The sequence below is a fragment of the Saccostrea cucullata genome, unplaced genomic scaffold (assembly GCF_032062105.1).
Source record: "Saccostrea cucullata isolate Sc308-1 unplaced genomic scaffold, CSIRO_AGI_Scuc_v1 ctg385, whole genome shotgun sequence".
Classification (NCBI taxonomy): domain Eukaryota; kingdom Metazoa; phylum Mollusca; class Bivalvia; order Ostreida; family Ostreidae; genus Saccostrea; species Saccostrea cuccullata.
In genome coordinates, this window is record NW_026922796.1 from 1 (window position 1) to 72089 (window position 72089).

The 72089-nt window shown below is 34.2% G+C and overlaps 3 protein-coding genes across 3 annotated transcripts in view; all 3 read right to left on the minus strand.

Annotated features, from left to right (window-relative positions):
* Positions 1-1180: 1180 nt before the first annotated feature.
* On the minus strand, positions 1181-29505 carry LOC134262487 (uncharacterized; the record flags this gene model as incomplete). Its single annotated transcript, XM_062744884.1, has 7 exons — positions 29472-29505; positions 26496-26549; positions 24528-24601; positions 17390-17441; positions 3562-4992; positions 2346-2377; positions 1181-1685 (listed from the first exon to the last, which is right to left on the minus strand). Coding segments are annotated over exons 2-7 (2107 nt in total), but the record flags the coding sequence as incomplete, so codon positions are not given.
* A 9790-nt stretch (positions 29506-39295) lies between these two features.
* Positions 39296-50969, minus strand: LOC134262490 (uncharacterized). The gene is made up of 6 exons (XM_062744887.1): positions 50889-50969; positions 48304-49525; positions 47153-47839; positions 46552-47057; positions 45212-45429; positions 39296-39945 (listed from the first exon to the last, which is right to left on the minus strand). The coding sequence occupies exons 1-6, from the start codon at positions 50916-50918 to the stop codon at positions 39822-39824; spliced, it is 2787 nt and encodes a 928-aa protein (XP_062600871.1). The 5' UTR covers positions 50919-50969; the 3' UTR covers positions 39296-39821.
* Positions 50970-70550: 19581 nt separating this feature from the next.
* LOC134262489 (uncharacterized) overlaps positions 70551-72089 on the minus strand; it is a 118230-nt gene continuing 116691 nt past the window's right edge. The window contains exons 15-16 of the mRNA XM_062744886.1: positions 70755-70794; positions 70551-70618 (exon numbers count right to left, since the gene is read on the minus strand). Of these exons, the coding sequence (XP_062600870.1) occupies positions 70581-70618; positions 70755-70794 (78 nt within the window). The 3' untranslated portion in view covers positions 70551-70580. The remainder of the gene's footprint in view (positions 70619-70754; positions 70795-72089) is intronic.

The window sequence follows — 72089 nt, forward strand, 5'->3', positions numbered from 1 at the left end:
GACATTCTTGAGTATTTGCCAAAATCGTAGTAGCAGCGTTGTGAATCGTAGTAGCAGCGTATAGTAAAATGTAAACACAGTGTAAACACCCCCCGTATTTAGGGGCTATATGTAATGAATTGACCCGGCTATCCCCCACAGACCCCCTAATCTGCACTCTCTTGACCCACCTATCCCCCAGACCCCCAATCTGCACTCCGTTGACCCGGCTATCCTCCAGACCCCCAATCTGCACTCGCTTGACCCGGCTATCCCCCCAACCCCAAAAGTGCACTCAGTTGACCCGGCCAACCAGGCGCCTTATACTACTGACCACTTTTAAAAAAAACTTACGCGTTGGACATAATTTTTGAACAGCTAGTAGTAGGGCCCTCATATTCCAAAGATGTATCCCATGCGACAAGGCATTCCTTTGGGTACCAACAATATTGACCTTTTGACCTTTTAATTGGAGTTTGACCTTCTTCTGAACACCTTTATCCTTGGCCATAACTTTTTTTACAGTAGGTGCTACGGCTTAATTTCATATATGCGTATTTCCTATCACAAGGTTTTTTCCTTGGTACCTTGTATTTGACCCTTTGACCTAGACTTTTAAGTTAGATTTACATTTAACAAACTTAATTTTTGGCCACAATTTTTGGTGTGGTTAGTGCGCTGGCTTTCATATTTCACAGGTATATCGATTAAGTCTTTTGTTTGGGTACATTTTTTGTTATCACTTGACCTTGCAAATTGATTTGGATACGAGAAACTGCAACATTCGTCAAAAGCTGCCATATGTCTCTCAAAAACACATCTTGTTTTATAATGATAAGTTGAATGTAAACTAATTATCATTCTCGTCATCTTTATTCGCGATTTTTCAGTTTGAAATCAATTCGCGACGATTAATTTAAGTGATTGAGGAAACATTCTCTACAAATGCTACGAAAGATAAATGGTTTAGGGCGATTAATTCGCGAATTAAAGTAGGTGGCAAAGTTCGCAGATATTTTCTGCACGTGAATAACAGTTGGTTTACAGTATTTGCTCTGTATATACTATACAAATTTTTTCAGTGGGTCTGATTACTATGTTTAAAACTTATGACGAATGGGGTTGTTCTCTCATGATTCCTCATGACCTTGAAAATACAATTTCATACCCATTCAACTTAAACTTTATAATTATTAATTACCCGAACTAATGGCTGGAATAGCTATTGAGGTCATTTTCAATCTTTCTGCTTCTCTGAATGTAACTTCAACAGCTTCTTGCAAGTCATCAAAACAGTATTTCTTTCCATCATTGTTATAGTCATGCCATCTAGGACCTACAGTATGAATTACACACTTGTAGTGGAGTTTGCCAGCAGATGTCACACAACACTTCCCAATGGGTATTGGACCATGCTGTCTGATATACTCCACACTCTCTCTATCGAATTCATATCCTGCTGCCTCTGCTATTGCAAGTGCTACTCCACCTCCATGCATAAGCTTATCATTCGCACCATTGACAATACAATCAACTCTGAGTTTAGTAATACTGCCCTGATATATTTTAACGATAAATTCATCCGTTACTTTCACTTCAAATGTTTCACTAGAAACTGTAGAAAGGGACATACTAGTATCTGATTCAGTCTCATTACTTTCAAAGCGCTTATTTCTTTGTTCACTTTGTTTTGGCATCTTCTCTGGCTGTAAAGAAAAAAAAATTAGGAATAGTAGATAAGACTGCCATATACATTTGCAATAAAGAGAAATGTAGTTACCTTATCTTGCAAGGGTAATTGAATTTGGAATTTTTTTTTATCATTAATTAATTATGTTTTCGACAATCTCTAGGCCTTATATAATCATATACTTTGAAGTAAATTCACGGATTCTGCACTGTGCTATATTGATGACGTCACATTACATCACATCAAGGACCGGTCCTAAAATTCATATCACGTATTGGATTGGCGTGCAAAAATCCATATGAAACCGGTACTAATATTTATACAAGTTTAAAAGTTAATCAACTTGACTTCATTTAAATATACCTGTAAATTATTCTTCGATAACAGTTGTGGTCTTAATCCCCCCCCCCCCCTCTAAAATTGACTCTAATCAATTTTAAAGAAAAAGGTCATAAACGGGCACGAAATATTTTTCAATGACTTTATTTAAACTCGCATATTAAGTATTTTAAATATATGATAAATAGTATACTAAATACTAAAATCCATATCAGTCTTCGGGCTGATATGAGGCCATTTAGGCTGATACGACATATGATATTGATTTAGTATGTCATAATCTCTATTTATTAAAAGGAAAAAATAGAAGGAACACTTTTTTTATAAAGCAACTCACCAACGCTTTTACGCTGTCAAGCTTGGACACGTCTAAAAATGAAACCAAAAATTAATAAAAATGTTTTGCGACTTATCTTTTACTTTAAAAATGTCTCCTACAGCATGTACAACGGTTATTGTACTTAAAAAAGCAAGATAAGACTGACTTGTTTGTAAAAGATTCATTATACATGTACATGTAGATGCTTATGTCACGTCGAATACGTTTGATTTCCATTATAGGCATATTAATTTTGGTCTAGCATGATGTTGCAGATAATAACGAGCACAGCGAGCGTCGCTGTGACGCTTTAAGCCCTGAAGACAACTGGACGAAGAGAAAAATCGGACTATTGCACATTCAATCGATATTTTCGGCAGTATCTTTGAACCCACAATGCATCAAATTACGTTCTCGCAAGTTTTAAAGTAATAATGTTGCTTTGAATTTTTGCAGAAGAATAGTCAATAAATGTTTCCAGGTTCCTCATTAATAGCCATCGGTTTGGTAATACAACATACATGTATATACGTCAAAATTTTTAAGAATTTTAAACTAACCGTTCTTCATTACTTTCAATCTTGTTCAGGCTTCTTTTTGGTAATGCAACTAACATATGCTGTTATGTGACGTCAAAGTCACCAAATGTCACGTGCGGTTTGACGAACCCAAATTAAAACAAGTGTCTGCGATCGCTTTAACGGTATATTAAATTAGGGGTTTGTGCTCCATTTATTAGGTTATTACGGTAGTTCTTCACTTCTTTAATTAAAATGAAAAAATATATTTAATATTTAAGATTGGATTAAGATTGGCATTTTTTGCAATATGATGGCGGTGCGACCGTTAGTGCGAGCGCAGGTACTTATGCAGTTTTAATTTAGATCGGGCTTGTTAAACCGTGCGTGACATTTGGTGCATCAATACAATGACGTCACATGAAATATAAATGACAAATGTGAAATATAAAACCCTAGCACCACCTGTTCAAAAGTTATAAACAATGTTAACGATTTTAAAGGTAGATCAAACGGTCAAAGGGTCAAGGTTGTTGGTTCTAAAGAAAGGCCTTGCCAGAAAGAATACATATGGGGGGTATGAAAGCCCTAGCCCAAACCGTTCAAAGGTTATTGATAAGGTTAAAGTTATTAAAAAGTAAGAAAATTGTATGGTCAAAATGTATGGTCAATTTTTTGTGGAATGCTATTCTCTGTTAAAAAAAATTAGGATGTACCTTTTTCTATGATACAGTTGTCAATGACATGCAAGGTGCCATCTCTTGGTAGGTCTAATTTAATGCCGTTAGTAAGAATATACCATGTGGATTTCATTGCTTTGTCAGGTACCCAATTTCCAATGTAACTGCTGGTTTTTTCATAGAAGCAAGGAATAAATTTAAAAGGTTTTCCATTGCGGCATATGCACACTTGAACGCTTTCATCATTTATGAGCTCTCCAGATGATGTCTTCAGTTTAACTGTAAATACTATTTCTGAACCAACAGCACAAGTCGATGGACTTGCAAATGCTTCGGTCTTGGAAGAACTTGCCTTGGTTGTAACAATCTCTCCAATTCTTTTTGCACCATCAATCAATAAATCTAGTTCTTTATGAATGAAATTAATCTTTTCAAAGCTCTGAGAATTTCCTCTCGGTAATTCAGATTCTAGACTTTTCAGACGTGATTCCATATACATAGAAATATTTATAAACGAAGAGGGACACTGAAGAGCATTTGATGCATCAACATAATGTAAGGCTTGCAAACGAGAATCAACAATGTTACTTAGCCGACATTTCCCTAACTCAAAGGCAGCCTCCCTTTCATTTTGTTTCTTTTTTAAAACATCACAGAGTTCCTTCTCCCTTTTCTCTAAAACCAACTTCGCTTTACTGAAACACAATTTTATTTCTTTTTCTATTTGAGCAGGCTCTGTGTAACTTGCATTTCTTTTTTCCTCGAGCTCTTTTAAGGACTTGAATAAATTTTCATTTCTAGTTTTCAAACTAATCTTCAACTCTCTTAAAGCTTTATTCTTCTCGCTCAAAACTTGAGGTATTTCACATAAATCATGCGTTTTGTGGGCGTTTACAGCACACAGTAAACAAATTAATCTCTTGCACGACTCTGACGAACAAAATATTTCTAATATTTTTTGTTCGTGGCCAGGAATAGAGCAGTACAGAGTGGGAGAAAACAACTTAAGACTGTCCTTGTTTCTAGTTAGGAGACTTCTTATTTCTACATAGGAATGGTTCATAAAAGTTCTCAAACTAGAGTGTAGTTTAGTACATTCTTCGCAAATAAAGAGAGAGCAGTCAAAACAACGATGCGATGCTCGCTGTGCACCTGTACACATTTCACATCTCAGGTCGGATTCTCCTTTCATCACATGAAAAATTCCCAAGACGCCTTCTCTTATAGTGTCTCGGGGTAATGTGATGCTTCCATTCTCAGCACAAGCATGGGAACACTTGCAGTATGGACATTCAATGGAGGTGTTCTTTGATGCTAATAGAACAAGTACACACTTTTTACAGATGGCAGTCAAGCACGGCAATAAAAGAGGACTTTGTCTACTGTTGTCAAACTCTTGTTGGCAGTTTATACATGATAAAAAGTCCTTTGTTTTGTCTAAGTCTTCTAGGAAGCTAAGAACACCATCTAAAAACAAAGTATATTCAGCATTAAACAATTAAAAATCATTATTATTCCCATGCAAAATGTGTAATTCAATATGATAAATTTAATATGGTGAATCCGAGATGAAACATTTTCTATTTATTTGTCTAAACACAAAATTTGTAAAATATAAGCCCCCGAATTGTTTAGATTATTTTCTATTTACGTCGTATGTCCCATCCAATTAATATTATCTCAAATTTGTTTCATCAAGTAATGCTGTATGTTTACAAGATCCTTAAACAAATTAAATGATTATCAATAAAGAAGTACTCCAGCATCTAAAAAGAGTCTGGCAGATTCTAAAAATTTATTACTTGTTTTGACATCTATCTTAGGCGCAGCATGCACTTATACTTTTTAGGTAACTGGTCCAATCACTTAAAAGGGATTTGTCAACTTGAAATCCAAGAATTTGATTGAATGCAAAGTGGCATTCAACAGTCAACAGACTGTTCATTTAAGACTAATTATAAACCGTATGTCTCTGTTGAGACTGCAGCTCTACCGGTTTGTATTTATAATAAAAAAAAAAGAGAAAGATATTAGTTTGTCTTGAAACTTTGCAAAAGCAATACATACTCTAAATAGAACAATATTCTTTGATTTAGTCTCTTTTCGTGGAAAGATTGCAATCAGACTAAAACTGTAGAAGGAGTATCTTTCAAAAAGAATGTTTCTGAGAAATCTCTCTTTTTTTTAGTTAAAAATGCAGTACTGTTCATCGAAATCAAACGCCAATATAAAATATATGCATCTTGGTGGTATCTTTTATCTCAAGCTCATCAGGATATAGACTTGTCAAAATAAGAATAAAAATTACCATTATTGATTGACAAAACGTCGTCGATTTATCTAAATGTAGATAATGCTGAAGGCCACAGCAAGTATTTTCTTCTTTTCGCGCATAAGATTTTGGACAAATTCTGCATCATGTGAATATCATAATAAAAATTGCAGTAAATATAAGAATGAAACAAATTTTATGAGTTTGCAGTTTTAGTCTGACAAAAGATAACGAACGCGAGCTCTACAGATAAAAGTAATTAAAGAGGCTGATCAATAGGAATTAAACTTTGAAATCGGACGGTCCCACGAAATAGATCATGGGAATGCAGCTGCTACTTGCTTGTTTATGAAAAGATGTATTTGGTTAGGGTGAATAAGGAACCAATGGTAATGAAGTGACCAGAGGTGAGATATTTGAATAAATTAGCTACAACAAATAATATTTTAAGATTATGCAAAAGATTGGAAATTATTTCAAAAGTGCATTAGAAATTTTAAAAGTACTCAAGGTCAGAATAATAGTAATTAAAATTCAAATAAAAATTTAAAGTAATTATTGCAAATTTTGAAGGAGTTACAAATATGGAGATGTAAATCTACAAAGGTACACCTAGTATAAAATGACTGGCCGGGATAGACAGGACTTCAGTGGAAAGCTGAATCTTGACTGTCTTGGTTGCATTTTATACAGGTTGGGTAACATCTCCACTCCCCAACCATGGCAGCCGCTCTGGTCCACAAATTTAAAAGGAATTAAATAATAAGACAGTATAGCGAAATTGAGCAATCCCGGTACCTCCACAAGCCAAGCGATGTTATGCGAGTTCCATGCAGTCAATGAGATAATCTGCATATGGTCCACAAAAAAGAACAAATTTTCCTTTTATTTTTTATGAAAAGTGGTGGAGAAATGGGATCAGATTCAGATAAAAGGAAATAGCCTGTGACAGTCCTCTAAGTCGCCCCCTCCAGACGTGAATTAGCCGACGGTTCCACTGGATTTTCGAACACAGGACTTGAAAACAGGCGAGACACGGACCAGAGCCGTCAGACGATCGACGAGGCCAAGAGACCTGACGCTCCCTGGGCAGCACCAACTAGGTCTAAGACGTTTTAACAAAATTGTGCGGACCGCGAGACCATCGAAACAGACGAAACGAACTAAAAACTCTTGTGATAATAGGACATTTGATACGACTACTACCAGTCCGTCCTTTGGTGGCCGAAAATAGGAACAATTTTATATTTTTAAAATAAACGACTATAATTCTGTGCCGGAGCCCCTGCTTTCGAATCCAAGTGCCGATGTGAAGACGAATCATCCAGTTGTTGGACAATTTAATTTTTGAGTCCTACGAGTAAGACTTTGAAAAAAAAAATACAGTACAGGTAGGATAGAATTGTTTTTCAAAATGTCTACCTTAAGTTTGTTTTGCAAAAAAAATTTTTACGACGACGGTATTTAGAATGTTGTCATATTGTTGATAATTTTTTTACATGGTCAATGTTTTATGAATTACCTGAAAATAAGACTGATGATGCTTATAAGCAAATATAAAGGGACTTGCAAAATAAGAGATGAAGTGTTCTTAAAGTTATATTTATGAGACAAAATCAAGAGAAAAAAAACCTATAAATGGGAAGGGTCATAAAAGTAAAGGAAACCCCGTTGACCATTTGTATAGGTAAAGCACGATACAAAAATAAATCCTAAATGGGAAGGGCCTTGAACGATAGTAAAGGAAAACCCCTGATTCCATTCATTTAGGTTGAATATAGTCACAAACTCTTGCGAGAGAATCTAATTAAAACCTAAAAATGGGAATTTTAAGGGCCTTGAAAGATAGTAAAGGGAATCCCTTATGCCATTCATTTAGGTTAAAGTTTAAGTCGGGACTTTATAATAGTCAACCAAACATGAGGTTTGGTGAGAAAAATTTGAAGGGAAAATGGTCGTAATGGAAGGGATAAAGTTATTTCCATTCTTCCGAAATAATTACGAGAATCATTCCTCCTTTCATAAAGACTTAACTTTTAAAGATTTTTTTTTCAAAGCAGACAAAAGAGCAGAGTATGCGTCAGATGTAGGATTATTATGCATGTAAATGGAAAAGTGTATACCTTTCGGTACTGTGAAAAACATATTTTTTGTCAATTGTGAAAAAGGGGTATATCCAACGACAATAATATTTTTGTGAAAAGTGTTTCAATCCATATAATGAGAATGTTTACATGTATTCCATAAGGTCTAAGCATTTGTTTTTGTTAATCAAGATTTTTTTTTTTACGTTTTTTATCACTACTGTATTTTTTCCTGAAAAAACTGCCACCAATGCCGAGAGAGAGAGAAAGAAAAAAACCAAGACAATTGTACACAGTGTTTTTCGTATCTTTTGTGTCTTTATATGTTGTATTTTTTTAGAAAGTGTATTTTGTAATTCTCTACCTTTGTGTGTGCATTTAGATAACGTAATATATAGTAATATGTGTCTATGTATTTCCTTTGTTAAAGCCATCTGAAAATTCGTACGTTTAAATAAATTTCAAATAAAGTTTAAGTCGGTGCGATGATATCAAATAAATATCACTTTGAACATTCGGTTTTATGTGAAATTCGCAGCAAGGCAGATTATTTCGTATCATAATCTCTTTAAACAAATCTTGGGGACAAGATTTTCGACAGTAGGGGGATTTATCATAATAAAAATTGCAGTAAATATAAGAATGAAACAAATTTTATGAGTTTGCAGTTTTAGTCTGACAAAAGATAACGAACGCGAGCTCTACAGATAAAAGTAATTAAAGAGGCTGATCAATAGGAATTAAACTTTTAAATCGGACGGTCCCACGAAATAGATCATGGGAATGCAGCTGCTACTTGCTTGTTTATGAAAAGATGTATTTGGTTAGGGTGAATAAGGAACCAATGGTAATGAAGTGACCAGAGGTGAGATATTTGAATAAATTAGCTACAACAAATAATATTTTAAGATTATGCAAAAGATTGGAAATTATTTCAAAAGTGCATTAGAAATTTTAAAAGTACTCAAGGTCAGAATAATAGTAATTAAAATTCAAATAAAAATTTAAAGTAATTATTGCAAATTTTGAAGGAGTTTAAAATATGGAGATATAAATCGACAAAGGTACACCTAGTATAAAATGACTGGCCGGGATAGACAGGACTTCAGTGGAAAGCTGAATCTTGACTGTCTTGGTTGCATTTTATACAGGTTGGGTAACATCTCCACTCCCCAACCATGGCAGCCGCTCTGGTCCACAAATTTAAAAGGAATTAAATAATAAGACAGTATAGCGAAATTGAGCAATCCCGGTACCTCCACAAGCCAAGCGATGTTATGCGAGTTCCATGCAGTCAATGAGATAATCTGCATATGGTCCACAAAAAAGAACAAATTTTCCTTTTATTTTTTTTATAATATGAATACAAAAATAGGTCTGCTAATAACAGGACACAATTGGTACCCATGGGTACACCACTTCTTGGATATATTGTTGCACAGTACCTTGACGTTACTCCTTCAATACTGTTAATGTCTTAGCGAGGAGTAAAGAAAAAGGCTTGGTTGAGCGTTTACTGAAACCCGCTATGTATCTTTGTAAGAATTGCTATAAAGTTTTGGAATCCAATTTAAATAGTGTCAATTATTAAACTCTAATAAAGAAACATTTGAGAACATTTGAGAAGTATTCAATTTTTTTTTATCTGGAAAGTTATTTCTCTTATCAAAAGGTCGGTACCCCTAAAGCAACCACGGATACAACGCTCATTGCAATAAAGAGAAACCGATACACAGAATTATATACGTATTTATTGGCGTCTACTTGTGTGACAAATTTTTTTCAAGCAGATATATTCATTGGAAATCTAATTTCCTATGTTTTGTTGTTAATATTAAATCTCATAGAATTTTTTATGTATCGATCCACAAGAAAAAAAATTAATGCCCATGAAACGTTTATGAATGACAAATCAATTTATCCCCACAAAAATTTGTACTTCAACAGTATATTGAAATCAGGCCAAAACTGTTTTGAATTTACTTTCAAAAAAATTTCTATTTTAATAACCAAGGCAAGATCATTAATCCAAATAAAATACTGATGTTGCAGAATTGTGTATCGTAGTGTATATCACTTGTGGGACAATTTATAGTGTAATAAATATCAAAACTGTAGGAGGAGTAGCGTTTTGAAAAAGATTGTTTACAAACAGACGGACAGACGAAAGACATTTTACTATCTCATAAGAGCTTAAAGAACCTTCATTTAATGTATCATATCCATGTTAAAGTCAAAGTATTAAAAGATTGAGGGGCAATATGAAAACCATTTTTCCTTCTGTGTTCAATAAACCAGAAGTGAAAAAAGAATTAGATAGATTATACGATCAGTACGTACTTGTTTCTGCCGACAAAGCAGGCAACAACATTGTCTTCGTTTGTAAGGCTCATTATATAAATTGCATTCTAGAAGAACTTGGATTCAATTCTACAAGTGGTAATCCTACTTATACTCATACTTCCCTTTCTAAGGAAGAAATTCTTCAAGATCACCTGTCAGTTTTGAAAACTTTTAATATTCCACAGGGCCAAATTGAATTTGAACTACCTTATATATATTGGATTCCGAAACTTCATAAGAATCCTTACAAACAAAGATACATTGCAGGTTTTAGAAAATGTTAAACCAAGCCTCTTTCGTTATTCCTCACTAAGATATTGACAGTAGTGAAGGAAAAACTTCAAGAGTACTATGCAACTACATATTCAAGAAGTGGTGTGAATCAGATGTGAATATTAAAAAATTCTACAGAACTTTTGGGCAATTTGAAGTCACAAGACTTTACTAAAATCAACAGCTTAAAAACTTACTTTTCAACTTTATACACATTAATTCTCCACGACAAATTAAAATCCAGGCTTTTTGATATCATTGACAGCTGCTTCTTCAATAAAAATGGAACTCGTAAATTTACTTTCCTCGTCATTGGTCATTTGCAAAATTATTTTGTTAAAACAGATTCTGATAGCACACATAAGTACTCAGTACTCTGAAGTTGACATCAAGAAAATGCTTGAGTTTCTGATTAACAATATCTATGTGGTTTTTGGAGACAAGGTCTTCCAACAATCTATCGGAATTTCCCATGGGTACAAATAGCGCTCCGTTATTAGCAGACTTATTTTATTTTCATATGAAGCAGAATTCATGCAAAAACTTATGCGTGAAAAGAAGAAAACACTTGCTGTTACCTTCAACTCGACATTTAGATATATCGACGACGTATTGTCAATTAATAATGGTAATTTTCATTCCTACGTCAATACAATATATCCTAGTGAGCTTGAGATACAAGATACCACAGAGTCCGACACTTCTGTTTCATACTTGGATATTTTAATTGAAAAAGACACTAATGGTAATATAACAACCAAGCTATATGATAAACCTGATGACTTTAACTTTTCTATCGTCAACTTCCCTTACTTATGCAGCAATATACCTTTATGTTACTTTGTTATTAATGAAAGACCGAAGCCAAGTCAACTGAGCTAGTTTTTTGATGGATTAAAAATAAAATAACAACAGTAGTGAAAGTGGAAGACGGTGGAAGAAAGGGGGATGGATGGAAGGTTTTTTCGACAAAAAAATTCCCTTGCAAATCAGCGTGTCTTCTCCTTTGGTAAATAAACAGAATGATCACGTGATTGGGAGAAGCCAGGCTGATTAGCTGTAAATTAAGACAATTGTATCTTAGATTAAGAATGGGCAATTGATCATCTGCATAAGGAAAATATATATCTTAGTTGATTTGGTACGCAAGAGCATGCTCTACGTATGAACAATTTCGAAAACGAGGTAAATTATTGACAAACAAGTTGATGAAACAAGAATTTCAGCAGTATCGTTTAAAGTCAGCATTTCGTAAGTTCTATGGTCGATACAATGACCTTGTCAGCAAATACAATTTATCATTAAGTCAAATGCTGACTGACGTTTTTCATACCAATTGTTAGTCCATTATTTATACACTGAATTGACAACGGATTTTTTCCGTTATTTCCTGATCATGACAAGGAGCACACGGCGGGTGTTACCGGTCGGCAGGGGATGCTCACTCCTCCATGGCACCTGATCCCACCTCTGGTGTTCTAAAATGAGGTAAATTATTCACAAGCAAGTTGATGAAACAAGAATATCAACGGTCTCGTTTAAAGTCATCATTTCTTTAGTTGATACATTCATCTTGTCAGCAAATACAATTTATCATTGAGTCAAATGCTGACTGACGTTTTTCATACTAATTGTTAGTCCATTATTTATAAACTGAATTGATGACGATTATTCCGTTATTTCCCGGTCATTACAAGGAGCACACGCGGATGAAACCGTTCAGCAGGGGATGCTTAATCCTCCATGGCACTGATCCTACCTCTTATATTCTCCCTCACTTCGTTTGTCCGAATATAAATTAATTAAGTGCTAATTATATAAATAATCAACAAACGCATGTGTCGTAAACAGGATGCTGCTCGCTAGCTTTTTATTTTCAATATACAAAATTCTCAAGATCCAGAAATACTATATATACATGTCAATTCCAAATCATCTTAAGAAGCTTCCATTTGTATATCGTCCATTTTTTGCACAAAATGTTCTTATACATGTAGTGTACCTTATATACTACCTATCTTGTTATTCAAAGAACCGAGCGAGCTTAGATAAACGCCCAACTCTGAGAACTGCTATTTATACCAACAAATCCCGTGACCCTAATTTTGAACACGCGACAACTACGGCCGCACATAAGTATAATGATGTTTCGGGGGTCTGTGTTTGCTCTGCTCTTATTTTGTATTATTTTATGGATTTGAGGCTGAATACTGTTCGTTATCTCCATATCCTTCCTTAAATTAATCTAATCAAGTGTGTTCTTCGTATATTGATTGAACATTCTCTCTAGCTGCAAAAAAATGTCTTGACAGACTGAAGAGCTGAAGAGCTACAGTGCCTCCTATATTAAATCTGTGATGAAACTGTAGCTCGACTGGCTTGCATTTTTTAAGCAAAGGAAGAGAAAAGAAGCATTTGCAATTAAAACTATGCAAAATAAATAAATAAAATAATGGTCCTTAATTTAATTATTGCAATCTGATTAAAAACAGGAGGATTAATCTTTTGAAACAATTTATAACAAAAATTCCATTATAGTAGCCATGCTAACACTATTTATCAAAATCTGAATTCCAAGAGTTTAAGTGTAGACTACTGTGTTCCAAGTTTTATTAAAATTGACATTTTGAGATTATTCATCAAAATCAAAAACCGATCATGTGCTTAATCATGTATTTTAGTGTAGTCTACTTCAAAATCAAAAACCAGTTCACCATATTTTGTATCAGGGTAGTATACTTGTTGGCAAAGTAACAGGTATATTGCTAACGAACTAAAATTGTAGGTGTGGTAGTGTTAAAAATCGTCACAGAAATTTCTTTTTTAGTAACTATTCCTCAAAATCTAAAACTGATGCTCTAAATAATGTATACTCCCCGTCAATGAAAATGCAACACCCTAATTTTAGATGAAAATTATGTACAGGATATAACTATGTACCAAAAAATGTTCGGACAACTTTAACTTTGCCAAATCAGTTTTTTTACGGGTGAATGATTTTCACTTCATTACCGGAAGTTGATTTTAGCCCTCTTAACAGAAATTAAATATTAGCAATTTTTATAAAATTTTTGATAATATTTTGGTTTTTAAGGTTTTGTACCTGTTTATCATAAGTATTGTACTTAAATGCCGGGAAAAAATATTTCTTTCTTTTTCAGATGTGATTTTCTGTACTTCCTCAAAATTACCAAAAGCACGCATTTCATTGCTAATGCTGGAAATTCTCAAAAAAAAGAAAAAGGAGAGGTACAGATGCAAATATACGTTACATAACGACATTTTAGGCTCAAGTGTTTCAAAAGCATGAATGACAGTTCATTGACCGGAAGTTTAAGGGTTACTACACTGCGCTAAGTTAGAGAAAATTCGACCTCAGTATCTGAACAACAGACAATTAAAAATGCTCAAGAATATTTATTTCGCTCAGATAAAGACATTGATAAACCTATTGCAAGGTAGAAATCGGACTGCGTACACTGTATGTTGTACATGGCGGATTAGCATGTTTTGATTAAATGGTCGGAAGGGGGGTGTTTTATTTAAATGTTATCTGTTAAGAGGGCTAAAAAATCAACTTTCGTTAATGGAATGAAAAACATTCAACCATTAAATAACTGATTTGGCAAAGTAAAAGATGTCCTAACTTGTTTGGTACATAGTTATATCCCGTATATAATTTTTCACCTTAAACATGTTAAAAATAGAGTGTTGCGTTTTCATTGACGGGGAGTATATTATAGTCTAGTCTAAGCCTGTGCCAAGTTAAATTGAACGCGGATCAAACCAAACCTATAGGAGGAGTAGTTTACAGAAAGATGGACGAACGTACGACGGACACCTTACCAGTAAAGCTAAATTCAAATCTTCATCGCGCTTAAAAAGATGCGCACAATTCTGGGGTTTTTTTGCGCCAGATCATACATTTATCTCATTTGCACAACTTGACTTCCTAAAAATTAATATATTGCAAAGACTACTCTTTACGATGCGTGCACGCATTTAACCGAATTGTTTTCCTACCCCAAATAGCTGTTTTAATTTTCAAAAGTCTCAATTTCAAACCAATGAGGGCTATTAGGAACGGTTTCAAGGATGATATGTGGTGGAAGTAGTAAAAGAATAAGTTTATTAGGGTTAACCCTAACCCTATTATTCATAATATAAAAAAGCGTCAACTGATCCAAACCAGGTTATACTCGAATAAATTGGCCAAGAATTAGAGTCATTCTTTATAATTTAATTTTAAAATAATTAAAGCAATTGTGGATGTAAAATTGTGTTGCTTTTTATTACTTCAAATTTACCGCTCAATAATACAACCTTGGTAACGAAAATGCTGGGAAACGAGGGAAAGTAATATCTGATTCATAGACTTAGCAGCCATGATGTTTGTACATGAGGTAAGATCGAGCTAATGTTTGAAGTTAAAGGTACATTTATTAAATTTGGAAACTTCCATGATCCCGAGGACTGGAAATGAAAGGATTGCATAGATACAAATGATTCAGCCGGTTGTCAAGGGGGTGTGTCCCCATATCAAACCAGATTACACAGAATAATTTGCGTTCCTTTTTGGAAATCAATCAATGAGAGGCTAGAATACAAATAAAATTAAATTATATATGAAAAGAACAATTTGTTGTCATACTCACTGTATACAAAGTGCTAATCGAAAATCGACTTGATTTGGATCACTAGCTATATTTGTTTGGATCATTCGAAGTTTCTGTCTGCACATTTAGACAAAAAATGTCTTTTATATACGGTTTTTTACTAATAATAAAACTACTTCAACCAATATGAGACTTCTTCTTGGTATATTTAAAGATTATTAGGTTTTTGTGTCACCCACCCTTCCTTAAACATCGTTAGCACGCGTTTTTCACGCATCTGATGGTCATTTTTCGACTAATCAGCCACTTGATAGGACTCTTGACATTACTTCAATAAAACATTTATTGTTTTGTTTAATATAAATCCTAATCAAACGTTAGCTATCAAATTTGACCACAAGGTCTTCGTTATATCTTGACAATCACATCAAATATGCACCTACCCAACTTTTCCGGAGCTATTTTTGGTTTGCGTAGAAAATAATCAGAAGGCTATCTTTGTTGTCATGACAGCTATACTTTTTTCTAGTATACATATAGCAATTAGGCCTAGTGCAATTAGTGAAATAATTTATTCAGAGAATCAGGTGCAGGTGAACATAATTAAGTTTACAGTAATTCTTTACAATATGGATCTCAGTCAATGAAAGAACTATAAATGAAATAAAAAAATCTGCATTAAATGTTTGAGAGTCAGCTTATAATGTTGAAGTATTAATAAACAATGACATAGCATCACTGAAGTATGATTCCATTGCATCAGGATATAGTGATGGAGTATTTATGATTGTTAAACACTTAAGACAGCCGGTCATTCTATACCACATGTATTAAAAAATTGAAAACGGTATATTTTCAATAGAGAGACTTTATATTCCTGTGTTTTTTTTCTAAATGGAGTCTGGACCCATTCTATTTAAAAGTCGAATATTTCTGGAATGTTAAAAAAGTGAGGATAATGGGCATTGATTTATGTCGAAAAATTTACAAATACAAATCTGTGAGCAGGGCATAAATACGGATCCTTATTGATCAAGTAAACGGAGCATTTCGTGAACAAATTTAGTATAAAAACAAAGGTCTAACAGTTGGGTGAAAGAAGCAAGCCAAAAAAAAACGAACCAGGATAAATTAAATAATAGGTGGAAAAATATTTTTTGTCTCAACAATTCATTTTTTTTAAAGCAAACTGACACACAACCAACAAGAAGACACCGTAGCGTATAGTGGTTAACGCATTCAGTCTCATGCCTATCATGAGCTTTGGAGAGAGTTCGAATACTAGTAGTTTGTGAAGCCTTTATTTTTCTTTTTACATACCTTTAAAACATTAGTGAAAATATATAACGTGTATTTATCAATACATTGTAAGTTATTTAAAGACATAAATTTGAGAAAGTGTCTTTGGATTATATCCCCCTCCCCTATATAAGCCACCATTCTTCAAGAAGTATTCTATGCAAATCAAACATAGCATTTCTGTATCAATCGCGATAAAATGCAAATCAAGTATAGCACAAACACCAGCAATGATTGCACATTTCATCAAATTCTATAATTATTTATTTCTGTTTAACTTCTTTTGACTGATAAATGTTTCTCTTGTGATTATGAATGCCAATATGTTTTAAAAACTGTTAAAACCACAATAATTTTATCAAAAATCAATAAATCTTGATTTCAAGCAAATCACAAAAAGGATCCGAAAAAAGTATAGCAATCGCAAAAATATGTTGCAAACATATAATAGCATTCACTCAAAACAAGAATAGCTCAATTTCTCAAAAAAGCGTAATGTATAGAAATCAGATGATGTTTCGTGGGTGAATTGAGGAGAAAACGTATATACAATAACTTTTACAACAGAATATACTTTGAAAAAATTAAGAACAATTGAAATAATTCAAAATGAGTGAAAATAGCATTTTAACTTAGTAAATGAGAACGGTATCGGATTTCTAACATGTTTCAACTTAAAAATTTCCTCAAATATATTTACATTGATTCTACAAAGATTTAATAAGTTTCCAAATTTCTTAAGGTTACTTTTACCCATTTTTGCTTGCAGAACTTTCTTTTTTACCCATAATGCATCAGAGTACCCAAAGCAATATAGCTAGTGATCCAAATCAAGTAGATTTTCGATTAGCACTTTGCATACAGTGATACTGATATTAATCCACCTAGCTCATGTCTGGGGAGCCAAAAGTCCTGACGTTTAATTAACAGTCATCAGGAAAGGGGACACACTAACAAAGTAATTTAAAAACATGTACCTTTTAGTAGAGCCATTCCGACCGTGGGATTTTCATTGGGGTTTTCATGTATCTACAAAATAAAATTTTTCAATACTCCACTAGCATTGATATATAATTTATATATTGTCCTCTTGTACACAGTTAGAAGCATCAAAATATGTCGACTTTCACGAAAAAATACAAATTGCCTGTACGAAGTCTGTAAGTCACATATAAAATAGACAGAAAAAATCATTAAAACACTCATATTGTTGGTCGAAAACAAAATTTCTACGAAAAAATACAAATTTCCTGTACGAAGTCTGTAAGTCACATATAAATAAGACACAAAAGATCATTAAAACACTCATATTGTTCGTCGAAAACAACTTGTTTAGCAAGTTTTGATTTAAAATGGAGAAATACTGCAGGAGGAGTTTGATTAAATGCATTTAAGTGGTACAATTCCGATTGAATGACTCTTCTTGAGCTTTCTGTTCAACATAAATGTTACAAAAAGGAGTATATGGAAATAACGAACAGTATTCAATATCAAAGTCCATAAAACAATACAAAATAGGAGTAGAGCAAATAAGGACCTCCAAAACATCAGAGGTGGGATCAGGTGCCATGGAAGATTGAGCATCCCCTGCTGAACGGTCTCATCCATCGTGTGCTCCTTGCCATGGCCGGGAAATAACGGAATAATCGTCATCAATTCAGTTTATAAATAATGGACTAACAATAAGTATGAAAAACGTCAGTCAGCATTTGACTCAGTGATAAATTGTATTTGCTGACAAGATCATTGTATCGACCAAAGAAATGATGACTTTAAACGAGACTGCTGATATTCTTGTTTCATTATCTTCCTAGTCAATAATTTACCTCATTTTAGAAATTGTTCATACGTAGAGCATGCTCTTGCATATCGAATCAACTGAGATATATATACTCCGTATGCAGGTGATGAAGGTATATTGCTGCACAAGTAAGGGAAGTGGACTATAGAAAAGTTTAAGTCATCACGTCATCACATATAGCTTAGTCATCACGTGTATCATACAGCATGGTTGTTAAATTACCATTAACGTCTTTTTCAAGTAAAATAGCCAAGTATGAAACAGATGCGTCAGACTCTGTGGTATCTTTTATCTCAAGCTCACCAGGATATATCGTATTGACGTAGGAATGGAAATTACCATTGTTAATTGACAATACGTCGTCGATATATATATAAATGTCGAGTTGAAGTCCACAGCAAGTGTTTTCTTCTTTCCACGCATAAGATTTTGCACAAATTCTGCTTCACATGAATATAAAAATAGGTATGCTAATCACGGAACGCAATTGGTACCCATGGGAATTCCAATAGATTGTTGGAAGACCTGGTCTCCAAAAACTACATAGATATTGTCAGTCAGAAATATGGAGATAACGAACATTAATCAGCATCAAAATTTCCTTAAAAACCATACAAATCGGATAAAGAGCAAACACAGACCTTTATAACTATTGACATCAGAGGTGGAATCAGGAGCCGACAAATTAAGATTCGACTTAGCCATAGACAGTACATGCTGACAAGAGCATTGCATCAACGATAGAACTTGGAAAATTTTGACTTTAACAAGTGAGTGTTGATATTTATGCTTGTTTCAATTTGTTTGTCAATTAGTTGTCTCATGTTGAAAATTCTCCCTTGAAGAACTTGCTCTTGGGCATCAAATTATTAAATGTATATTTGTTGTTTGTTTGCTGTTTAACTCATATGAAGACGCCTCCACTTGCCGTTGGAGGGCTACATGTTCATTGTGGCATGTCTTTCGGATAAGACCGTGTAAACCGAGGCCCTGTGTAAAACCAGGTGCTGGCACGAAAGATCCTTCACTGCTCAATGGCTCCGAGTGGCAAGCTCGAGTATAGAAAAAAATTTGTAGCTCTCCATCGGCAAGTGGTGGCGTCTGCATATGAGTGAAAAAGTCTCGAGAGGGATGTAAAATAACACATTCAATCAATCAATTATGTATACCTATACTGGCACTCAGAACCTTAAATAGTGAGGGATCTCTTTCGTACAAACACCACAACCTCGGTATATACAGTCTCATCCCTGCAGTTGATTCCATCCCGCAATGTAAGGATCAGATTCTTATTCAGCGACTCTTAAGCTTGCATTAGCTCTTACCACCCTCGCACTGCAAGGGGTCAAGTTGCGTCGTGTTTTAAACTTAGGGTCCCTGGCATTCCAAGGATGCTGCTTCACGAGGGCGACTTGTAATATTTGACTTGGAGAGACATATGCCGATGAATAGAACATATTCATACATGTAGGAGGCTGCTGTTAGGAAAGTTTAGTCATAAAGCTTATCATAAAGATTTGTCACTAAGTTACCATTCAAGTCTTTTTCTAGTACAATATCCAAATATTAAAATTTGTGTCAAACTTTTAGGTATTTTTTTTTATTTATTTCAATTTCACTGATACCCGTATAGCGGGTTTCTTTAGCGGGTGTAATATTTGGCGTTTTGCAGCAGCTTCAAAGATATGCTAATAATTTTGTAGGACACAGAGTTCCGTTACATTGCAAAAGAGAGGAAATTCGTTCTTTAGATATGTTCGTACCGATTTAAACAAACGATTGAGTAAAAACTATACCAAAAGAAAGTGATATTACTTATACAACAGACTTATCTGTGTTATTATGCGCTTTTTCTTTTATTTAGTAGTGATAATGGAAGGTGCAAATTTGGCGATGAAAAGTTTAGAGGCTTCCTACAAAACCGCTAAAATAAGCCATCGTCAGCACCCCGTTAAAAATACCCGTTATGCGTTATATATCCAAGCGACATATTTAACGGGCTTTTGGCTTCTTTTGAGGGGGGTGGGTGGGTTGATTTGATAATTTTAATCGCTAAAATAGGCAGTACTCTCCTTAGTGTCTATTTACAAACCTTGTGTCCGCTAAAATAAATTACGACAAAATTACTGGAATACCTTTGAGAAGGCAAAAAGCCAAATTTTACACCCGCCAAGAAAACCCGCTATACGGTAATACATGTACGTAGTCGAATTCGATTTTCTATTCTTTTATTTATTTATTTATTTATTTATTTATTTATTCATTTATTTACTTATTTATTTTTGGAAAAAGCATCTCTCTATGAAGTGAACAAGCTTAAAATTCTCATTCTATTTATATACAGAACTAGAGGCGTTGTGAGCAGTGAGCTTACTAAATGATACCCCCGCCCCCATATGATTATAATAGCGAAGTCCATATTTTGCTCGGGAGAAATAAGTGTCAGGTTAGAAAGTAAAAAAGGAGGTGCATAATGACACTATGTAACAAAGATTCTGTGAATGTTTCATTAAATTTCCTTAGGTGGTATAAGAAAAGTTGCGGTTAAGATGGATACCGCAAAACGTAACGGACGGACGGGCGTACAGACAGATGGGTGGACACCCCGAATACTATATACCCTGCCACTTTTCAATCGGGGGTAAAATAATGGAAAATAATGAATGCTGTGTATTCACATTACTTTTTTTCTATTTTGTAAATTGTAATTAGAAATATTTCTTGGTCTACTTTCAGTGTATTGATAACGAATTCGCGTGTTAATTGTACATGTGACGAATGACCTGGTTGATAGGTGCTTCGCAAATTCTATATAACACGTGTTCTGTTGTTTATTCTCTAAGATGCGTAGAATAGAAACATTTTATATTCGGATGAGTGAAACAAAAAAGAACATAATTCTATATATACAGTAGCCAAACCAATTTACCACAGGGTAAATGTATGTTCTGTGATAACTTGAATAGGCATGACCCAAAAAAAACCCTTTTCGTTGCAATGTCAGAGAAATAAAAGAGCAGAAAAGTGTCATATTTTCTCTTTAAATTCACAAAAATTTTGATTACACAAATGTGCTGAAATTAATACAATATTATATTGTTTCAGCACAATTTGCGTTGCTAGTCTCAGAGAATTGGGTATCTTAAAACATTGCAAGGGATATTACTTTCCATATTCTAAAGAAACGCTGCAAACAAAAGAAAAATACCACTTCAATGCGCGTCATAGAATTTCTAAAAACTTTCTGGTCTTTTGAATGGTAGAGTTAAAATGGAGATTGCAGATAATCAAAATACATGTAATAATGATAATAACAAGAGGCCCAGGGGCCACATCGCTCACATGAGCAACTGGCTATGTAAAACAAAGCAACAAGAGATGTTTGTAAAACACTTATCCACCCTCCCCACAAATTGGAAGTTTTCTAAGTCCAAGGGGCATAACGCTGTCAATTATGGTGCGATCGTACCCAAAACAGAACTTGACCTAGATATTCATCTGACTAATCTGCATACTAAATTCCATTTCAATATGTGCAACCTCTCAAAAGAAAATGAACGGAAACTGCAAATAATTGGAATTTTTCTAAGTCCAAAGGGCATAACTCTGTCAATTATGGTGCGATCGTACCCAAAACAGAACTTGACCTAGATATTCATCTGACTAAGCTTTATACTAAATTTCAATTGAATGTGTGCAACCTCTCCAAAGAAAATGAACGGAAACTGCAAATAGTTGGAATTTTTCTAAGTCCAAGGGGCATAACTCTGTCAATTATGGTGCGATCGTATCCAAAACAAAACTTGACCTAAATATTCATCTGATATACCTGTATACCAAATTTCATTTCAGTATGTACAACGGTTGTGAGGAAAATGAACGGAAACTAAATGGACCGACAGACAGCAGCAAAGCAATATGCCCTCCCTTCTTCGAAGGGGGGCATAAAAATCTTATTAGTGTTGAAAAGTTTAAATATAAAAGTGGGGTTCAAGGGAGGAGGGGGGTATTTGAACAAACTTCAATCTATACTTCCTACAGATACTTTTAAAAAATATGATACATAAAGGTTTTACTGTTTATAAGATGAAAAATGTTATTGAAATAGCCTTTATATACCTTTGTATATTATCCTTTCTATACTCCTGGTTGGTCATGATTTGAACAAACGTGAATCTACACTACCTAATTTCATATAAATATGAACAATCACAGCTTTGCTCTTCTTGAGAAGATTTTTTAAAGATTATTCCTATTTATTTATATATTAAACTTTGATACCCGATTGTGGCCCCACCCTATCCATGGGGGTCATGATTTCAACAAACTTGAATCTACACTACCAGAGGATGCTTCCATGTAATTATGACTTTGATCCCCAATTGTCGCCCCAAACTACCCCCGGTGATCATCATTTAAACAAACTTGAATCTACGAGAGGATGCTTTCACATGAGTTTCATTTTTCATGGCCCGTGCTTCTTGAGTATGTATTCACACTGGTCCCATCCTACGCCGTGTTTTAAAAGATGCCATTAATTTTTCACTAATTCATAATTATCTCCCCTTAGAAGAGGGTATGTCCCTTCAGTTGAACAAATTGGAATCCCCGTCACTCAAGAATACTTTATGGTAAGTTTGGTTGTAATTGGCCCAGTGCTTCTTGAGAAGAAGATGAAAGTGTGAAAAGTTTACGACGACAGACAACGGACAAATTTTGATCAGAAAAGCTCACTTGAGCCTTCGGCTCAGGTGAGCTAGTGATAATAACGTGGAAAAAAAAACAACTAAGAATAACAAAAAATGTCTTCTGCTGAATCGAAGACGAAAGACCTTAAATAATAACAAGAGGCCCATGGGCCATATCGCTCACCTGTGCATTGTGGCTAGGAAAAAAGCAGAAATTAGTTTATTATTGAAAAGTTTAAACCCAAAGGTAGTCCCAACCATTCCTTAAAGAGAAGAAGGTATGATTTGAACAAACTTGAATCTACACTACCTGAAAATGTTTCCATATAAATATGTTAATTATGGCTTTGCTATTCTTGAGAAGATTTTTAAAGAATTTTCCTATATATTTCTAGGTAAAACTTTGGTCGGCCATTCTGCCCCCCCCCCTACCCCCAGGGTCATGATTTGAACAAACTTGAATCTACACTACATGAGGATGCAGGGTTCTCCATGAGCTGTGTTACTGTGTTGCTCCCGACACAGTAAGATCTGTGATAATTAGAAAATCCAAACATAAAAATTCTCTCTTACTAAATTCACACTTCCATGTAACGGTTAATTGGTAGTTGCATTAAAATAGATTGTATTATTTTTTTAAATTAAATACCGGTATGTCTTTTCTATAGAGCCACGGCTTTAGAATTATGTTAGCAATGTAAGTCAAACATAACATCGTACTGAAGTCATTTACCCGGCAATTGATGTAAATAAATTGCTTAAAATTTTCAATATGTTCAAGGAACTCTTAAAAGTATTTAAAATACTATTCTGAAGTTTATTTATTTATTTATTTATTTTTTGTAATTCGGTAATTCGATCAAGAAAACCGAATATGATCAATAATGGCTTTGTTATTCTTGAGAGAAAAGATTTTTAAAGAATTTTCATATATATTTCTAGGTAAAACTTTGGTCAGCCATTGTGGCCCGCCCTACCCCTGGGGGTCATGATTTGAACAAACGTAAATCTACAATGCATGAGGATGCTTCTATATAAATATGATCAATCATGGCTTTGTTATTCTTGAGAAGATTTATAAAGAATTTTCCTATATATTTCTATGTAAAACTTTGGTCAGCCATTGTGGCCCCGCTCTACCCCCGGGCGTCATGACTTGAACAAACTTGAATCTACTCTACCTGAGGATGTTTCCTCATAAGTTTCATCTTTCCTGGCACAGTGGTTCTTGAGAAGAAGATTTTTTAAACATGCCACCAAATTTTCATTATTTCTTAATTATCTCCCCTTAAGTGGGAACGTGGCCCTTCATTTGAACAAAATTAAATCCCCTTCACCCAAGGATACTTTGTGGCAGGTTTGGTTGAAATTGGTCCAGTGGTTCTAGAGAAGAAGTCGAAAATGTGAAAAGTTTACAGAAAGACAGAAGGACGCTGGACAATATGTGATTAGAAAAACTCACTTGAGCTTTCAGCTCAGGTGAGCTAAAAAAAATAAATCGATAAGTATTTAAAAATATTAAATACTTTTTTAATATCCATTATCCAATAACTGGCGGTTATAATTAAATAACATTTATTACCATATATGTACTGGTAAATGAATTATTCATAATAATTGACATACCAAGAAATCGGATCCCATTTCCGTTGTTTCTTCGGTAACATTGTCGAAGGTTAATGGATTATCGTTTCCTCCTCCTTTTTTTAATTAAAAAATTATCACCATGAATAATAATCTTAAGTATTGCTTTATTGAAAAATCAATTATCATGCCATGATACTTATGTATACGTATTCATCATATGTTTCGTCCATTTCCTGAAGTACCCTTTCACAAAATTTATAATATTTATGAAATAATTACACCAGTTGAAAGATAAGAGTTCCTATAAAATAGCATTGAATACAGTTGTAGACTGAAGAAGAACATATGTTCGGAAGCTATAGTCGAAGAATATGTAATTGTCGCATATCTGCGGTGATTTTCTTGATCTTTGTGTGGTGATATATCCCATATCACATATGCGATAATACTTTCCACGCCCCTTCATATATCACTGCAGGAGGCAGAAATCAGGTCATGAGAAAAAAAAAACTAATTTTATTTCACAAGTTCATAACTACAGAAAAATGAAGATGTTAAGCTATTTCTTAGCCTTTAACTAAATTAAAACACATGTATTTAACTCGGTTGAAATTTCACAGTCGTTCAAAAGATTAATCCATTTTGAAATTTTGAAAGTTACGGGAAAATCTCCAATCTTTATATCGTTAAACTCCTTGATATTTGCTTCTGTGATTTCACATTTGTCGAGTGCTAACCTCAAAAATAAATTGTCAAAATCTTCAAACTCGGTTAAAAAGTCGAAGTCAAATCACTAAGAACGTCCGACATGTTGGAGAGCTAGCTTGAAATGAATTTTAAGTTTATGACTGAATATTTTTTTTTAATTTTGACACTCTCAATGAAATTTACGTCATCAAACATGCGACAAGTTGCTTACATCATAGATGCCTCGTACTATTGGTTATATCGTTTTCATGGGGCGTGGAAATCTCCGACGCTCCGCAGTGGCGTAGCTAGGCAGAAAATGAAGTGCATGCTAAAATTGGCAGGGGGTCTGGGGACCGCCCTGAGGCCCCCAGTGGGTCCAGGGCTAAGCCCTGGTGGGGGCTCAGGAGGCGAAGCCCCCGGAAGCTCCTGAATTCTGACGATTGAAATACTAATCAAATCATAAAAGAAAGTGAAGAAAATACATATTTGAAAAGGTTTTAACGTTAAAGTAATACCTTGAAGCATCTATTAACTAAATTGGGGAAATTTGGCCAGTATAAATTGTTTCGGCGATTTTTTGTTGTTGTTGTTGTTGCTTGTATGTTTGTGTTTTGTTTTGGTTGTTTGTTTGTTTGTTTTCCCAAAAAATTAGAAAAAGAAACAATTTATACCAAAGGTTATACATATAATAAAAGTTGTCCAGAACAAATTATTAAATTTACTTAGTAAAGTAAATAATTTGGTAAACGCGGCCTAAGATTTAATTTGATTTGAAAAAATGAGAAGCTTAGAAAGTCACTTAATTTTTTTACGATAGCTACCGTAACAATTTCTGAACTCAGAGTCAGTGACTTTTATATTTTAAAAAATACACAAGAGTACATTTAAAAAATATTAGAAGAATAATTGAATAAATGCACTGATCAGAACCTTTTTTGATACTACAGTGTATAATGGCAATAATGTAATGTACATAAAATGTACATCATGACTGGGAAGGAGTTAATGCGTTTTATGCTGTCAATATAGAGTCATATAGAGTCTTATTTTTAAAATTAATTACCTATAATTAATGCTATATTATTTTATTTATTTATTTTTTTTTTTTTGACAAAATGATGTGCATGCTCGAGCATTCAAGCATACATGGTAGCTACGCCACTGCTCCGCGCCCTCGATTTCCACGCCCCATGAAAACGATATAATCAATACTACTCGGCTTCTATGATGTAACCTATTCTTTAGTAATACAAGGTGTGGACAACTTGAAATACACAATTATGTATGTTGCAAAATGAAAATTGTTTGATATAATACCTCCTTCAGCCATGGTCAATCCTTTTGGAACCTCGAAACAAGGAACGGACAATGCTACAAAAAGACATAAAAAAGGGCCCTTTACAGCATATAAAGAGAAAACAAAAACTTGCCTTATTACTAATACCCGTATTATACAATCAAATTACAGTAATATAATAGGTGTATGAATAATTATTTCGTCTCATTGCACTTATTAGACATCGCAGGTGTCCGCGTGGTGCATGTGCAATGGTTAGAGCCTTTACTAAAGAATCACAGGATACGAAATTGATCTTTATGTCGTCGGCTCAGATCCTGCGGGACGTGGAGACCAGGAACGCACCCTATTACCGGCAACTGGGACCGCCGATGCAACTGTGACAACAGACGGCAAAGTTGTTTTTCGCTACGACAGAAACCTAATTAAAAAAAACTATGATTTTATTATTGAAACAAAATATGTAGAATTTTAATGCTTGTTCAAGAAAAATTGGTCAAACTGAGCTTATGGAATTAAAACTGCTACTCCACGGTCACATTTCTTGTTGCATAAAATAAATTTAGGCTCTCTAAGGCATAACTGCATACTGTGGTTATTCTTTGTTGTTTAAAGTGTGCTGCAAGCCTTTGATTTTGATGGGTCAAGAGATTTTGGCCGTCTTGAACAGCAGACAACTGTTAATATGGCAAACACTGACGACAGATGATGGAAATTGGTAACACCTTTCTTTTAATCTAGATTTCAACTTTTTAAATGATTTTTCATACAAAGTTCATTGACAAAAATATCACTAGGTGTAAGTTATCTCTAAATTATGTAATTTATTATTTCAGAAGAATTATATGAATGCCTAAAAAAAATATAGTCTTTCTGCGAACATTTGCTTCAAGTCTGCAGCAGACATTGCTTCAAACTTGCTACAGACATTGCTGCAATCTTGCTGCAATGAAGCTAAAGAAACCATGACAGACTTTAAAAACCTTTGTGTTTGCAGCAAATTTGCGGCAAGTATCTACATGTAACATCAACAATTAACCATGCAAAAAGAGGTTCATTGTCCGATGAAAGATATGGAGATACTAGTAACGTAAAGTGATTACGCTCAAAACTCTATTTTTGAAACATATGGAGATAACAAACAGTATTCAAGATCAAAAGTCCACAAAACAATATTAAATAGGAGCATCTAGCAAACACGAACCTCCAAAACATCAGAGGTGGGATCAGGTGCCATGGAGGAGTGAGCATCCCCAGCTGACCGGTCACACTCGCTGTATGCTCCTTGTCATGATCGGGAAATAATAGAAAAATTCGTCGTCGATTCAGTGTATAAATAATGGACTAACAATTAGTATGAAAAAAGTCAGTCAGCATTTGAATCGATGATAATTGTGTTTGCTGACAAGGTCATTCTATAAAAATAATGAAATGATGACTTTTTAAACAAGACATATGATATTCTTATTTCATCAACTTGTTTGTCAATAATTTACCTCATTTTAGAAATTGTACTCACGTTGAGCATGCTCTTGCGTATCGAATCAACTGAGAGTTATAAACCCTGTATGTAGGTGATGAGGGTATATTGCTGCATAAGTAAGGGAAGTTGACGGGTGAAAACTTAAAGCTGTCACGTTTATCATAAAAATAAAACAAAACTATGTCTTATCAGCCAGATGTTGTGCGCGCCATTGTATATATATATATATATACCTACTTCCAGAATTAGGCTTCTTTTGTTGCAATGTTCCTGCAAACATTTTGAGTTCCTGCAAGATTGCTACATGCAAGCTTACATGTATAACAGTAGTTGTTAAGTTGGCCGCAACATCGCAGCTAGCGGCAATAACTCTTTCTTCCTGTTTACAATTTTGATTGCTGATGTCTGCAGCAAACAAAACAGCTTCGTAAGGAATGCCCAAATTAGCAAGTCAAAAACCCAAGTTTATAACGGCATACAAGTTGTACATAAAAGTGAATACTTTTATAATATTTTGAATACTTTACTTTAAGTATTTTACTCTTGTCTATTATATTTTACAGCTCCAATTATCCGTTTTTCGCTCTTTATCGCTGGAAAACAAAATTTACGACTATTCAACAATGGACCGTCTTATTTAAAGCATGTTCATGTTTTTTAAGGATTTATCAAATAAAGAAAACATGCATTTTTTAATTCTATTATTTGACAATAGTCATCATTACACCTATGGAAAATCATTCTTCCAAAATATATTGTTCTATTGGGTATGAATTTAATTAAATAACAGTTTTTTGCAAAAACCTACGACATCATAGGAGGGTGGAGTTACCTTAACAGCCAAAAAAATGTGTACCGAAATTTCAAGCTTATTAAGATACAGCAAATTTATATTTCATCAAACTTTGTATCCATTGCTTCCGATTGCCATATTTCGTTTTAAATCTGCTGTCATTGTTTGACTCGTCTGTCGTACACGACAGCCAAAATAATTTGTCCCATCAAAATCAAACACTTCCGGCACTTTGATAAAACAACAAAAATTCTCCATCTTGTGCAGTTATGCCGTATAGAGCCTAAATTTATAATATACAACAAGAAATGTGACTGTAAAGTAGCAGTTTTGATTATATTAGCTCCGTTTCACCAATATTTCTTGAAAAAGTATAGAAAATTACCCATATTCTGTTCTCATTTTGTTTCAATAAAAAATCATAGTTTTATATTCAAAAGAAAAATAGTTGAAGATAAGATCAAAACGGGAAGACATCCTATACTTCGCCGCAGAAAGATTTTTCAGTGTTTCCAACAAATAAGACCAGCTGCACTTTGTATCATATGCAGTAGTTCAAATCGAAAGTAAGTCTGAAGATTGTTGTGTTCTAGTTTTTAAAGTCTGTCTTCTATAGGAAAAAACCAAAATATTTCTATACTCTTTAAAATGACATATAGATCAATACATATTTAATCCATGAAAAAATATGTCATAATTTACTGTATGATTTCACTTCACCTTTGATGTCTCCACAACAGGTATATGTATGACAACAGAGTCTGCGCAGAATGAAAATGTAATCTACGACAAGCCGATTGAGTCAAAACTACATTTTGCAAATCAATCTTTTTTTAAGTAAAACTTCACTATCAACGCACAGTTGCATCAGAAAATGTAAACTTAATCAACAGCAAAATTAACCTCGAGTAGACGAGATTCAAGGACAAAGAAGTTGGTCAAAATTAAATTTCCCTGCATTTGCATAATAGTATTTAATCCGAAGCAACTTTTATTGTGTTAAATCGTTCAAAAAGGATGACTGCATTCAACATAGGCGTCGGAAGCAAATTGAAAGGGGGGGGGGGAGGCTAAACCAACAAACAAAAGTAAACCCGGCTCCAACGCCTATATTCAAGGACATTAGAAATGTACAAAACAAACTTTCAAAATAATTTTAAAATGGCAACATCTATTCTACAGTTAAACGTAAAGAGATCATCAGCATAAGCCACCCGCTAGGTGCATGGGGGCCGAATTTGAATAAATGATAAATTGTTTTTTTCTGACAAAGTCATTGTATCAACCATAGATCTAACGAATTCAAGCCTTTTTACGAGACTGTTGATATTCTTACTCCATCAATAGGTTTATGCTTATCTCGATATATCTCGCCAGAGCTACTGCTAGATACACTTTAAAACTTGAACTCATCGGGTTTTACAATTTGCAGAACATCGAAAAATAAAAGGTTCCGAACACATTAGTAGTTAATATGACTAATCATGGCCTTGCTTTTCGCGAAAAAGATTCTAATCATGCAATCCAATGCATGCATATAACTTGTAAATCTAAGATCCAATTGTGTGACCCCTCCTTACCCCAAGCGATGAAGATTTAAACAAAGTTAAATTTACATCTAGCGATGTTTCAATATGCATAATTTATCGTGGCTTTGTTGTTCTTGAGAAGATATTTCATATGCATTCTTTGTAAAATTGAACGCCCATTTCAGCGCCGCCCTAACATCGGGGGTCATGATTTGAACAAATTTGAATCTATACTACCTGAAAGAACTACGAACTCTAACTCTTGATTCCCGCCTACATTTTGCACCCATTAAATTCAATTTTAATGGCAATTTGGCCATTAAGTCATTGTTTAATACAAAGAACAGTTCCATGGTAATTGATTAATCATTTTATTTCCAGTGCTAGATAGTAAATTATCATTAATTCCAGCTGTTGAAGAAAGGGGGGGGGGGGGGGGGGGACTAGGCGATATTTTCTGGTGAAATCGAACTTTCAAGAATCACCATATTTTGAAGTAGTCTTAAATATCATAAAATGTATCTCATATCTTTTCTTATGTTTTACGCAAATAAATAAAACATATATAAATAAATAAAATACAATTATTTATTTGTAAATAGCTTAAAAATTAAAAGCGTGTAATCATTTGTACGAAACAGTTATGGTTTAAATGTCCATGATTTGGTTGGCTGAACTTGGCTGGTCAGATTTTACAAACTCGTCCATAGATTTTTTTCTTTCATGTAGTTTTGAAAGACCTTGTGAGATTGTAACATTTATGTCTTTTTTTTTTCTTAGGGGGTACTATAACATAGTAATGTTTCGCAAAAAATAAACACCTAAAAAAAATAATGCATATAGATGCATGATACGTGTACATGTACAATATAGAATAGAAGATCAGAATTTATTTCGCTCGAGAACCAAACTGAACCTAATTCAAAATTTTAATACATCAGTACATAAAACGAAACTGACAAAACAAAATGGCTGTTTGCATGAAAAAAAAAATTAATACCCCATACCAGGCTCGAACCAAAAACTTCTCGCTTCGTGTGCACTGAACATGTAGCCCAACTTACTGAGCTATCACCGCTACAAATATATAGACGATTTTAAAAGGACAAAGAAGCACCACACTCAACATTTGTATTTGTTGGGAAAAAGTTCATTTTTAGTGGTCTCTTGGTCTTCTTTCCATTTTTAAAAATGTGTATTTGTTTCTTTGAATTAAGATACACACAAATATTTTTTCAAAATCATGGAGAGAAGACCCAGAGATAGAAACTTTTTAGAAAAACGTGTTTAAAAATGTACAATTTTGTACCAAATGTCTGATCTGGCCAATTTTCAAGTTATTTTTTTTAGCAAATCAAAGCTCAATTTCGGGAAAATATTTTCCTTTCCTGTTGCACAGGAACTTTATAAATAAAAAAAAATGTTAAAATTTCATGTGACATGTCGATAAAATTTTAACTTTTAAATTCCGCCCAGATTCCTGCCGAATGCCAATTAAAAGCGCCCTCGTTCTTTAGCTACATGCAATTCATAATTATCTCCCCTTCGAAAAAAAGTGTGGATCCTTCATTTGAACAAATTTAAATCCTCTTTAACCAGGAATTCTTTTTGGCAAGTTTGGTTGGAATTGACCAAGCCGCTCAGTTCCTCTGGGAAGAAGATGAAGTTGTAAAAAGTTAACGACGCAAACAACAGATGGCATAAGATGCATCAGCTTACAAAGAGTAATGATCTTTAGCTTAGTATTATCCTAAATATAACAAAAATCCATTATCATAAAAGAGACAAGTGACTATTTGATTTGTATTTATTTGAAATATTTAAAAAAGATTATCTGTGATGTCTTAATGAGAATTACATAGTGATTACAGAATCTTCATGAGGTTTTTCCTTGAACCGGAGTTTATTATAATCACTCAGACACTCTATAAGGATTATCATATCACAAAGAATAATACAAATTCTACATATAGTAACAAAGGCAAAAAATGCCAACTTGATTTCAAAATTACATGTAAGGATACATACCACAAACAATTTGTCCTATCTTCCGCACAGAAGACTAATTAAGCTAGTGTTTTTTCAATATTTCTTTTGGAAATGTAATGAAGAAATTTTAATTGTGTTAAATGCAAAAATACTCTCTTTAAAACTGTCCCCAGCATCTCTGAAGCAATAACAAGAGGCCCAGGGGTCCACATTGCTCACCTGAGCAAATCGGTTAAGAAAATGCACAAATCTGATCAGAACTGAAAAGTTTACTGAAGGGGGGGGGGGGGGGCTTGAATTTAATACTACTTTAGAATGCCTTCATATTAATACAGCATATTACTTTGCTGTTCTTGATAACAAGAGGCCCATGGGCCTTATAGGTCACCTGAGCATTATGCAACAACTTTCCAGTGATTGAATTTGATTCATGTTTTAATCCAGATGCTATGGCATTCACAATTTTGAAATAGGCACTATTGATCATCATAACAATACACTTAGCAGTTGCTTAGTTTGTTTACTTAATACCCATAGGCAGGGTAGGGGAACAAAAAATGCATTTCAAGTAATCAGTAATATTCAGCATGATCAGTAATGCCCCAATCACACATGAACCCCTGACCCTTAGGCCTAGATCCACACATTGCACAACTTTTGAAAAGGCACCCTTGCTTTTCAAAAATATTTGATAAATACCAAGGAGCAGATTTCAAACAATTCATCCAGTTTCAGTTTATAAGTACAGCCCCCCCTCCTTTATGGTACCCCTGACCCTGGGGCCTTGAAATTCACAATTCTGGAAGATTAGGGTTCTTACTCATCATAACTACATAGGTAGTTCATCTGCTTAATACCCAGGAGCAGAGAAGAAAACTTTCAAAGATTTAGTGTATTTTCATTCTATAAACAATAAAGCCCCACCGTATCACTAGAATCCCTGACCCTGGGGCCATAAAATTCACAATTTTGGAAGAGGCACTCTTGCTCATCATAACTATGCACTTATTTAGTTTATTTAATACCTAGAAGCAGAGAAGAAGATTTTCAAAGAATTCACGTATTTTCACTATATAATATAAAGAGCCCCCCCTCCCCCTACACCAGAACCCCTGACCCTGGGGCCATAAAATTAACAATTTTGGTAGAAGCACTCTTGCTCATCATAACAAAGCACTTAGTTACTTTCTTCAATACCCAGGAGCAGAGAAGAAGATTTTCAAAGAATTCAAGTATTTTCACTATATAATCTATAGAGCCCCCCCCTTACACCAGAACCCCTGATCCTGTGGCCATAAAATTAACAATTTTGGTAGAAGCACTCTTGCTCATCATAACTATGCACTTATTTAGTTTATCTAATACCCAGGAGCAGAGAAGATTTTCAAAGAATTCATGTATTTTCACTATATAATCTATAGAGCCCCCCCCCCCCCCTTACACAAGAACCCCTGACCCTGGGGCCATAGAATTCACAATTTTGGTAGAGGCACTCTTGCTCATCATAACTATGCACTTATTTATTTTATTTATTACCCAGGAGCAGAGAAGAAGATTTTCAAAGAATTCAAGTATTTTCACTATGTAATCTATAGAGCCCCCCCCCTTACACCAGAACCCCTGACCCTGGGGCCATAAAATTCACAATTTTGGTAGAGGCACTCTTGCTCATCATAACTATGCACTTAGTTAGTTTATTTAATACCCAGGAGCAGAGAAGAAGATTTTCAAAGAATTCATGAAATTTCACTATATAATCTATAAAGCCCCACCCTAACACCAGAACCCCTGACCCTGGGGCCATAAAATTCACAATTTTGGTAGAGGCACTCTTGCTCATCATAATTATGCACTTAGTTAGTTTATTTAATACCCAGGAGCAGAGAAGAAGATTTTCAAAGAATTTATGTATTTTCACTATATAATCTATAGAGCCCCACCCTAACACCAGAACCCCTGACCCTGGGGCCATAAAATTCACAATTTTGGTAGAGGCACTCTTGCTCATCATAACTATGCACTTAGTTAGTTTATTTAATACCCAGGAGCAGAGAAGAAGATTTTCAAAGAATTCATGAAATTTCACTATATACTTATTTAGCCCCACCCTAACACCAGAACCCCTGACCCCGGGGCCATGAATTTCACAATTTTGGTAGAGGACTCAATGCTGATTACAATCATGCAAACAGTTTGACTGCTTGATGTCCAGGAGTAAAGAAGAAGATTTTTAAAGATTGCACTAATTTTAGTGGTTTTTGCCCCACCCCCCAGGCCCCAGGGGGGCAGGGCCCATGAAATTCACAATTTTTGTTCCCCTTCACCCATAGATGCTATATGCCAAATTTGGTTGAAATTGGTTCAGTGGTTTCAGAGAAGAAGCTGAAAATGTTCAAATGTTAACGCACGACGCACGACGAACGACGAACGACGACGGACGAAAAGTGATAGCAATAGGTCACCTGAGTAACTCAGGTGACCTAAAAAGACTTTTTAAAAACATTTCCTTCCTAGATATAACTTCATAAAAATTTGAATTTGATCACCCATTGCCCCCCACCCCTACCCCAAAGGGCCATGATTTGAATAAATTTGAATCAGGATTCTAACAAACTTAACTCTACACTACCCGAAAATGCTTCCATATAAATATTAGTATCACTAATCATGGCCTTGCTATTCTTGAGAAAAAGATTTTTTAAAATATTTATTTTAGTGTAAAACTTGGATCTCCACTTGTGACCCCACCCTATCCCTGGGGGTTATAATTTGAACAAACTAGAATCTACACTACCTGAGAATGATTCCATATAAATATCACTAATCATGGCTTTGAAGCACTTGAGAAGACAATTTTTAAAGATTTCCCTATCTATTCCTATGTAAAACTTTGATCAGCCATTTTGGCCCCATCCTACCCTGGGGGTCATAACTTGAACAAACTTGAATCTACACTACCTTGAGGATGATTTCACAAGAGTTTCATCCTATCCTGGCCCAGTGGTTCTTGAGAAGAAGATTTTTAAAGATTTTTCCTATATATTCCTATTTAAAACTTTGATCGGCCATTGTGGCTCCAACCTACCCCCGGGGGTCATGATTTGAACAAACTTGAATCTACACTACCTGAGGATGCTTTCACATGTCAGTTTCATCTTTCCCGGCCCAGTGGTTCTTGAGAAGAAGATTTTTAAAGATTTTTCCTATATATTCCTATGTAAAACTTTGATCTGCCATTGTGGCTCCAACCTACCCTCGGGGGTCATGATTTGAACAAACTTAAATCTACACTACCTGAGGATGCTTCCACATGAGTTTCATCTTTCCTGGCCCTTTGGTTCTTGAGAAGATTTTTAAAGATTTTACCTATACATTCTGATGTACAACTTTGATCAGCAATTGTGGCCCCACCCTACCCCTGGGAGTCCTGATTTGAAAAAACTTGAATCTACACTACCTGAGGATGCTTCCTCATGAGTTTCATCCTTCCTGGCACAGTGGTTCTTGAGAAGAAGATTTTTATAATATGCCATTAATTTTTCATAAATTCATAATTATCTCCCCTTGGAAGAGGGCATGGCCCTTCATTTGAACAAACTTGAATGCCCTTCACCTAAGGATAGTTTGTGGCAAGTTTGGTTGAAATTGGCCCAGTGGTTCTTGAGGGGAAGATGAAAATGTGAAAAGTTTACGACGACAACAACAACAACGACTACACTGACGACAGACAACGGACAAATTTTGGTCAGAAAAGCTCACTTGAGCCTTCGGCTCAGGTGAGCTAAAAATTAATACATTTTGCTAAATTTTCAGAAAACGTCCTGAACTGTAAAGTTACATCATTGCACTTTTTTATGTGCTTGGCCAAACATTGTTTAACAAAACAAATATAACTTCTAATGTACGAGATGCTCCTAATTTACAAAAGATATCTAAATTTTGGAAGAAAACTAAAAGCCCTTGTGTGTTATTTATCCTTAAAAGAATACATGTAGTTTGATGTGAACACTTCATTATTTAATTCTGTACCTTGTGTACAAATTATAGTTTTCTTTTACTGGACAATGTCACGTTTCCTTAATTGAACGTTTTAAGTTCCTAAACCTAATATCACCTGGATTATACTTAGTAATTCATTAGAATACAGTATCAGTTTGTCAAGTAGGAAGCTTGGTTCATTCCGTCCTGAAGAACTGTAAATAACAGTGGTCTTCCGCCGGTAACTTCCATAAATTATCAGATTTGAATGAGTAATTTCTAACAAGCTGTATAGAATTCTTGTTAATTTTCATAAAATTTGACATTTATCCAAACACATATATCTGTATAATTCACGTTTTATACAAAAGAAATCAGAACAAAAAAACTTCGTTAAAACATGCATAAACCATTAAATCAAACATTTCTCAAGCCCCTGTGAGCAGAGGAAAAAAGAAGCTTACAAAATGTGAGCCATAAAAAGTTATTGATTTCCCCAGAAAGTTTCCATTACATTTATAATTTTTACAGTCATATGCATCTGCTACAGAAACTGACAATTCGTTGATTTGGTGACAGTAAGACACATTTTACAAAATTAAACAATCAAATATCATGGATCAAATTAATCAAAAAACATCTTTATTCTATATGACGTATGTAATTATAAAATAATCTCATTTAGATAAACGCAAAATTAAAATCAAGCTATGGAATTAATAACAAAAATAAAAATTAAAATCATAATGGAAATTACTTAATTTCTATGCAGTACGCCCAGAGTTAACATTTTGAATCTCCTCATTAAGTTGAACTCCTCTGCATCTTCAACCATCATTCAGAACATTGTCAAAAAAAATAGAATAATCCCTTACGTTAAAAACATAGGTAATCAGAGATTACAGAGCTCACCTCAATGAATGTTGTCTTTAAGTAAGGCAAATTAAGTCACACAATTAACCAACAAAAAGTGTACATCCAAAAATGCAAAATTTATGCAATTTTGATTTTGATACTTTGGAATAGATCTATAAAACTTCAAACTTGTTCTTCATCATGAAAATGTAATTAAAATCCAGCATCTGAAGCAAGATTGAGAGTTTTCATCCCTTGATGCATCATTTGTGCAACTTTGGTTTATATAAGCCTTATAGTTTCTTCGTGATAGACCTGCACCCATAACTTTTACGAGGTCTATTATCTGGAAAATGTATGTCAAATTCAGCATCTGAAGCAAGTCCATTAGTGTGCACCCTAAGATGTATCATCCATACAAGTTTGTTCAACATAGAGCTCAAAGTTACTTGGAAATGAAATCTGTATAAAAAACTAACCTTTTCACTAATCCTGAAAATGTAGGTCAGATTCAGCTTCTGAAGCCAGCCTAGTAGAATGCACCCTTAGATGTACCATCCATGCAAGTTTGGTCATTATAGAGCTCAAAGTTACTTGGAAATGAATCCTGCACCATAAACTTTAACCTGTTTACTCGTCCAGAAAATGTAGGTCAGATTCAGCATCCGAAGCAAGTCTGGTAGTATGCATCCTAAGATGTACCATCCATGCAAGTTTAGTCATTATAGGGTTCATAGTACCTTGGAAATGAAACCTGCACCATAAACTTTAACCTGTTCACTCAACCGGAAAATGTAGGTCAGATTCAGCATCCGAAGCAAGTCTTGTAATATGCATCCTAAGATGTACCATCCATGCATGTTTAGTCATTATAGGGTTCATAGTACCTTGGAAATGAAACCTGCACCAAAAACTTTAACCTGTTCACTCAACCGGAAAATGTAGGTCAGATTCAGCATCCGAAGCAAGACTGGTAGTATGCATCCTAAGATGTACCATCCATACAAGTTTGGTCATTATATGTCTCATAGTAACTTGGAAATGAAACCTGCACCAAAAACTTTAACCTGTTCACTCAACCGGAAAATGTAGGTCAGATTCAGCATCTGAAGCAAGACTGGTAGTATGCATCCTTAGATGTACCTTCCATGCAAGTTTGGTCATTATATGTCTCATAGTAACTTGGAAATGAAACCTGCACCAAAAACTTTAACCTGTTCACTCAACCGGAAAATGTAGGTCAGATTCAGCATCCGATGCAAGTCTAGTAGAATGCACCCTAAGATGTACCATCCATGCAAGTTTGGTCATTATAGGGCTCGTAGTATCTTCGAAATGAAACCTGCTCCAAAAACTTTAACCTGTTCACTCAACCGGAAAATGTAGGACAGATTCAGCATCCGAAGCAAGTCTGGTAGTATGCATCCTAAGATGTACTATCCATGCAAGTTTGGTCAACATAGGGCTTATAGTTACTCGGAAATGAGACCTACACCAAAAACTGCACCAAAAATGTTAACCTGCTCCAAAAACATTAACCTGGTCATTCCTTTGCTGAAATTGCAGCATCTGAAACTTTGACTGGTACAATGAAACACACTAGAAACATCTTCCATGCATGTCTAATCAATATAGGACATAGAAGTACTTAAAAAGAAAACTGCTCCAAAAAACTTAACCTTAACCCGGGACGCCGACGCCGACACCGACACCGACGCCGAGGGTATCACATAAGCTCCCCCCAACTTCGTTGAGGTGAGCTAAAAAGCAAATCAATTTTCTTCATTACTTCAATAGAAAAAAGTGTATTTACTACAAACTATGCTATGTTTACAGAAATGTATTTGAACTATGAACAGATGTGATAAAATTACAGTAATATACTAAACAACTCGTAAAGATTAAATCTATCGAATTTGTAGGACATTTTTTAATGACATTTTAATGATGTAAAAAAACAGTGGGCTATCATGTGTGCACAAAATTTTTATTTTTTATCAAATGCAGATGATTTATATTTTATAACTTTCAATTCGTATTTGATTATATGGGTTTACAAAAGAAAACTCCTCGAAAAACTTTATCGATGTGACAACTCATAGAGAGGAAAACTCAAAAAAATGACAATTACAGACCTGAAAACTAATTGACACTCTTCAAAACTGATTAAAAAAAATATTCACACACATAACATTTTATGGAAATTTTACTTTGCTATGAGCAAGCTCTACAATTAAAGAATTGTACGTAGTTTCCTTTCTGACTCATTCACCAAATGTATACACAGCTGTATACAATATGTATATCTTTATAATTTTAGGTATCTTCCCTATCTCCAAAGTGTAATACAAATTCATTTCTTAAAACATCGTTATATTCCTTGGAGCTGAATTAAAAGTTTAATTGTAACCTCAACTATGAATTAACCGTGCGTGAAAAAAAGGAATTGTGGGGTTTTTCTTAAGGAAAAATTAGAAATTATTCAAGAAAAAAGACTGGTGGTATTACAAAGTCATTAACATTGCACCTATTTCAATTTTTATTTCGTAAGAAACCTTGATTAAGTTCGACTCATATACTTAATAACTATTAAATCTTTCATTAATATTTCTTTGCTCATTTAATATTAATAATATTTAAAGAAACATTGAAAAAAAAAATCAATAAAAACCATCAAGATTGCACAATTTCCTTGTTTTCAGACAATACACCAATCCTTCTAAAAGAAACATCTGGAATATTCTCGGTATTCCTCTGGATCATCCGCTGACTCTGGTGTGACGCCTTTTACTGCCAGCTCCTCCAGAACTCGGTCAAGGTAGGTGTCATCTGGGTACCCAAACCTGCCACAAAACTCTAACTGTAATTCTTCTCATAATGACAAACTTGAAATTATTTTTCAGTGATCAAAACAATTTATCAATCTTTAATGATGAAAATGATGTACAGTAGTGTGACATGAGTTCGCAAAATGGCTGCCGTTGTAAACGTAAATAAAAAATGCGAATTTTTTAAAGGTGTTTATAAATCAATGGAAGTAAATTTTCTTACTTTAAAGGCTCAATATTTGGTGATCAGTCCTCTAGATCGCAGCACAGTGCGTATTCTCCTCGGAAGACAGTTATAAATGTAATATAATGAACTGGGAGTCTACTCCAAATGTCAGACACGATGTGTTTCAGGTCATCACTGTTTTTGATTTCATTTAAACGTTGATTAATTCTGTATGTTAGAACTTTCTATACATTTTCAATTATATTAATGTCGGGGCTTTGAGCTGGCCACTGAAGGGTGTTAATATCATTCTCTGCTTTCCACTCAAGAGCTTGATTCGAAACATGAAAAGGGGAATTATCGTCTTGAAATAGCCACTGCCGGTTAGGAAAATGTCTCGTAAAAACTGGCCATAATTTATCATCAACCAGAAGTCTCTGTCGAGACTGTACTGTACTGGTTTGTACTTACAGCAAAGGAAGAGAAAAGTACTTAAGCAGTTGGGAATTGAAACTTTACAACAGCAATAAATAGAATAATGATATTGATAAAGTCTCTTCATGTTCTTAGTGTAGTCTATTTGTGTGCCAAGTTATATTGAAATCAGACCAAGACTGTAGGAGGAGTAGCATTTTGAAACAATTTTACAGAAATTTCTATTTTTAGTAACCACGGCAACACCGTTTATCGAAATCAAAAACCGATATAAAGAATTATGTATCTTAGTGTAGTCTACTTGTGTGCCAAATTATATTGAAATCAGACCAAAACTGTAGGAGGAGTAGCATTTTGAAACAATTTTACAGAAATTTCTATTTTTAGTAACCACGGCAACACCGTTCATCAAAATCAAAAACCGATAGAATTATGTATCTTAGTGTAGTCTACTTGTGTGCCAAGTTATATTGAAATCAGACCAAAACTGTAAAAGGAGTAGCATTTTGAAAACATTTCACAGAAATTTTATTTTTAGTAACCACGGCAACACCGTTTATCGAAATCAAAAACCGATAGAATTATGTATCTTAGTGTAGTCTACTTGTGTGCCAAGTTATACTGAAATCAGACCAAAACTGTAGAAGGAGTAGCATTTTGAAAAAAAATTTAACAGAAATTTCTATTTTAAGTAACCACGGCAACACCGTTCATCAAAATCAAAAACCGATATACAAAATTATGTATCCTAGTGTAGTCTACTTGTGGGCCAAGTTATATTTAAATCAGACCAAAACTGTAGGAGGAGTAGCATTTTGAAAAAAAATTTAACAGAAATTTCTATTTTAAGTAACCACGGCATTACCGTTTATCGAAATCAAAAACCGATAGAACTATGTATCTTAGTGTAGTCTACTTGTGTGCCAAGTTATATTGAAATTAGACCAAAATTGTAGGAGGAGTAGCATTGTGAAAAATTGTTTACGAGACAGACGGACGGACGCCGGACGCATTACTATCGCATAAGCTCTTCTGGTCTCTGACCAGTAGAGCTAAAAACGGAAATTAAAATATATTTAAAACATAGGTAATCAGAGATTACAGAGCTCACCTCAACGAATGTTGTCTTTAAGTAGGGCAAAGTCACACCATTACCCAACAAAAAGTGTACCTCCAATATGCAAAATTTATGCAATTTTGATCTGATACTTTGGAATAGACCTATATAAAACTTCAAACTAGTTCTTCATCACGAAAATGTGATCAAAATCCAGCATCTGAAGCAAGTGTAAGAGTTTCCATCCCTTGATGCATCATTTGGGCAAGTTTGGTTTATTAAAGCCTTATAGTTTCTTGGTGATAGACCTGCACCCATAACTTTTACCTGGTCCATTATCTGGAAAATGTATGTCGAATTCAGCATCCGGAGCAAGTCCATTAGTATGCATCATAAGATGTATCATCCATGTGAGTTTGCACAACATAGGGCTAATAGTTACTTAGAAATGAAACCTGCATAAAAATTTAACCTCTTCATCATCCAGAAAAAAATGTAGGTCAGATTCAGCATCTGAAGCCAGCCTGGTAGAATGCAACCTTGGATGTATAATCCATGCAAGTTTGGTCATTAAAGAGCTCATAGTTACTTGAAAATGAATCCTGCATCAAAAACTTTAACCTGTTCACTCATACAGAAAATGTAGGCCAGATTCAGCATCCAAAGCAAGTCTGGTAGTATGCATCCTAAGATGTATCATCCATGCAAGTTTGGTCATTATAGGGTTCATTGTATCTTTGAAATGAACCCTGCACCAAAAACATTAACCTGTTCACTCAACCGGAAAATGTAGGTCAGATTCAGCATCCGAAGCATGCCTGGTAATGTGCATCCTTAGATGCATCATACATGCAAGTTTGGTCAACATAGGGCTTATAGTTACTTGGAAATGAGACCTGCACCAAAAACATTAACCTGTTCACTCAACTGGAAAATGCGGGTCAGATTCAGCATCTGAAGCATGTCTGGTAGCGTACATCCTTAGATGTATCATCCATGTAAGTTTGGTCAACATAGGGCTTACAATTACTTGGAAATAAGACCTGCACCCAAAACATTAACCTGTTCACTCAACCGGAAAATGTAGGTCAAATTCAGCATCTGAAGCTATTCTGGTAGTGTACATCCTTAGATGTATCATCTATGCAAGTTTGGTCAACATAGGGCTTATAGTTCCTTGGAAATGAGACCTACAGCAAAAACTGCATCAAAAATGTTAACCTCCTCCAAAAACATTAACCTGGTCATTCCTTTGCTGAAATTGTAGCATCTGAAACTTTGACTGGTACAATGAAACACATTAGAAGCATATTCCATGCATGTCTAATCAATATAGGACATAGAAGTACTTAAAAAGAAAACTGCTCCAAAAAACTTAACCTTAACCCGGGACGCCGACGCCGAGGGTATTACATAAGCTCCCCCAGCTTCGTTGAGGTGAGCTAAAAATGACTCTAATTCTTGGCCAAATTATTCAATTATAACCTGGTTTGGGTCAGTTTCCGCATTAAAATCCGCGAAGCGAATTATAACAAAAGGTCCATGGGCCACATCGCTCACCTGATCACTGTGGCTAGGAAAAAGTAGAAATTGGTTTATTATTGAAAAGTTGAAATCCAAAAGTAGTCCCATGACCAATCATGGCTTTGCTATTCTTGAGAAGAAGATTTTTAAAGAATGTTCCAATATATTTCTATGTAAAAATTTGGTCGGCAATTGTGGCCCCGCCCAACCTCCATCAGTCATGATTTGGACAAATTTGAATCTACACTACCTGAGGATGATTCCATATAAATATGATCAATTATGGCCTTGTTATTCTTGAGAAGAAAATTTTTAAAGAATTTTCCTATATATTTCTATTTAAAACTTTGGTCGGCCATTGTGGCCCCGCCCTACCCCCGGGGGTCATGATTTGAACAAACTTGAATCTACACTACCTGAGGATGTTTCCCCATAAGTTTCATCTTTTCTGGCAAAGTGGTTCTTGAGAAGAAGATTTTAAAACATACCACCAACTTTTCATTAATTCCCAATTATCTCCCCTTGAATGAGGGCGTGGCCCTTCATTTGAACAAATTTGAATCCCCTTTACCCAAGGATGCTTTGTGGCAAGTTTGGTTGAAATTGGCCCAGTGGTTCTTGAGAAGAAGTCGAAAATGTGAAAAGTTTACAGACAGACAGACAGACGGACGCTGGACAAAATGTGATCAGAAAAGCTCACTTGAGTCTTCGGCTCAGGTGAGCTAAAATGCGTAAACTAACCCAAACCAGGTTATAATCGAATAATTTAGCCAAGAACTAGAGTCATTCCTTATAATTTAATTTTAATATAATAAAACAACTGTGGGTGTAAAATTGTGCTGCTTTTTATGAATTTAAATTTGCCGCTCAATAATACATCCTTAGTAACGGAAAAGATATGAAACAAGGAGGTAATAACTGATACACAGATCTAGCAGCCATGATGTTTGTTTACATGAGGTAAGATTGAGTAACAGTTTGAAGTTAAAGGTACATTTAATAAATCTGAAATTTTCCATGATTCCCAAAGACTGGAAATGAGGGAATTACATGGATACAGATGATTCAGCTGGTTGTCAAGGGTGTGTGTCCCCATACCAAACCAGGTTATTGAGAAATAATTTGCGTTCCTTTTTGGAAATCAACCAATAAGAGACTAGAATACAAACAAAATTATATTATTTAGTTGTATTCATATTACTATCCACTGGTACAAGTGTCCAAACTCCAAAGTATGTAATACAACCCCAAAACACCATTGATGCCTTGCGTGTTGTCTCCCTGTCACCCATTATACCCAAAAATTTTGGACGCATTCTTTCGTCGCATCGTCTCCGAACATTAATTTTTCTATTGTTTCCAAGCACAATTTTTGTCTTGTCACTAAATATAACTGATGACCAGTGGTTCTCAACAGTCCAGTGTAATTTTCTCCTACAAAATGTAATCCTTCTCGCACGGTTAACTCTAGAAATCGTAATGGTTTTGGAAATGGGTTGACCTTTGTAACCATGCTAACACAATCTTCTACTTACTGTTCGCGAAGATACGGTGCATCATGTTCTTTCATTATACTCGTAAGATCCTTCAGAGTTTGTCTATTATTCCCTTTCACACTTCAAAGAAGCACCCTGTCATCCCGCGCAGTTGTTTTTCTAGCACCCCAACTTCTCGGCATGTTTTCTGCATTCCCTCGCTATCAGTACCCTCTTCAAAAATTTCTGTATTGTTCAGCAATTAATTCTAGTCAAATTCTGAATGTTATAGTTTGAATTACCCGCAGTAGATAAATTAATTATTTCTTTCTGATTGGGTGTCACTTCCTTCCCTTGAGAAGGCAAGTTTCTAGGCAGACGATAAAATTGTTTATCAAAGGGAAATAACCCCAAAAATTGTAAGATATGATCAAAAGGAATAAAAATTATTTATTTGAAATTGAATCGTGAATATTAAATTATTGATGCAGAAATACATCACTAAAAATCGAAGCGAGACCGGAAGCTGGAACGGCGCCGCCATTTTGCGAATTCATTCATGTCCTACTACTGTAAATATACACATTTGATGTCAGAAAAGCAACTGGTTGTCTCTTGCCTTACCTTTGTGGACCTCCCTCTGGTCTTGTCTTGTGGTGAATATCATTCCAAGTCACCACCCCCTCTTCTCCCGTGGTACGGGATCTTCCAATGGTAAACACCAGTTTTCTTGAAAAAGCAATATTCAGTAGCTTGGCCACCTGCCTTCCCTTTGTATTGTTTGGGAGGTAACCAGACCGAGTTATCCCTTTGAAGTACTGATCAGGATTAGGGTGTTCCTCCTGTGATTAAAAGGAAAAAATCGGGTAAATTGTGACACTGAATAGATTTAGAAATAATCATTGTAAATACTAATTGTTCTAAAGACTATGATGCCTACAACATAGAATACAATGGTGTGTTATTCTGTGTACAACGGAATATTTTAAGTTAAATAATAATAAGAACAAGGCCAAAATTAAAAATGTTTGCTTAACTGTTTTGATCCAAGTTCTTAGCAAAGGGTTGGTAGGAAAGTAGGAAAAATATTTTTTCAAATAAGTTACTGCAAAACCATGAAGCCCCGCATCACTTTGTTTTTGCTACTTTTTAAAAATTTTGGGGGTTTTGTGGTAGAAGCATTGTTGGAAAGGGCTTTGTCACAGGTTTTTCAAACTTTTCAAAATGTCATTAGAAATTTCTTATTAATCATCGACACTTCAAAGTACATGATATGTTTTCTTGTTGTTTAATACAGAGTAGCCAATGAAATTAATAATATTTATCAGAATTTACATCCGGCTTTGTAACCAATCAAAGCTCGTGTTACCAGTTACATAAGGTTCTACATTAAAGATTTTCTTCTACACTCCATGAAAAATTTGGCCACAATATTGTACCTGACCCATGTAATTTAACCAAATTTGTAACTACTCTTTCTAGGGGTTTTGAATATCAATATGACTTGTGCGTTAAAAAATTGCTTCAAGTTTCTTTTTTTCATTATAAATGTATTTTGAAGAATTTCATTCTAATTTTACCCGTGTCTATTAATTTTATAGCTCATCCTAACCCCACTGTCCTAATTTGAAGACACCTAATCCTCTGGGCATTGGTATGCTTTCAGGTAGGGCTTAGATTTCATTGTTATTTAGGACTGAACTAAACAATGTTAACTGTACAATGTAAAATTAATTCTGAATAAAAGATATCCTAGCAAAAAACAACATTTTGATACAATCCCTGTAACAAACAACAGGTAAGTAAGAAAGTTTGTCTATCATTTGAATTAAAGATAAACAACTCTACGGCAAACGCTCTTGCCACCTTGCCATGCCTGCATCCCCATACTTTGTAAATGAAAATTAAAGATAAATATCCTAGCTACTATAAAAGATCTTTAGAACTCAAAATATATGTCTTACCCCTTGACGACCCCCTCCTATAGTATACGTAATGACAATGCACCTATCACAGTCCTCATAACCAGGAAGCCTTCTCCGTTCTTTTCTTAGAGACACAGTGCCAGGTGGCTGGTCCCCTGTCATCTTTCCAAACACTTTACCACAGCTTGGGCAGGCTGGTTTGTACTTAAATTGCTGATCAATGCAGTCTTTGCAGAAGACATGGCCACATTTTAATGCTTTTGGATTGCTCGGAGTATCCATGCATATGCAGCAGGTGTTTTCTTCTGCACTTGAGCTCTGCACATTATAGCTCTGCTCTTTAGGGAGGTTGATCACTTCAAAATCATCACTGTCTAAGACTTTTTTTAATGCATCTGTATATGCAAATCTCTCAGCCTTACTTTGAAATACAAGTTTAATTTCTTGAATGGATAAGGAATCGTTTTCATCTGAAAATGATTTTACTGTTGTAGCAAAGATTTTGGAACAAGTCTCCAGTGGTGTTTCGTATGTACCTCCAACACCTGAAATGATAGTGCAAACTATAGTGTAATTTGATCCCATAATTTCTGATATCTAAATAACATTAAGATCCATTGTCATGAACAATTTAACTTACCAACTCCCAAAATGGGCATAGCAATACTGGAGACCTGTTCTCTCTCTGCTGCTTTAAAAATACTTTTGTATGTTTTCTTTAGAGATTTCATATATTGCTGGTTATCTGCAGCAGATTCCCTATCCCACCTTGGTGCCACAGTGTGGAGGATGTATTTCCATCTTGTAGAATTTGATTTGCATTCAGCTACGAAAACATCTCCAAATCGGCACTCCTTTTCTTTTTTAGGAGGATAAGCTGTATTATCATTTATAGCTTCCATCAATGCACGAGCAACTCCTCCTTTGGAGCTACAATTTTTATCCTGGGGACACACAACTGCTTCTGCTTCAGTATTAACTATATTTCCTGTAAAAAGGTGAACTGAGAAGGAGTTTGGTATTTGAAAAACCACACATTCTTCACTTTCATTGCTAGGAGGTCTGTAAATTGAAGAGGACTTAGATACATCTAAGTTTTCTTGCTTTTGTTGAGAGTTTGTACTATAAGAAGGGTTTAGTGTGTCTTCTTTTTTAGGTGAATAATTCCTCATCTGAGAAAATACTGCTTTGATGTCATCAACCATGGTAGGATCTCTATCCACAAAATGTATTTCCTTCAGATAAGTTGGCTTGTTAGAGGAAAGGAAAGCTACTACTGCTTGGTAATAACATTCCACACACTTGTCTCTTGGTACTCCAAATATACCTGTCATGCACAAGGATGAAATTTTAAGTAATTTTTAGAATTAAAAAAAAATTCTATCAAGGATTATAATGAAGTAAAGATACATTTTGTAACAAATTGTATAAAATAAACTCAGCTTTCTTTCTTCACTAGAGCCACCTATTATTAAGAACTCCAACTTTGATATAATCATATGTGATGTGATTAACATTTAGTCATAATTTACTTAGATAATTTAATTGACAATTTTCAACTATGCTGAAACAACTGTGTAAATTAAAGTTTTGTTCATTTTTATTATATTTCCTATTTTTCAACATAACAAGGTTATTTACTCTTCATATACATTCATGTACTGCAAATATTTTTCCAATGATTCTAATAATTATGATATCTATGTTGAGAACCTAAAAGAGTTTCTTTCCTCATGACTTTAAACCTAAAATATCATACCAATTCATCTTACACTTTAAATCATTAAATACCTGAACTAATGGCCGGAATTGCTATTGATGTCATTTTCAACCTTTCTGCTTCTCTGAATGTAACTTCAACAGCTTCTTGCAAGTCATCAAAACAGTATTTCTTATCATCACTTTTATAGTCATGCCATCTAGGTCCTACTGTATGAATTACATACTTGTAGTGAAGGTCACCAGCAGATGTCACACAACACTTCCCCACAGGTATTGGACCATTCTGTCTGATGTACTCTGCACTCTCTCTACTGAATTCATATCCTGCTGCCTCTGCTATTGCAAATGCTACTCCACCTCCATGCATAAGCTTATCATTAGCAGCATTGACAATACAATCAACTCCGAGTTTAGTAATACTGCCCTGATACACTTTAACAGTAAATTCATCCTTCACTTTCACTTCAAGTGCATCACTAGACATATACAATGAAGAAGTCATATCTGATTCAGTCTCATTGCTTTCAAAGCGTCTATTTCTTCGTCCACTTTGTTTGAGCACCTCCTCTGACTTTTCTTCAGTATTTCCAGTTGCATCTTCACTTGATCGAAATCTTCGATTTCTCCTGTTTGTTTGTCCACCTTCCAACTTAATTTTTAACGTATTTTTCAGCAATTGCAACTGAGAGTAGTCATTACATGTAATATTTATCTTTGTCTCTTCACCATAGAAAAATGCTTCTGGGAATTCCTTCTGAATTTCCCTCACAGTGGCTGGTATTTTGCTTTTTTCTGTATCAGGAACTGCATAAAAATCAGTATTCAATGTCCTTATCTTATCATAATGCCTCTTTAGAGCTTCTACCAAATAGTCTTCATTTGGACAACCTGCTTGAAGTGCCCCATCTTTATATTCTAGTAAATGTACAACTTTTTTGTATTCTGGTAGGTCATCTTTCTCTCCAAAATACTTGAACGAATGGAATTCACATTTTGACATTTTAATAAAAAGGGGGTATATTCTGGCTTTGACTCCCTCACTAGATATTTGTTTGTCCTTTTTCTGCTTCTCTGTAGAATTCAATGCTTGAGCTGCCTGTTTTAGCTCTTTGTTTAATTGTACTAGAGAATGAAGATCTCTAGTTGTTACTGTGAATTCATTTGACTGAGATTTCCCTACTAGTAATTTGCAATCATTCTTCTTGGCACATTTTTCAAGTTGCTCCAAAGGTATATTGGAATAAATTTTGCCAAATATACTTTCAAACACTGGAATTTCATTTAGGGAGTCCTTCAAGAAAAACAAGCGATTTCAGCATACATGTCTTATTGTCAAAAGTTTCCTAAAAAGGTAGGGTAAAGGAGATTGAAGTGCAAATACTTTATTTGAAGAAATTGCTTTACTCAGAGTCAAAAGGATTAGGGTTAAAATCTGTATGCTAGCCCAGAAGGATTCATTGTTAGTATACTCAGCATGTAAGCATTTGCAACAACCTCCTTTTCAAAAACATTGTAATAGATGGAGAATGACCTGTTACCTGTGTCTATTAAGTATGGAGCTGAACTTTACTGAATGTGAAGATATTATCTAAAATTTATTTCAGAAAGGACACTCAACTCTGTTCAGGTTTTTAGGTCATAAAATTGAGGGCCTAGGCCTTTCCATTTGTCATGAAAACAATAGCGACAGTTTGGCCGAAATTGGGAAAAATATTTTTTTGTAAATAAATTAAAAATGATATTTTTTTCAGCAAAGTATTGACTTATTTTACATCCAGTCAACCAGTTTTTGGAGCATTCCTTTTAGACTTTTTTTAACATTATTCCTGATTACACATTTTGGACTTCAGACATTCTTTGACCTGTTCTTTTCGATATTTCTTTCTTTCATGAACAGGAAATTGGTAAAAACATTTTTTACCATTGGAAATGGGCCTATTAAAAACTGTCTACAACCCCTAAATAACCCTGCTGTTTATAAAATTATTTAATAATCAGCTGATAATTAGGGAGTAACTCCATTTTATATACAATTTCAACATCTGGTGATGTAAATATATTCAAAATGTATTTAAAGCTTGCAAGAAATATCCCACAAGAAGTGATTGCCTTTCATTCAGCTAAAAAATTTAGCACTCTCCATATAAAGCTATCATATTCTGTGCTTATTTTCTTTCTTATTTTAGGCCTTAGTCTTAGCAGTCATGATAGGAATAAATTGAATCTACATTATGTCAGGAAACTTTTATTAAGTTTCATCTTTTCTAGCCCAGTGGTCCCTGAGAAAATTTTTCAATACACCAACCCCAATTTTACATTTCTCAGTTATCTTCCCTTTTATGGAAGGTGTTTGCCCTTCACTTGAACAAAAGAACCAAGTTTGGTTGAAACTGGTCCAGTGGTTTTGAAGAGAAGATGAAAATGTTAAAAGTTTATGCCAACATCAATGACATTGACCGACATGAATAATGACAGTCTGACAACAGACAAGGTTCAATCAGAAAAGCTAATTGGGGCCTAATTGGTACTGTCATTAGCATAAATTCTTCATATTGCTTTTGGAAATCTATTTTTAAAGAAATAAACAGGATGTATAATTATTACAAAAGATAATTACATTCATTACAAAAATAATGATTAAATACACAACTTACCAAGTCCTTTACACTGTTTCCCTGTGACATATCTAAACCTGGAAAAATTAGGAAAATCTAATTTTTTCCCAAAACATTAATTATTATTAATCTTATTTTTTCTTCTTCTAAATTTTTTTTCCAGAAGAAACAAGATTGTCCCTAAAATTGAAATAACAGGGTCATCTTAAAAGTAGATGGGGGTCTGGGGTTTGTTTTAAACATATTTTATTGACAATATGTCAAAGGGATTGGACACAAGTTCCAAAAACTTAGATAGTCCTCTCCCATGGGGTTTCCATGTAGTAATATCATCTGTGGCAGATCCAGAAGTTCATGCGGGTGGGGGAGGTGTTTGAGCCCCAAAGGGCCGAAGGGGGAGGGCATGGAAGGGGGTGTCCCCTCTCATAGGTGGTAGATCTCAGGGCCTCCCCCCAGAAAATTTTGTTTTAAACAATTATTAATGGTGCATTTTCCAGCAATTTTGAACTTTTTGTAGCTTTTTTTAAGACCCATCATAATATTTTTTTAAGAATTTGGAAAATAAAATGTTTCAATTTAATTTAACTTTAACACAAGGCTTTAAGGAATACAAGCAGGTGTCTTCAAGTTGTATTCACTTCAAATGCACCCTCAATTAATTCAGTCGTATGTCAAGCTGATATCTAAGATAAAACTGTATTGCAATTTTTAAACACCTTAAAAAAATTTAAAAATAGAATTCTTTTCAGAATCCTTGTGCTTATAATTTACTTGAATATACTATCAATATGATATAGAATATAAAAACACATGTACTATTAAATAAATGATATTTCAAACTGAAGAAAAAATTACATAAACTGAAGAATCTGTCAAATCTAGAGGGTTTTGCTAAGTCAACCTGATTTTGTAAAAAAAATAATAATAATAATAACTAGAGCAAAGCTCGTTGCAAAGCAACCAGTAGGTCTTCCGTCCTGTTTGACCGGAAGTAGCTTTCATTTTTAACAAAAATGAGAAATAACGCCCAAAAATGCTGAATTCTGTAAAGCTAAGTTTAATTAATGCAAAAATAAGCCATTTTTTGCTACTTCCGGTTTGACCGGAAGTAACGACGACGGATGGAAAATTAATTTTTAAGCTCCCAGAGACATATGTTACCCAAAAACTTGTCATGAACGGCAAAAATACACGTTTTTCAACTACTTCCGGTTTGGCCGGAAGTGACGTCGTCAGACATATTTTGACGACGCCAGTAAATTAAGCTTGACATTTTGAACAACTTTGCTTCTTTGATGTATTACAAATTCTCAATACTTTTTGAGATATAAAGGAAAAACTTTCGGCCCCTGTAGGCCCTTCATTTTACGGGCCAGCCCTTTTTTGGAGATATCACTTGAAAGATCATGTAATTCTACACTTCTTTTCTTCTACATGTCTTAACAAAATATTTCTAGGTAAAAAGTTAATGTAGAAAAGGTGTTAAAAATTTTGAAATTCTTAATAGGACTATTTTCGGGTCATAACGAGCGTCGGCGCTTCGTATTTCCGGTAGTTGTAATATACAAAAGGCACTTCTCCAAAGGTTGCTCTAGCATCCCTGAAAATTTCACACTTCTATCTTCAATGGTTTTTGAGAACATTGCCGAACAAAGTGACCCTCCAAAATTGACAAAATCGCAGAAATCTCCGAACCGGAAGTGACGTCATCAAAACAAAAAAATGTATACCTAGATTTTTTGAAGTTTTATCAGTCCTGAAAGTTTCATGAAAATCGATCAAGCCGTTTTCGAGAACTCGCGTGCACAAAATATGTAAGAAAAAAATAATAAAAACTGTGGAAAAGAAACCTAAGAATAAAAGAAAGGTCTTCCGCTGAAGACGGAAGACCTTAATAATAAAACAAAATAAAATGTATAACATTTATTTAATTTTTAAAACAATAAAAAAGACCCTGAATAATACTTAATTCAAATAGTTAAAAAAAAAACCATGCATTTTATCAGCAAAAGAATATTACTGAGTAGCACCGTAACTATGCAGTTTTCCTGTTGTTGCTACCTGACTACATTGTACTGTACATGTTTATGATCTTGTGACTTCACTAGATGCACAGACTACCCTGATCTCTCTCTGTCGGTTACCTGTGTAATGTGTGATTTCCTGTTTCGTAGATGATGTATATTTCACAGTTATACAGAACAATGGATTCGTGTTTATTACACAGGTCCAGTCCAAAGACTATTTTTACCTACGTAGCTATTAATAGCTACATAGGTATTTAAACCTACCCAAAGTAGCTATTCTACCTACTTTCTGCTTTACTTGCATTTTGTGGCCAAACGCAGGAACGGCGCAACTTGGTGAGCACTGAATTTCTTGATACAGTCACCTGATGAAGGATATGACAAAACTTTGGCCAAATAAAGTGCCGCGCCACAGCATGATATGCCCGTCAAAAAATTACAATTTTCGTCAACAGTTTAGAGTGCAAGAAAATCAAGTCAACCTTGATTCTAAGATTTCAATGATTTTTCTATTACTTGAAATATTTATCCATCCCCTGTGATGTAGGCATTAATTATAATAAATATTACATCATTGATATATTTCTATGCTGGTTGTGTTAGACCTTGTCAAAAACCAAACATATTAAACAATATCAAATTAGTCTTAACACCTTAATCTGTTCCAAATTAATTTTGAAAAGAAAAGGCTGGCCATCAAATAACATATGCTATAAACTGACCAGCAGTTCTTCTGTCTAATCCCCAAAGGATACAGATAAGACTGCTTGATCAGAGTAATTGAGACAGCTAGCCTTCCTACATTGAACTCATTAATTAATCTTTAACTGGATGCTTGTCTACTCATTACTACCAAGAGATGAATGTGTAGACCTGCACTATCTACCATAATTTTTTTTTAAAAACACTCAAAAGATTTTTTTTGGTTGAGGTTTAATGTCCGAGAGGTTTTAATATGTAATTCATATGGACATGCTGATTCCATCCCATCCAATAAAATTAGTTTTAAAATTAAAAATATTATATAATATCAGATTAGTCTATTAGGCAATATGAAATTAATTTTAATTACTTTTCATCAAATTCATTTTAAAACTTAGGCTAGCCAACAAGAGCTATTCTTAATCCAACAGGCTTACCCATTTGCCCAATACTCAAGGGATTTAGATAACACTGATGCTCTATATGTTAGCTCCTCACACTCAAAACTCATTAATTTCTCTCTAATTTGACATGCAATTTTCTGTTATCAGAATTCTTCTTGACCAGTGCTTGATAATTACACTCATGGGAGAGGTAGGATTTCCCTAACATACATTATTATTATATTTGATATAGATTGCTGTCAAGTATATGCGCTTAAAAAATAAGTATTTTCTTGATTTAACACTTTTTTAATAAGGACAGTGCAATACTCATACATTATTTGGGATGTGTAAATGAATAGTAAAAAGACACATTTTTTTTTTATTTCACTTCAATTAAATGTCACAGTGACCTTGAAATAGGTCGCGACACACCTTCTACCTAAGATACATAAACTGGCCAACTTAGATGATTGTAAGTCTTATAGTATTCTAGTTATAGGCCGGAAAGGATTTTATGATTTTAGGTCAATAAGTACCAGAGATACTTAATTATAGCCACAAAATGTCAAAAGTAGGTCACCATGACCTACTTTTTGGTCATCACTCTCCAAAAACCCAAGATGCATCAACTCACAAATTTTGATGATTCTAAGCCAATAAGTACCAGAGATACTTAAATAAAGCCATAAAATGTCAAAAGTAGGTCACCATGAACTACTTTTTGGTCGTCACTCTCCGAAAACCAAATATGCATCCACTCACAAAGTTTGATGATTCTAAGCCAATAAATACCTAAGATACTTATATATAGCAATAAAATGTCGAAAGTAGGTCATTGTGACCTACATTTTGGTCAACATTTTTCAAAGACCCAAGATGCATCTACTGACAAAGTTTGATGATCGTAGGTCTGAAGGTAATCAAAATATGCGTTTTAAACAATTTGAAAACAAATGTCGGCAAAATTCAAAAAGTTGGTCACAGTGACCTACATTTTCATAAATATGTTTTAAGGTCCCAAGATGCATCAAAGTACAAGAATTGATGGTTCTAATCTCCCAGTGTCTGAAATAATGGGATTTAATGTTTTTAAAAGGATAAGTCATAAAGTTCAAAAACTAGGTCATAGTGACCTACTCTTAAGTTGACATTGTTCGAAGACCCAAGATGCATAAACTGACAAAGTTTGATGATCATAGGCCTTAAAGTGTCCAAAATATGCCTTCAAATCAATTTAAAAACAATGAAATCCCCGCAAAATTTAAAAAGTAGGTCACCATGACCTACTTTTGAGTTAACATGATGTGAAGTCATAAGATGCATCAACTTACAAGATTTGATGATCCTAGTCTTTATAGTAAGCAAAATATACACCTTTTTATTAATTGTAAATTTAGGTCAGCTTTGAAGTGACCTTGAGACCACGCCCTTTGCCCCAGGGTAATTCCCCGTGCAAATTTTCATCTTAGACATATCCTGATCCTTGTATGTAAGTTTGGTGAAAATCTGCCTGGTGGTTATGGAGAAGAAGATTTTTTAGCAACCAGTACTTTTGGTTTTGTTTTCCTGATTATCTCCCCTTGTTTAAGGGTCCCAACCCTTATTTTAGTATAAATGGTAGCCCTTGGGCCAAGGATACCCTGTGACAAATTTGGTACTGATTGGCCAAGGGGTTCTTGAGTTATGGACCATATTCTAAAAAGTTTACGAGCACCGCACAAATGGTCATAACATTAGCTCTTTCAGCCTTTGGCTCAGAAGAGTTAAAAAATCAATGGGCGAACAGCCCCTTTTTTAATCCGCCACTGATCATGTATATGCTATATAAATATAGCCCTTTGATGAGGTCGATCCATAGATATATCGACTTCACAGAAAAGCATATCAATCGAGCACAAAGTGCGAGGTCGATATCCTTTTCTGTGAAGTCGATAAATCTATGGATTGACCGAATTAAAGGGCTACATTTCTTATATTATTTTTTACAAAGATTAACAAAACAAAATTTGAAAATGATGGGGAAAAGACAAAAGTTTTCTCTTTTTAACACTTACAGACTTTAGATCAAAATGAAAAAAACAAGATGCCCAAGGACCTTGAATCACTCTTCTGATAAATTGTAGAATCTATCACTTCTATTAGAAGCCTCCAACTCTATTAGTATCATAAGACCCAAAATGCATCAACTTACAAAGTTTGATAATATTTAGCCAGTTAAGACTGAAGATATTATAATATAATTATAGAATACCATAAGTAGGTCACAGTGACCTACCTTTTGATTGAAATTTTCCGAGGACTCAAGATACAGTAATTGACAAAGACTGATGATTCTAATTACATAAGTACCTGAGATATTCAAAAGTAGGTCAACATTCTCTGAAAACCCAAGATGATCAACTGACAAAGTTTGATGATTCTAAGCCAATTAGTACCAGAGATAATTAAATATAGCCATCAAATGCCAAAAGTAGGTCACGGTGACCTACTTTTTTGGTCGACGTTATCCAAAAACCCAAGATGCCTAAACTGACAAAATTTGATGATTCTAAGCCAATAAGTAAATGAGATATTCAAAAGTAGGTCACCATGACCTACTTCTTGTTTGACATTCAATGAAACCCTAAGATGCCTCAACTGACAAGGTTTGATGGTAACGAGCCAATAAGTACCAGATATAATTAAATATAGCCATAAAATGTCAAAAGTAGGTCACAGTGGTCTACTTTTTGGTCGACGTTCTCCGAAAACCCAAGGTGCCTAGCCAATACGTACCTGAGATATTCAAAAGTAGGTCACCGTGACCTACTTTTTATTTGGCATTATCCGAAAATGCCAATTTTTTGGTCGTCACTCAAGATACCCAAGATACATCAACTGACAAAGTTTGATGATTTTAGGTCAATAAGTACTAGAGATACAATGTACTTAATTATAGCCACAAAATGTAAAAAAAAGGTCACCATGACCTACTTTTTGGTCGTCACTCTCCGAAAACCCAAGATGCATCAACTCACAAAGTTTGATGATTCTAAGCCTATAAGTACCGGAGATAATTAAATAAAGCCATAAAACGTCAAAAGTAGGTCACCGTGAACTACTTTTTGGTCATCACTCTCCGAAAACCAAATATGCATCCACTCACAAAGTTTGATAATTCTAAGCCAATAAATACCTAAGATACTTAAATATAGCCATAAAATGTTTAAATTAGGTCATCGTGACCTACATTTTGGTCGACATTTTTCAAAGACCCAAGATGCATCTACTGACAAAGTTTGATGATCGTAGGTCTGAAGGTAATCAAAATATGCGTTTTAAACAATTTGAAAACAAATGTTGGCAAAATTCAAAAAGTAGGTCACAGTGACCTACTTTTTCATAAATATGTTTTAAGGTCCCAAGATGCATCAAAGTACAAGATTTGATGATTCTAAACCTCCCAGTGTCTGAAATAATGGGATTTAATGTTTTTAAAAAGATAAGTCATAAAGTTCAAAAACTAGGTCACGATGACCTAATTTTAAGTTGACATTGTTCAAGGACTCAAGATGCATCAACTGACAAAGTTTGATGATCATAGGCCTTAAAATGTCCAAAATATGCCTTCAAATCAATCTGAAAACAAATCCCCCCAAAATTTAAAAAGTAGGTCACCGTGACCTACTTTTGAGTTAACATGATGTGAAGTCATAAGATGCATCAACTTACAAGATTTGATGATCCTAGTCCTTATAGTAAGCAAAACATACACATTTTTATTAATTGTTTAATTAGGTCAACTTTGAAGTGACCTTGAGACCACGCCCTTTGCCCCAGGGTAATTCCTCATGCAAATTTTAATCTTAGACATATCCTGATCCTTGTATGTAAGTTTGGTGAAAATCTGCCTGGTGGTTATGGAGATGAAGATTTTTTAGCAACCAGTACTTTTGGTTTTGTTTTCCTGATTATCTCCCCTTGTTTAAGGGTCCCAACCCTTATTTTAATAAAAATGGTAGCCCTTGGGCCAAGGATACCCTGTGACAAATTTGGTACTGATTGGCCAAGGGTTTCTTGAGTTATGGCCCATATTCTAAAACGTTTACGCACACCGCACAAATGGCCATAGCATTAGTTCTTTGAGCCTTTGGCTCAGAAGAGCTAATAAGCTGTTTAAAGGTACTTGGACACAGATTTGAAGTTAATATTTTCTCATTTTTTCTGTATAATATCATGCATTATATATTTTAATAGCATTTCACACAAAAATTAATTAAAAATCTTATTTCATTTAAAAGTTATTAAAACTTTAAATTTTTTGGCGGGTTTGATTGACACATCCTTGCTCTTTCACAAGTTTTAACTTAATTCTTAATCCTTAGGAAAAGTGTCAATTTTGATGTGTTGTAATGAGAAATATCAAAACTTTTATCAAGAAAAATAATTTTATTCACATTCGAAATGTTAGAAAGCAAAACACCTTCACAAGTTTCGTCATTCCGAACTAAGAGATGCATGCAGAGTTTAGCAAATCGAGCACACTCATGTTATGTACACAGTTTTTGTAAACAGGGCTCGAGTTCTGTTATCGTTTATATCTAGAATTCACCAGGTGCGTTCAATCATCACAGTCTGCTTACCACAACTGCACGGACTGACAATATATTGTGTGTTTGTTTTGCTTTAGAACGTGTCTACTCTGAATTTTCTGGATTATAGTATTAATATTTTTCATTTATACAAAACGAGATTGCCACTTTTCCTAAGGATTAAGAATAAAATTACATTTGTGAGAGTGCAAGGATATGTCAATCAAACCCGCCTAAAAATTTGAAATTTCAATATCTTTTAAACGAAATAAGATTTTTATTAATTTTTGTGTGAAATGCTATTAAAATATATATATGTTGTAATATTATAGAGAAAATAGTAACTTCAAATCTGTGTCCAAGTACCTTTAATGTAAATATGTTTATATTGATGGAGTAGTTTAGAAGACTTGCATATTCAAAATACTTCATTTATTAAGGTCTTCCGTTTCCAACGGAAGACCTTCTACTGATTCTGATGGTAAAGATTATTATTCTTTTTTTTTCTTCTACTTCCTAGACCGCAACTTTGAGGCCTCATATCTCACTCATTTCTCAACGGATTTCGCTCAAATTTTCAGAGGTTATAGACGTTTATAAACTCTATCAGAATGCTGCCTAAAATTTCAAAAAGTCACTTCCGGTTTTGAGTTATTTCCCTTTAAACGAAAATTTATAGGCTTTCGTTTCCAGACAAAGGCTCAGAGACGGCTAAGCTGGAGCAGAAATTCTACTGATTTTAGATAATAGAAGGATTGAAGTTGTGCACATCAGTTTTTGTTTTTCGATTGCTCTATTCAAAATGGCGCTGTATAGGGGTCAAAAATTAGAACGCTTAAAAGAACCAAAAATTACTCATATTTTGCTTTTTATCTTCTAAACTAAAAATATTTTGTGAAAATATACAGAACATAATTTGTGCAGAATTAGAAGATCTTTTAAATGATATGTCGAAAAAAGGGCTGTCCCCTAAATTAAGGGATTTAGAGGGGCCAAAAGTTTTTTCCAGATATCTCAAAAAGTATTGAGAATTTGTAATACATTAAAGAAGCAAAGTTGTTGAAAATGTCAAGCTTAATCTGATGAAGTCGTCAAAATACATCCAGCATCGTCACTTCCGGCCAAACAGGAAGTAATCGGAAAACGCGTATTTTTGCCGTTTTTGACAAGTTTTCGGGTTACTTATGTCTCTGGGAGCTTAAAAATTAATTTTCCGTGCGTCGTCGTCATTTCCGGTCAAACCGGAAGTAGCAAAAATGGCTTATTTTTGCATTAATTAACATAGCTTTAGAGGATTAAAAGCATTTTTGGGCGTTATTTCTCATTTTGTGAAAAATGAAAGCTACTTCCGGTCAAACAGGACGGAAGACTTACTCGTTGCTTTGCAACGAGCTTTGCTCTAGTTTGATTATATAATTCTTTTGACAAACATATCAGTTTCTATAAATAGTAACTCAAGTCTTTATGCTGTTAAATACTTAATCATGTGATCAAGTTTGAGCCAATCAGAGAGCTTGAAATAAATGATAAAAATAATATACATTAATATGTATCATTTCCTAATTTGTATCAAGTCAATGTAATAGACATCTACCTGAGTTAATTATAATTAACCTAGCTTGTATATTTGACAGATCGCTACCATTTTAATCTTCTCAATACAAAAAAATAAACCAGAAGTCTCTGTCGAGACTATAGCTCTACTGGTTTGTACTTATAAACAAGAGGCCAAAGGGCCACAGCGCTCACCTGAGCACTGTGGCTAGGAAAAAGTAGAAATTGGTTTATTACAGTGTATATTGAAAAGTTTAAATCCAAAAGTAGTCCCAATGACCAAACATGGCTTTGCTATTCTAGAGAAGATGACTTTTAAAGAATTTTCCTATATATTTCTATGTAAAAATTTGATCGGCCATTTCGCCTCCACCCCACCCCCGGGGTCATGATTTGAACAAATTTGAATCTACACTACCTTAGGATGCTTTCATATAAATATGATCAATTATGGCCTTGATATTCTTGAGAAGATTTCCTACATATATTTCTATGTAAAACTCTGGTCGGCCATTGTGGCCCCGCCCTACCCCTGGGGGTCATGATTTGAACAAACTTCAATCTGCACTACCTGAGGATGCTTCCGTATAAATATGATCAATTATGGCTTTGTTATTCATGAGAAGAAGATTTTTAAAGAATTTTCCTATATATTTTCATGTAAAACTTTGGTCGGCCATTGTAGCCCCGCCCTACCCCCGAGGGTCATGATTTGAACAAATTTCAATCTGCACTACCTGAGGATGCTTCCATATAAATATAATCAATAATGGCTTTGTTATTCCTGAGAAGATGATTTTTAAAGAATTTTCCTATATATTTCTATGTAAAACTTTGGTCGGCCATTGTGGCCCCGCCCTACCCCCAAGGGTCATGATTTGAACAAACTTCAATCTGCACTACCTGAGGATGCTTCCATATAAATATGATCAATTATGGTTTTGTTACTCTTGAGAAGAAGATTTTTAAAGAATTTTCCTATATATTTCTATGTTAAACTTTGGTCGGCCATTTCGGCCCCGCCCTACCCCCGGGGGTCATGATTTGAACAAACTTCAATCTACACTACCTGAGGATGCTTCCATATAAATATGATCAATTATGGCTTTGTTATTCTTGAGAAGAAGATTTTTAAAGAATTTTCCTATATATTTCTTTGTAAAACTTTGGTCGGCCATTGTGGCCCCGCCCTACCCTTGGGGGTCATGATTTGAACAAACTTGAATCTACACTACCTGAGGATGTTTCGCTATAAGTTTCATCTTTGAAATTCCTGGCACAGTGGTTCTGGAGAAGAAGATTTTTAAATCATACCACCAAATTTTCATTAATTCCCAACTATCTCCCCTTGAATAAGGGCGTGGCCCTTCATTTGAACAAACTTGAATCCCCTTAACCCAAGGATGCTTTGTGGCAAGTTTGGTTGAAATTGGCCCAGTGGTTCTTGAGAAGAAGATGAAAATGTGAAAAGTTTACAACAACAACAACAACAACGACGACAACAACGACAGACAACGGACAAATTGTGATCAGAAAAGCTCACTTGAGCCTTTGGCTCAGGTGAGCTGAAAAGGATGAGAAAAGAAGCCATTGCCATCAGATCAAAACTGCAGGAGGAGTAGCATTTTAAGGAATTTCACAAACATTTCTATTTTTAGTGAACAATGGCAACACCGTTCCTCGAAATCAAAAACTGATGCACTAAATTACTACACTAAGTATGTATCACAGTGTAGTCTACTTGTGTGCCAAATTATATTGAAATCAGACCAAACCTGTAGAAGGAGTAGCATTTTAAAGGAATTTCACAGAAAATTCTATTTTTAGTAACCATGGCAACACCGTTCATCAAAATCAAAAACCCATGCATTAAATTATGTATCTTAGTGTAGTCTACTTGTGTGCGAAGTTATATTGAAATCAGACCAAAACTGTAGGAGGAGTAGCATTTTAAAGGAATTTCACAGAAAATTCTATTTTTAGTAACCATGGCAACACCGTTCATCGAAATCAAAAACCCATGCATTAAATTATGTATCTTAGTTAGTGTAGTTTACTTGTATGCCAAGTTATATTGAAATCAGACCAAAACTGTAGGAGGAGTAGCATTTTAAAGGAATTTCACATAAATTTCTATTTTTAGTAACAATGGCAACACCGTTCATCGAAAACGAAAACCGATGCATTATTTTATGTATCTTAGTGTAGTCCACTTGTGTGCCAAGTTATATATTGAAATCAGACCAAAACTGTAGGAGGATTAGCGTTTAAAAGGACTTTAACATAAAATTTTAATTTTAGTAACCATGGCAATACCATTCATCGAGAGCAGAAACCGATGCACTATTCTATGTATCTTTGTGTAGTCTATTTGTTTGCCAAGTTATATTGAAATCAGACCAAAACTGTAGGAGGAGTAGCATTTTAAAGGAATTTCACATAAATTTCTATTTTTAGTAACCATGGCAACACCGTTCATCGAAAACAAAAACCGATGCACTATTTTATGTATCTTAGTGTAGTCTACTTGTGTGCCAAGTTATAAACGAGACCAAAACTGTAGGAGGGATAGTGTTTTGAAAAATTGTTTACAGACAGACAGGCAGCTAAACAGACTGACGGACGACGGACACCTTACTATCGCATAAGCTCTTCTGGTCTCTGACCAGTAGAGCCAAAAAAATAATACTAAAACCTTGTTTTGGTAATTATAATGAAAAAAATTCTAAAGGTTTTCACTCTTTGATTTTATCGATTAATCGAGGCGGATGGATTTCTTCCTGTTGACCTGTCCGTCTATTTTCTTTGGAGGAGAAGTGGACAAGCTTTCACCTACATGGTTGTATAGCCTTGTCCACTTCTCTAAAGTAAAGAGAATTCTTTCGGTTTATTATGCCTGAATCAATGTCATAACAGAGGTTATTAAAAATGTGCAAGCCTCTTACAACACATCATCACCAATTTTTCACAACTGTCCAATGATTATTACACCGCAATAGCCATCTTTCAAAAAATGCTGATATATCGTACGTACCTGTTAAAATCATGGTAACACAGTATTGAAAACGAAAGTTGAATGGAAAATTGGCAATGGGTATATCTAGTTTTCCTGACTCCCGACGGTACCGAATTTCGTTTGTTCATCGATATCTTTATTATCGCTGCACAGATATTTTTTTTTTATTTTTTCAGGCACGTTTTGTAATTTGATATAAATTCCAATGTGCATAAAATATTCAATGCCCCGATGAAAAACTGAAATCCAGGACCCTTAGGACATGGGCATATATAAGGAATAAAAAAACCTTTGTATATATTTATTTTTATGTAATTTTTTTTAAAGTTTTTAAAACACTCCGAATAACTTGTTTACGAAATACGTAATATTATTGCATAAAATGATATTACTAACTATTTTGCATAATGTGATAAATAAAAAAAATGAAATATTTTATTGTTTGCTTATCAATTTATGCATATCACGGTTTAAATGTACAAAGGTGACAGCGACACTTGACGTTACTTTTTATTTTTTTTAAATAAAAAAGTACATCCCATAATTTATAAAAATTATAAGGTATGGGGTATATTTTTTCAATTAAAAGAAAAATAAGTAAAGTCGAGTGACACACAGAAGCCATATCAAGGGGAAGTTGAGAGGGTATACAAACAATGGGTCAATATCCTTTGGCACTATTAGAATAAAAAACACCATAATAATTATTTTCAATGTTGATTTATTTTATCAATTATATTGTTAATTACAGTAACTCAAATGAATGTGCACACTGTATTAAATTTTACACTGTAATTATTTATCTACCGTGTATCTTTCTATGTTTTCATCTAGAAAAGGTATTTGTGTCCTACATGTATCTCAAAGTCCAACAGGAATAAATAAAAGGTTTTTTTTTAAGAATATGATTTTTAAGATGTTTTATTCTAAAATACAACAGAAAAAAATCCCTTATAATTCCATACGTGAACAAAATTAATAACATCTAACAAAGCATTATGTATTGAGAATATTGTCTTTTGATGCTATACAGCTTTAATGGATAGCGAGATTTATAACAGCAGAAAATAAATATTGATTTCGAGTAACCTTTTTTGTTGTTGTTGTTGTTGTTCCTCTCATTTTTTTTCTTCATTCTTTTTAAAATACGGAACTTTTGAATACTTGCATATTTTTTTTATAAAGACAAATGACAAAAGTGAAAAGAAAATTTGTTAAAATTTTCCGACTATGTCATGAGAATTATGAATTATATTTCTACTAAATAAAAAACAAGAGGCCCATGGGCCTTATAGGTCACCTGAGCATTATGCAACAACTTTCCAGTGATTTAATTTGATTCATGTTTTAAGCCAGATGCTATGGCATTCACAATTTTGAACGAAGCTCCATTGATCATCATAACTATACACTTAGCAGTTGCTTAGTTTGGTTACTTAATACCAATAGGCAGGGTAGGGGAATAAAAAATGCATTTCAACTAATCAGTAATATTCAGCAATAATCAGTAGTGCCCCTACCACACACGAACCCCTGACCCTTAGGCCTAGATCCACACATTCCACAATTTTAGAAAAGGCATCCTTGGTTTTCAAAAATATTCAAATAATACCAAGGAACATATTTCAAACAATTCATTCATTTTCATTATATAAGTACAGCCCCCCCCCCCCCCCACCCAATAGTACCCCTGTCCCTGGGGCCTTGAAATTCACAATTCTGGAAGATTAGGGCCCTTGGTCATAACTATATAGGTGGTTCATCTGCTTAATACCCAGGAGCAGAGAATAAAATTTTCAAAGATTTAATGTATTTTCACTATATAATCAATAGAGCCCTGCCCTAACACCAGAACCCCTGACCCTGGGGCCATAAAATTCACAATTTTGGAAAAGGCACTCTTGCGCATCATAACTATGCACTTAGTTAGTTTATTCAATACCCAGAAGCAGAGAAGAAAATTTTCAAAGAATTCGTGTATTTTCACTATATAATCAATTACAGCCCTGCCCTAACACCAGAACCCCTGATCCTGGGGCAAAAAAAATTCACAATTTTGGTAGAGGCACTCTTGCTCATCATAACAATGTACTTAGTTGGTTTATTTGATACTCAGGAGCAAAGAAGAAGATTTTCAAAGAAGTACTGCATTTTCACTATATACTTATTTAGCCCCGCCCTAGCACTAGAACACCTTACCCCAGGGCCATGAATTTCTGCTTGATGTCCAGGAGTAAAGAAGAAGATTTTTAAAGATTGCATTAATTTTAGTGGTTTTGGCCCCACCCCTCAGGCCCCAGGGGGGCACTGGGATCATGAAATTCATAATTTTTGTTCCCCTTCACCCATAGATGCTTTGTGCCAAATTTGGTTGAAATTGGTTGAGTGGTTGCAGAGAAGAAGCTGAAAATGTTCAAATGTTAATGCACGACGAGGGACGCAAACGGATAGCAATAGGTCACCTGAGTTTACTCAGGTGACCTAAAAATGAAAGAAAGAAAGCAAAAGAAAGAAAATAACAGCTTGTAAAATTTTAATATTGCCCTGTAAAAGCTGAAATAGAAATCAATGATATTGATAAAAATCCGCGATACAAATAGGCCTACATGAAAAATTGTCTACACTGTCTGAAAATTATCCCCTGTTGATCCCTCACACCCACCGTGTACTCCTAGTCATGATCGGGAAATAACGGAAAAATCTGTCATAAATTCAGTGTTTAAACTAGAACTGTCCAAACGGGACAAAACACCCCCCTCTAGGTTTTTCAGAGGTAAGTTTGTCCATAATAAAGATATGCATCAAACATGAATCATACAATTTTTCTTTCAGTGACCTTGAACTTGCAAAGGTGACCTTGGGTCAAGGTCATGACACACCATTAAGTCATGGGCAATCTTTGTGTGAAATGAGAACATACCAAGTTTATCCATAAGAAAGATATGGACCGGACACGAATTATGAAATTTTTCTTCCAGTGACCTTTGAACTTCCCGAAATGACCTTGGGTGTTATGAAACACCATTAGGTCATGGACAATCTTTGTGTGAAATGAGAACCTACCAAGTTTATCCATAAGAAAGATATGGACCGGAAACGAATTATGGAATTTTTCTTCCAGTGACCTTGAACTTCCCCAAATGACCTTGGGTCAAGGTCATGACACACCTTTAGGTCATGGGCAATCTTTGTGTGAAATGAGAACCTACCAAGTTTATCCATAAGAAAGATATGGACTGGACACAAATTATGAAATTTTTCTTCCAGTGACCTTGAACTTCCCCAAATGACCTTGGTTCAAGGTCATGACACACCCTTGGGTCATAGGCAACCTTTGTGTGAGTAATAGATTCTAATGTTCCTTCGTAAGAAAGATATGGACTGGACATGTTTGCACAGACAGATGGACAGCTAGACAGATGGACAAGGTGATTCCTATATACCCCCCCCCAAACTTCGTTTGCGGGAGGTATAATAATGGACTAATTAACAATTAGTATGAAAAACGTCAGTCAGCATTTGACTCGATGATAAATTGTATTTGATGACAAGGTCATTGTATCAACCATAGAACTTACAAAATGATGACTTTAAACGAGACTGCTGATATTCTTGTTTCATCAACTTGCTTGTCAATAATTTACCTCGTTTCAGAAATTGCTCAAACGTAGAGCATGCTCTTGCGTATTGAATCAACTGAGATACATGTATATAATACTCCGTATGCAGGTGATGAAAGTATATTGCTGCATAAGGGAAGTTGACAATAGAAAAATATAAAGTCATCACGTTTATCATATAGCTTGGTTGATATATTACCATTAACATCTTTTTCAAGTAAAATATCCAAGTATGAAACAGATGTGTCAGACTCGGTGGTACATGTATCTTTTATCTCAAGCTCACCAGGATATTACGTATCGACGTAAGAATGGAAATTACCATTGTTAATTGACAATACGTCGTAGATATACTGTATCTAAATGTCGAGTTGAAGGCCACAGCAAGTGTTTTCTTCTTTTCACGCATAAGATTTTGCACAAATTCTGCTTCATATGAATATAAAAATAGGTCTGCTAAATCATACACCAAGTGCTGATCTAACTACAGTGGTACATTTTTTAAAAAGACACGATTATTTCACTTATCCAAACAATAATAATTTACTTTCTTGTGTCACTGAATTCTGTATCAAATACATGCATCAATTTAACATAAATATTCTCGAAATTTCCACTGCATAAAAATAACACAAGTTAAAAATATATATAATATTTTTAAATACTAAAAAATATATCTGCAGAAATTTTATTGCGTTAACTTAATCTTATATACTTTTATAAGACTTTACCTGCGTATTCTAACGTTTACTCTAATAGATGCACTTTTAAAATATGAAAATTTCACGGGAGTAGTGTAAAAATATCATTAACTGATTTGCAAAATAAAAAGTTAATTAATTACACCTATGTTATTTTCTATATAAATATTAGTAAATAAATTCATTCAAAGTACATATTAAAAGTTTTAGTTGTATTATGTTATAGGCCGAGTTTGTGTAGGCCGACTCCGTAATAGTCCGACTTAGTCATAGTCCGAGTTTGTTATGGGATAAGATCTCACGTAATCTTGTTTTAAAAAAGGTTTGAAACTACCTTAAATATAAGTCGAGTTTATGACTTGATAGATCAGAAAAGAATAGGGCGTACAGAAGTACCATTCTGGAAATATGACGTCATTAATTTGATGCATTTCTCTACTTTAAACAGAAAAAGCCTGAAAATGACCCATTTCAAGGGTAATTTTCCTTCAGAAAATACTGTCCACAGCCATCGCCCAGTTTACTTTTTCGATATGTTGTGCAAAATTCAATGAAAAATCATATATCTCTCCAAAAAATTTTGTGGGCGATCCCTGTGGACAATATTATCTGAAAGAAAATTCTATTGAAGATTGGTGTCTTCTGCACATTTTTAAGAAAATACGGGAAAATGCACATGTTTATCACCTCACAATTAGCATTTATAAATGCATGTGAGAAAAATAGTTTGTATGATTTTTCAACATGGAATTTCAATGATTCAGAAAGCAAGAGTTTCCATCTCTTACTTCATGTTAGTTTTTAAGAAAATCCCAGGGCATTATTTGTATTGAAACCATACCTTTTTTCTTTCATTTCATTTTAATCGTCTATATAGTTAATAGTTAAACGGATCACATATATTTTATCAGATACCAAATATGGTTTGTTCCCGTTTTGCACACATTTAAATTTCAGACAGAGAAAAATGTGTGCAAAATGGGAATTTGACCAGGTGACATAATTAGTTAATTGGTATAGTCTACACCTAAGTTGGTAGATAGGGAAAGGTGAACCTATAGGAGAGAATTGTAAATTTTTAGAAATCAAAAGACCAAAAATTATTATGTGCATTACAAGTTTTCAATAATTTCAATATTTACTTTTATAACAAAATAGAAATTTACACTAAATAATTAATCTTGAATAGTAATCGGGTGTCAATTCTGAATTATCAGCTTTAAGTATTATTTGTTAATTTTTCAAGAAATGGCAGTCATTTTTTTTAAATGTAATAATAAATATTAAAGGTACTTGGACACAGATTTGAAGTTAATATTTTCTCTATAATATTACGACTTATATATTTTAATAGCATTTCACACAAAAGTTAATTAAAAATCTTATTTCATTTAAAAGTTATTAAAATTTTAAATTTTTTGCTGGATTTGATTGACACATCCTTGCACTTTCACAAATTTTAACTTTATTCTTAATCCTTAGGAAAAGTGGCAATCTTGTTGTGTATTAATGAAAAATATTAATACTATAATCCAGAAAATTCAGAGTAGACATGTTCGTCAATCGAAAGCAAAACAAACACACAATATATTGTCAGTCCGTGCAGTTGTGGTATCAAACAATAATAGACCTTGTGTCCTGTTTACAAAAACTGTGCACGTAACATGAGTGTGCTCGATTTGCTAAACTCTGTACACAACGGAATGATGATACTTGTGAAGGAGTTTTGCTTTCTAACATTTCTACTTTGAATAAAATTATTTTTCTGGATTTAAGTTTTAATATTTCTCATTAATACACAACAAGATTGCCACTTTTCCAAAGGATTAAGAAAAAAGTTAAAATATGTGAAGGTGCAAGGATATGTCAATCAAAACCACCAAAAAATTTTAAGTTTTAATAACTTTTAAATGAAATAAGATTTTTAATTAATTTTTATGTGAAATTCTATCAAAATATATAATTCATGATATTATACAGAAAATATTAACTTCAAATCTGTGTCCAAGTACCTTTAAATAAAAATTCAATAAATTCACTTTCTGCAGAAAAAATATATACATTAAATTAATATTTATTCTTCCTGTTCAGGATGTATATTAGGTAAAATACAGGTAAACCCAGGTAAATCCTAACCAGAAATCAGACTGTAATTGTTATAAAAACACATTTCACACCTATAGTTTTATACCTATATTTATCAAATGTGTGCAAAACGGGAATGTACGTTTCTCTAAATTAAAATGCATATCAAAAAGTAAACATTATCATAAATTTATACTACTTCACTAGGCCTAAACTATTTTAGTACCAAAACTATTTTTCACCATACGGTTGAAACGATACAATGACTTTCAGTGTGAAAGTATCTCCACCAAGTATGGAATGCTACTGTGTTATACACTCAGTCTAATATTATACTTTCATGTTAATTTGTTGAATCTGAATCAACAAGGCACATTGTTAAAAACACTGCTACCCCAAGCCACACTCTCCAATATAGCAACAGTCTACATTGCTTGACGACAGGTGATATTCAGAAAAAAAAGTTAAGTTACTGCACAGAATTTATGTGTATGTGTGCAAGGTTCACAGTAACATGTATTTGTAAAACATTCAGTTTAATATCATAAATACTAGTATTGCACGTAATTAAGTGTAACATTGAAAATTTTCACTCCTGGAAAACCATAATCAACCTCGGCTGCACCTCAGTTGACAATGGTTTTCTTGGGGTGAAAATTTTCAATGTTACACTCAATTCATGCAATATTTATTATATAATATTCCAATGTACTGCACTCAATGTGTCACCGACAACAAAGCAAATTTCTGTCTGCTTTAACTTAAAATAGCTTTTATAATTGCACATGCAGATTTTCATAACTTACGCAATCGATAATTTTGTAAATTAGTATGAAGACAATGAAGAAAATTAGAGAATTCTTTATTTCATAACTTTTAAAAGAGAATTATACCCACCTTGTGTACTACAAGCTTTTAACTCCGCCCCGGAGAATCGTGTAATATTTTAAATTGATTTCTAAGCAGCTGTCTGCATGATGTTAATTTTGTGCAGAATTTTTAACTTAGCTTAATAATGAGTTTGTACATGAAAAGAGTATCATTTTCCACTGAAATTGAATTATAAGCATTAACTATATAAATTACCTTGTTCACGAAGAAATGAATCTAAAAAAATGAAAAAAAAATATTTATAGAGTCAATCCAATAATAAATTGATCTCCAAGACCAAAATATTTGTAGAGCCCCTATGTAAAAAAAGACAAGCACAAATGATTAAAGAGAGGCTGATGTAAGAACTTACTACACGTTTTGTAATTTTTTACTTTCTTCTTTTCTTCATTCTGCAAAAGAAACTAAACATTAGACACACTGTGTACTCATATTGGGCCACTTTTATTTTACTTGATTATTTTCTAAAACTCCAGTCAGTAGGTTAGTAAAAAGTATCTCTAAATTATCCCCTTCCCCAACATTTTTACTGCATACTGTATATCCATTAATCATATCCAGGAAAATCAGAATTATGAAATACTGGTGTAAATCACTTCATACAAATAACTGTATATTGAGATCTTCTTTTGAATTAATATCTATTGCACAATACAGAAAATAAATTACATTCTAAAATTAATTGGGCAAGGCATGATAAAGATGAGTTGTTTAGAATTGGACTTGGAAATTTTTGGTTTAATCAAGATTTTATTTAAACAAAACAGTTTATATCTTTGTACAAGAAAAGATTGTTGGATATCCACCTTCAAGATTGTAATGTTTTTTGTTTTTGTTTCTTTTCTTTTTTTGAAAAATCAAGTGGTTTTTTTTTTTGTACAAGCACAATTTTTCAAAAATCCATGCATATTTGACAAAATCTGTTTATTCTTAGTTAAAGAAAAATATTACAAGAATAAGGCTCTCTTCCCATAACTTAAGCATAGAAACAGGAAGATATCAGAAAATTGAAAGAAGCAATAGAATTTTGTAGTGATCATTGTATAAAAGATGAATATCATTTTTTGCTTGAATGTCCTATTTATGAAACTTTGAGAAACAAGAGGCTCAGGGGCCATATCGCTCACCTGAGCAATTGGCTAGGAAAAAGCACAGATCAGAACTGAATGTTTACTGAGGGTGGGGGGCTTGAATTTTAACCCCCCAGGGGTCATGATTTGAACAAACTAGAATCTACACTACCTGAGGATGATTCCACATGAGTTTCATCTTTCCTGGCCCAGTGGTTCTTGAGAAGATTTTTAAAGATTTTTCCTAAATATTCCTATGTAAAACTTTGATCGGCCATTTTGGCCCCACCCTACCCCCGGGGGTCATGATTTTAACAAACTTGAATCTACACTACCTGTGGATGATTCCACATGAGTTTCATCTTTCCTGGCCCAGTGGTTCTTGAGAAGAAGAAGATTTTTAAAGATTTTTCCCATATATTCCTATGTAAAACTTTGATCGGCCATTTTGGCCCCACCCTACCCCCCGGGGTCATGATTTGAACAAACTTGAATCTACACTACCAGAGGATGATTCCACATGAGTTTCATCTTTCCTGGCCCAGTGGTTCTTGAGAAGAAGATTTTTAAAGATTCTTCCCATATATTACTATGTAAAACTTTGATCAGTCATTTTG

Excerpts from the sequence above, each read along its gene's own strand:
- LOC134262490 (XM_062744887.1), bottom strand. The coding sequence starts at position 50,918 with ATGTCACAGGGAAACAGTGTAAAGGACTTG. Across the intron at positions 47,840-48,303 it reads AATTCCGGCCATTAGTTCAG|GTATATTTGGAGTACCAAGA; the intron begins GTATTTAATGAT and ends TGTGCATGACAG. Across the intron at positions 45,430-46,551 it reads TAGGAGGGGGTCGTCAAGGG|GAGGAACACCCTAATCCTGA; the intron begins GTAAGACATATA and ends TTTTAATCACAG.